The sequence below is a fragment of the Neolamprologus brichardi genome, chromosome 22 (genome assembly GCF_056152115.1).
Source record: "Neolamprologus brichardi isolate AB-2024 chromosome 22, ASM5615211v1, whole genome shotgun sequence".
NCBI classification, from domain to species: domain Eukaryota; kingdom Metazoa; phylum Chordata; class Actinopteri; order Cichliformes; family Cichlidae; genus Neolamprologus; species Neolamprologus brichardi.
In genome coordinates, this window is record NC_142124.1 from 1,525,585 (window position 1) to 1,597,408 (window position 71,824).

Sequence of the window (71,824 nt, forward strand, 5' to 3'; positions counted from 1 at the left end):
GTGTGCAGACTGTTTTTTTTTTTGAGGGACATTTCTGTGGAATCAGAACGATGCCACCTTGAAACGAAAGCGAAAAAAATATTGAAACCGAAAAAAAATATTGTAACTGAAATAAATGTACTGAAAAATCTTGTATTGAAAACGAAAAAAAATTGAAACCGGGGATTCTGGCCCGCGTGTATTTGCATACATTATAGAGGCCACTAGTGCTGACCAAGCTGCCATCTTTCTCTCTTCCCGTCTTTCAATGGCTGCTTCAATTTCAGCTGGACCCTCCAAACCGCAAGTAAGTAATCATTTTTGTCATCTTTCCTTGCTGTCCCACTGGACTGGACATTAGTTTAGTTTTTTTTAGCTACATCTGGTGAAGTTGTGGTAAAATGCTGGTATTAGCCTATTCGTCGTAGCAAGCTAGCCCGAAGCTAATATTAGCTAAATTTAGGGACACCCGTGTCTCTTTAGGAGTTGGAGGCCGGTGTTTTAGGAACGGCACAAGATCTCATCAACAGGCAGTGTTGGGCAGTAACGTAATATATGCACCGGCGTTACGTATTTAAAATAAAAAATATGAGTAAATGTATCCGTTACAGTTACCGTTCAATAGGTGATATTGAGAATACAGTTAGTTTGTTGAAATAAATGGATTACATGGCGGTATTTTCCTGTTTTATATGTTAAGCTATGGTCTCTCTATTTTTGGTAATTCCATGCCGTTGGAAACCCAAACAAAACACGCAATAAGAGCCTCTAAAAATTATTATACAAAAATGATTTAATATGAAGGCAATAGCAGAGTGTTACAGGCATCGCCCTAAACAATGTAGCCTCATGGGCAGTGTAGTCCGTGCTGCAGGGAGAATGGACTGCCATACCCGTTATGTGTCTGTGAGCGAGGGAGGGAGAAAAAGGAAAAGTACGAGCTGTCACGGAGCAGAAACGGGAGCTGGAAGCATGTAAATATAATAATAACCACTGCAGCCAAGAAGAGAGCCTGACGAGCCCAGTTGTAAGTAAGCTATTAAGACTCGACTGTACACCGTGTTCGTGTTTTACTCTGAAACAATAAGTCCCATTGGAGCAGCCTTTCAACGCCTCTCTCTGTCTCTGCTAGCAAAGTTGACCCAGACAACAAAGTAAATCTAGTTTTCAGCTACGAGCCCGACACAAACTCGACGTATTAGCCAGAGGTCCCTTTACTACGGTTCGGAGCCGCGGACCTGCTTTATATACGCGCGGAATAGTTTTCTACACGAGATCGCTGCAAAAAGTGCAGCCTTACCTAATGTCCACCTACTGTTACTCATTTATATTATGATTTTAACATCTAGTTGGTGTTGGTATGGCGAGTAGCCTTCAGTAATAGTAATAAATCACACAGCAATAGTACATTCATGTAGTTGTAAAGTATTCAGAATACATTACTTCTATAATCTTTGGTGGAATACATTTTAAAATTAACCTTCCCAACACTGTCAACAGGTTAGCACCTCATACCACAGTGCAGCAAAGCAGTCTCATGAGCGCTGGGAAGGACAAGCCCAGAGCCCAAAACAGACAGTGCAGGAGATGACAAGGTTAGTAATTGTTTGGTGAAAATTATACTTTTAGTTATCTTGATTGGCAAAAGAAAAGTAAATACAAAATCTGCTTCTCACATATAGGGCATTTCCAAGATTTTTTTTTTCAAAACTTCTTCAATTTCTTTCATTACAGCTGTCCTGTGCCAGATGTTCTGTTGACCCACAGTGAGAGGCATCATTTCAGAAACACCAGGAAGACTGAAACTCATCGCCGGGATCAAGCAGGGCTCGTGATCTTCAAATCAAATTCAAATTTTTTATTTGTCACATACACAGTCATACACAGTACGATATGCAGTGAAATGCTTGGACAACTGCTCGTGACCTAAAGAAAAAAAGAGAAGGCTATGAATAAGATAGGAAATAAATATGAAAATAAAAAAGGGTAAATTTAACCAGGAAGGAATAAAATAAAATAAAATATAAAAATTAAGTTAAGAATGAGATAACTGTACAACACAAATTAGAATGAAGGGTAAATTTAACTGGGAAAGAATAAGATAAAATATATAAATTAAAGTTGAAAATAAAATAACTGTACAACAAAATACATAGTATAGAACTATATAAAATGTATGAAGAAATATAAATATATATATACACACACAATAACAGCAGCTGTACAAATATTAACTGGAAATGAGGAATATAATGTCCAGTGTTGTGCAATCCACATTATATAGTGTCTTGTGCAGTGCAAATATGCTTAAAGTGATGAAGTGAAAACAATGTCCAGAATGTCCAGTGTGTGTAAGAACTATATGTGTGGGTCAGTACTGTGTGGTGGTGTGATTGAGAGACCGTATCGCCTGTGGGAAGAAGCTCCTCCTCAGTCTCTCTGTGTTGGTCTTCAGGGAGCGGAATCGCTTTCCTGACCTCAACAGAGAGAACAGTCCGTTGTTGGGGTGGCTGAGGTCCTTCACGATCTTCCTGGCCTTGGTCCAGCACCGCCTGCTGTAGACTGAGTGCAGGTCAGGGAGCTCTGAGCGGATGGTGCGCTCAGCTGAACGCACAACCCTCTGTAGAGCTCGTCTGTCCTGCATGGTGCTGTTCCCGAACCAGGTTAAGATGTTTCCCGTCAGGATGCTCTCTATGGTGCAGGAGTAAAAGTTCCTGAGCACCTTGGAGGGCAGTCGGAAGTCTCTCAAGCGTCTGAGGTGGTAGAGACGCTGACAGGCCTTTTTCACCACGGTGTTGATGTGACAGGACCATGACAGGTCCTGCGTGATGTGAACTCCGAGGTATTTGAAGCTGTCCACTCTCTCCACTGGGCACTCGTTGATGACGGGGGTCTGGTAGTTCCTCTCCTGCTTAGTGCTGAAGTCCACTATCAACTCCTTTGTCTTACTGACGTTTAGAAGGAGGTTGTTCCTCTGGCACCAGTTCTCCAGATTCCTAATCTCCTTCAGGTAGGGCGTCTCGTTGTTGTCAGAGATCAGGCCCACCACGACGGTGTCATCAGCAAACTTGATGATGGTGGTGGAGCTGGTAGTGGCCACACAGTCATATGTGTACAAGGAGTACAGCAGGGGGCTCAGAACACACCCCTGGGGGGCTCCAGTGCTGAGAGTGGTGGAGGCTGAGACATGTCCGCCCATCCTTACTGCCTGTGGTCTGCCAGTTAGGAAGTTGGAGATCCACTGACTGCAGAGCTGTAGTCTATGAAGAGCATTTTAACATAATTCCCCCTTCTAGTGTCCAAGTGAGTAAGTGATGTGTGGAGGAGATGAGAGATGGCATCGTCTGTGGAACGATTTGGACGGTAAGCGAACTGTAGTGGGTCCAGTGTGTCTGGTAGTGAAGAAATGATGAAGTCTCTGACCAGGCGTTCAAAGCACTTCATCACTACTGAGGTGAGGGCTACAGGGCGATAGTCATTGAGAGAAGCAGGGTGGGGTTTCTTCGGGACAGGAACAATGATGGACTCTTTGAAGCATGTGGGGATCACCGACTGAGATAAAGAGATGTTGAATATCTCAGTGAACACAGGAGCTAGCTGGTATGCGCAGTCTCTGAGGATACGACCTGGGATGCCGTCTGGTCCTGCTGCTTTCCTGGTGTTCACTCTCTTGAAGGCTCTCCTTACTTCATGCTCGGAGATGACAAGCACGTTTCCGGTGCTGGCAGTATCTTCCTGTCTGCAGCCGTTAGCGCCGCTAGCACTAGCATCGTTGGAGTCCTTAGCTGCAGCCTCGAAGCGAGCATAGAAAGTGTTCAGCTTATCTGCCAGAGTCACGGCCGTGTTCGTCATACCGGTTGTTGGTGCTTTATAATCCGTTATTGTCCTTAGTCCCCGCCACAGGCTCCTAGAGTCACTCTGTTGGAGTTGTGACTCTAGTTTCCTCCCGTAGCGCTGCTTCGCCTCTTTCACCGCCTTCCGCACGTTATATGACGCGGCTTTGTACGGGTCCATGTCCCCCGTCGTGAGTCCCATGTTGTAGGCAGCGGTGCGGGATCTCAGAGCGTCGTGGATGGTTTCATCCACCCACGGCTTCTGGTTGGGAAACGTTGTGATAGTCTTTGTCTCCACGGTATCATCCGCTAGTTTCCCGATGAATCCCACAACCGCTTCCGTAAACACGTTGACATCATTGTCGGAGCTGTTTCTGAACATGTCCCAGTCTGCGTCGTCGAGTGCGTCCTGTAACGCGGCCACCGATTGATCCGTCCAGCGCGTGACCTTCCATCTTCACCAGCAGCTCCCTCACAAGAAGGATAAACCCAGCATTTCATGAACACTGATGGAGACCTTTGCTTTGTGTAATGTTAGAAGTACTCAGATAATCCTCAGAGGGTCTGGACTTTTACATAATAGAATAGAATAGAATAGAATCAATTTTTTACCATAACAAAGAAATGAGTACACCTTTGTAGATATCACTGAAAAGGTACTGTGGGGTAAAATTGCTTTTTTGGTGGTTCATAAAAAATATCTCAAAAAGCGATGTTAGTGAGGGGACCAGAAACACTGGGTTGCAGAGCAGTTGGTAAGGACTTGTATATTTCTGGAGAGTCTGCAAAAGCTGTCTTGCTCGTGCTCCTGATTGGATATGTGGAGCCCGGCTCTGATATCTCACTGGTGGCAGCTTAAGGTAGGCACGCCTTGGAGGCGGAGTTGGTCTCGGGTTCAATCTTTCAAACGAGCCTCACGGCATTTCAGGCAACCTCAGGCCGGAAACAACATCCGGTCACTCGCGGTCAAAATCCACGCAGTGCTGGTGTTTCGCAGCGATCAGGTTAACACATCTGGCTTAAATCAGAGTCTGAAAATATAAAGAAAAACAAAAAGAGTTTTAAAACACGCAAACTAGCAAAATATCAAAGGAGCATAACATAACAATAACAAGATGATATGAGATACCTGATGAGGCCATGATAGGTGATGTAGACATGTAATGTATAAACTTTTACGGGAGTTAAATTCGAGCTTATCTATATTTTAAAGTGTATTGTACGTGGGATTGGCTCCAGCGCACCGCGCGAGCCTGTGAAAAAAGGATAAGCGGAAGCGAATGGATGGACGGATGGTGTATTGTACGTGTTACAAACCATTGTGATATTTTTTAAATGAAAGGATTGACAGAATGGTAAAAAGGAAAATGCAAAAATGTAGTTAGAGAGGAAGATTAACACTTACCGAACGATATGCACATAGGGAAAGCGACGGCAGTTGTTGATCCCTGGTTCGTGGTTGTTGCGAGCTCGTTTCCCGCAGGCTCTTCTGCACTTCGGGCGTAGTGATGAGGCTCAAAACACCCCAATCAGACAAAGTAAAGGCGATCCGCGGTGTGACCAAAACTTTCACCCGCTTTTAGCTGGTAGAAATAGATTTCGTTCTCTCTAAGGCTGAAAGCATAGCCCCAAAGCCCACCGGTGTTGAGCCTGAATCTCTCCTCCATCGGACCTGCAGCCGAATGGCTAACCGGGGTGCGAGGGGAGCCGCCCCATTGTTATGTGATTGGCAGCGGGGCTAAGTTAGGCGGAGTTGGTCTCTGGGGGAAATTTCGAACGAATAGCCAGAATCATTGTGCGGCAGATGTGGAGCGAACAAGCAGGAAATATTTGTGCTCTGGAAGCGGTTGCGGTTTGATTAAGAGCAAAGGGAGAACTTAGACTCTGCGTTGAATTTTAGAGGTAGCTGGTAAGAGGGATAGTTTTGAAGAAAACAGACTAAGGACTTTTCAGGATTTTTCCCCTGTTTCCGAAATATAAGGTTTTTGGGAATAAAAGGGGTAGCTAGCAGGGTTTTCAGGAGTTTTTCCCTGGTTATTTAGTCTAAGGATCGGGGTGAATTTGAGAAAAACGAGTAGGGTTTTTTCAGGTGTTTTGGAGAAAACGCGGAGCATTTTTTCAGGATTTTTCCCCTGTTTCCGAAATATAAGGTTTGGGGAAAAGAGGGGCTACCTACCAGGGGTTTTTTTGGAGAAAAGAGTTTTTTATGTTGGGAGCCTTTCCTTTTTGCTAAAGCATATAGTTAGGGCTGGACCAGGTGACCCTGAATCCTCCCTTAGTTATGCTGCAATAGATGTAGGCTGCCGGGGGATTCCCATGATGCATTGAGTTTTTCCTTTCCAGTCACCTTTCTCACTCACTATGTGTTAACAGACCTCTCTGTATTGAATCGTATCTGTTATTAATCTCTGTCTCTCTTCCACAGCATGTCTTTTATCCTGTCTTCCTTCTCTCACCCCAACCGGTCGCAGCAGATGGCCGCCCCTCCCTGAGCCTGGTTCTGCCGGAGGTTTCTTCCTGTTAAAAGGGAGTTTTTCCTTCCCACTGTCGCCAAAGTGCTTGCTCATAGGGGGTCATATGATTGTTGGGCTTTTCTCTGTATCTATGAAGCGCCTTGAGGCGACATTTGTTGTGATTTGGCGCTATATAAATAAAATTGAATTGAATTGAATTGAATTGGAGCCGCGGTGCGTTTTTCAGGGATCGCCAGAGTTTTTTTTTCTTTTTTCACGATTCTGAGTTTTATTCTAAATCTCCTTGTCCGGATTAAACAAATGCATATAAATTGAAATAAAGTTTTCCCCAAAGGCATGCAGCCTGTATTTCTGGGCATACTGAACAAAAGCACAAGTTTAACTAAACAGTTTCACTATTTTACTATGTATTATTAACACGTTTTCACACATAAGCACGGAGCCCGAGACACACAAAGTCCGGAGACACAGACACACAGCCTGGTGCACGCGCCCTCGCACACACACTGAGCCACCACCAGATGGCGTTTTTTAAGCATAAAAAAAAATAAAAACTTTTTTTTTTTTAATGGATTAAAAAATAAAAGAATGCTATTTGATATATAAGAAACTTAAATAATCAATTAGTTCTTTTTAGGGGGAAAAAGCAATGAGCTATGAACTAGCATATTTTTATGAATATCATATTTTTATAACTTCCTTTATTACTTTATTACTTCCTATGACCATAAATCATTCTAGGGGGTCATAAATCACTCAGTTTGACATAAGGGGTATAATATCACTCTCTTATAGCTATTTCTAATCTCAACCATTGTCCCTTATTTGGCTTACAATCACAATACATACTTTTTACAGTAAAACATAGAACCAAAATACATCTTAAATAAAATTAATAGACAGTAAATTACATGAGTGTTACAAACTGTGAGATCACAGGACAGCTTATGAGGATTTAAGGTACACAGGTGTGATCATTGTAATGGGGTGACAGTAGTTGATTCTTTGTTAATAAGGCCTTGATGAGTTTTGGGACAAATTGAGTGAATTGCAGAAACAAATTATCACTAACATCACATGAGTTTGTGGCTTAAGTTTGGTTTAGTTTAGTTAGCAGCACATACAACAAAGGATGAACTTTAACATTTTGTGTGTGTGTTTCTAGGAGGGGACACTGACTATGACGAGGAGGCTGATGAAGACTCTGATGAAGTCAAAGCTCTCAGAGGCAGCAACAGTAAGTCTTTCTCAGCTAACGTGTTGTATCAATGTGTAATATTTTTGTGTAATTTTTGTGTGTAAAGTTACATAACTTTGTACTCTGGTTTGACTGATTTTAAACTCATGTTGCAGCTGAATACTGTGCTTTTTTTCCTTTCACAGTGTCCATTGACCAAGACAGTGATTACGATAGCTCTGACTTTGGTGTCTCTGACTGATCTCTCGTAAGTATCTCAGATGTGCTTCACAGATTCACAATGAGTTAATTTAGGATATTAGAAAGTTGACATATGGAGAGGGATGCACCAGCCTGATATTGGTCTTGCAAAGCTGGATCAATAAGTTGTTAGACATTAATGAACATGATGATTATGACATTTGGAATTATTGTACTAAATAGAAAGCGAAAATTTCAGAAGAAATTTAAAGTGTGCCTATGCCGCTGCTAATCAGTGTAGTTTGCCATTCATACGGCTACAGAGAGCAAAACTCAGCAGAGCAGCCATTCTCCACCATGAACTATGGTAAAAACAAACACCGCTCGCGCCTCACAGATGACAGCTTACAGTTTTGTGTAAAGATGAGGTGACTTCGTACAGCCCCGATTTGCAGACGCTGTGCACAGAGGTTCATGAGCAGAAGTCCCATTGTACCACGGCAGACCAACAATGTTTGCATGAACACGCTTTGTAGCATTACTTTATTCTTTGTTCTTTATTCTGAATGATTAACAATGGTCTACAGCCAATATTGTGAATTAATATACAAACTTTGGTTGTAAGATTCAGATAACTGTTTAATAAAAGCTAAATATTTTATATGAGAGTAAGAAAGAAAAGTATTTCTTTGTGCCCCCCTTTTCCCTGTTAATGCCCTACCTGGCCCCCTGGCAAAACTTTGCTAGATCCTCCCCTGCACAGTTACCAGCTGTCAGCTACTTAGAAAACAGAAACAGTTCATAACTTCCCTTCAACTCATCCATGTCACCTAAAAGGTAAACCTGTTTCTCCATCAGCTGTTCAGCTCTGATGATTCAGTAAGGACGTCTCCTGGTTTCATCTTCATGTTTCCCTCTCACCACATATCCAAACCATCATGACCAGCAGCTTTACAGCTGTGGCTCCAGCAAACATCAGCTGATGCTAGAAATTAATATTAAATCAATTCTAACAACAGCTGATCAAACGTGCTGCTGTTGTTTAGCACGACATCGCTGGTTTCCTGTTTCTGGTGCAAAGTGATAAACAAACAAGAGAGAAAAGCCGATCAGCTGATCATTGATCAGTTTCATGATTTAAGTTGCAACAGGAGAGAGAGGGGAGAGAATGACAGGGGAAGAGGCAGCTGTGCAGCGTAACGACAGAATAACTCCAGCTTTGTGTCTTTTTCCATTCTAGCTGAAGTTCGGGACAAACTGTTCCTTTTCAGCTCAACACGAAACGCGTAATATTTTCTCTGAATGTGGGACGATTTCGTTTGTATGGGATGGTTGGAAACTCTACTAAATAACCTTATAAATAAAATAAAGTTCAACATCAGTAACATCATAGCACCACCCAGCTGTATAGAAACTCCGTCATGCTAGCTCACGCAGTACGAGTTATTGTAACTGACTGTAAAAAGTCAGCACAACTAAAATAAACTCCACCTAAACTTGGTTTATATCTGACCAGATAGACTGCAGGTCATAACTTCTTACCTGAAGTTCAGTGTGTGTGTCTTTCAGTTTCTCTCGTTATGTTCCCTTTCAAACTTTAGAGACTTTATTTGAAAGAAGACACTAGTGTGAGTGTAAATAAGAGCAGTGAGCTGTAAAGACCGATTAAAGTGAAATGAGATGAGGTCAAATGAATGTGATGACTTTTTAATTTATTTATTTTTTTGGACTTTTACATTTTCTAATAAATATCAGTAGGTTTCTATTGTTGAAGTCTTTGTTATATTTAACTGATTTAAAGTTAAAAAAAGTTCAGTGTGATTACACATAAGAGTTTAAGTTGGTGCATCCCTCACTGAGAACCTGCTGTTACTCTACATGTAAAATAATACTGTTGCTCCTCTCTGCAGCTGATTCTGACAAACAAGGTCAGGCCCAGGAGTCGTCCTGAATCTTCAGCTACATCAAGTTTCACGGCTCGCATGAACTAGATTATTGGCATACAGGCTACAATAATTAAAAATAATAATGATAAATATAAATAGTTTATTTTGCACTTTACAGATTAAAAATCTGAGGTATAATGTGGTTCTTTAGCTTTCCATGAAATGGGTTTTAAAAGTGTTCATGCTTCCTCAATCTGAAGCTTCATGACAGCAAAATTTATGAGTCAGTTTTGATAAGTTTAAAACTTTTAGAGTAAATCATAAATCTGAAAACATGTTTGTAAAGATATTTGAAACATTGTCACTGGTTTATGCACCTGTGAGAATAGTTTCATACCGATTGGACACAAAGCAGACGCTAAAGTCTGCATCTGATAAAGTGGGCGGAGCTCAGCAGTCACACCTGCTGCCTCTGCAGGAAACATCTCCAGGCAGGTGGAAGAAAATGTTTTAGTGTGACGTCTGTTAATGCATATAATGTTTTTATGTAGGAGAAATATAATTAAAATCATAATATTTAGAAGTGAATACATAAAATAAAATGCTTGGATACTAAACAAAGCATAAATGTAATGTGAAGGTTGGTGCTTTAACCCTTTCACTGTAAGTTGGCTTAATGAATCAGACCTTTACAAACAGCCAGACCTCAGGTGCTCATGAGAATTAAATGATTTTAGATACTCTGGTGTGATCATTGTAATGGGGGCGTGGCATAAACTGATTATCTCTTTTTTTATTATGGCTTTTATGAGTTTTTGGCCAAATTGAGTGAACTTCTAGATGATTACAAAAACTACAGTCTGTCTGTGTAAATACATTTATTGTTTTATTGTGCCTTAAATATTCATTTGCAGTGAAACTTTGTTTGAAAATAGAGAAACTTTTTCTGTGGGAAATTTAGGGCAGAAATCTGGAAAATGTTGTGTTTCAGTATTTTCTTGCATTTACATGTAAGCTCTTAATTTGAAAAGTTCTGTTTCCAAGGTAATTTCTACTTTTATTCAGCACAAGCTAGGATTACTTTATTGATTGGATAAGATGCTTTAATTATATTCTAGATTTTAAGTTTGAACTTTACGGTAAAAGGTTCAGTCCACATGATGAAGCTGTCTGTGGATGAATCAGTGAAATATTTGCTGTAAGACTCAAATTCTTCTTGTAATCCTGAAATGTCTTCCATTGTGTGGGCGTTTACTGATAATAATGATGGATTGTAAAGCATCAAATATTTGAAGATTGTGTAGAAAAATTCTTTCAGGACAAAAGCTGATGTTGGAGTTTGTGTTCTTTCTTTTAAAAAGTTATTCTGTTTACTCTTTTTTTCCCCATTTAAAAATATAAATTTCATTTGTTTGTTTCTATTTTTTCTGTAATAAAAAATATAAGAATAAGAAAGTGTAAGACTTTTAATTCATTTGAAAGCCTGATGCTTAGCCTCGTCCACCCCAGCTGTGAAACTCAGAAACCAGTCTTGTTATCATCTATCGTCCACCTGGGCCTTACACAGAGTTTCTGTCTGATTTCTCAAACTTTATATCTGATTTAGTTCTGAGCTCAGATAAAATAATTATTGTGGGTGATTTTAACATCCATGTAGATGCTAAAAATGACAGCCTCAACATGGCATTTAATCTGTTATTAGACTCAATGGGCTTCTCTCAAAATGTAAAAGAACCCACCCACCACTTTAATCACACTCTAGATCTTGTTTTAACATATGGCATAGAAACTGAACATTTAACAGTGTTTCCTGAAAACCGTCTCCTGTCTGATTATTTCTTGATAACATTTACATTTACAATCATTGATTACACAGCAGTGGAGAGTAGGGATGGGTATCGTTTAGGTTTTATCCGATACCGGTGCATAACCGGTACTTTTGAAACGGTGCCGGTGCTTAAACGTTGCTTAAAGAATGGAGAACACACACTTTGTCCAAAAACCTCTCATGTTTAGCTTTTTTTTGTAAAAAGATAACAATGTTAGCCTTTTCTGCAGCTATAGGGCATATATGGTATCACTCTTGGCTGGAAGCAGCTTAAACAATGGAAAAAACATAAACTTTGTCCAAAAACCTCTCATGTTTAACTGTTTTCCACTTTTTCTTTGGTCATTTTAGCCTTTTTAACCAGAAGGGTGAAGGGAGTATCTGCCATCAAACAAGAAGACAGCCGCATGTAACTACGACGGTGTTTGCTAGTTCACCTTACATGCATTAATGTAATAACGTGCTCTAAAAGAACGTACGTACCTGGGCCCGCCTACTATCCTTGGAAAGGTAAAATGATTGGCTAGAATCTGAAGCGTATGACATCTCAGGGAAATAAAGCACCGAAATGTGCGCTGCTTTTCGGTCTGGTTACTACCGTTTATTACTGGTACCCATCCCTAGTGGAGAGCAGACTTTATCACAGTAGATGTCTTTGTGAAAGTGCTGTAATTAAGTTTAAGAATATAATCCACCCACTGTTATCATCTTCAATGCTCATAGAGCAGAGCAGCTATCTGAACGCTACTCCAACAGAGGTCGATTATCTTGTTAATAACTTTGACTCTTCACTACGTACGACTCTGGATACTGTAGCTCTGGTGAAAAATAGAGCCTTGAAAGAGAAGAACTTGACTCCGTGAACCTTTTGTGTCTGTCTCTGTGACCATTTGTCGTCCTCTGCTATTCTCTTGTGGGGTGTCCCACAGGACTCAGTTCTAGGCCCCCTAAAAAAATTTTTTTAAATCAACAGACTTTAACCGTGTCCACTGTGAGGGTTGTTGTTTCTGGACTTTTCCTTTCTGTCATGCTGAAATGAACTTTGACCTTCAGTGTGTTAACGCTGTGCAGGCAGCTCGCTGCAAACTAAGCAGGAAGGTAAAGTTGTGTTTTGATGTAAGTGAAGAAGAAGAAGGAAAGCTGTTTTAAACGGATTCATCTTCACTTATTCACACGTTGTAAGTTTGACAAACTGAATTTGTGCTGGTTTCAGTCTCTTGGTTCCTGATTTGTAGCTAAAAATAAGAAGCAGCTACTTTCAGCTGTTTGAGAGAAACTGAAGAAGACATTTACTGAAGTTTTAGGACCAACAGACTGATGAATAAACCAAGTAAACCAAAGTAAAGACAAGCTGCACTTTGACTTTTATTAGAACAATTTGCTGGAACTACAGAGTAATGAAGTACTTCAAGGTTTTGTGTGGATGACTTCCAACCTTACTGTACAGCACAGAGCACAGAGGGACAATATATGTAATCAATATATGATGCAGAATGAACAAGTAAAGACTGTAAGCTGAGTCTGAGGCTCATGCAGGACATTTCATAGTGAGGTGTCTTTGGTTGGATTATTCAAACATTTACATCAAAGCACCAAACTCATTTCTCACAGATGAAGGTCATTGATCCAGAATCATCATCTGACTGTATCCATCTCCCATCATTGATACAGCAGACTCCATAGATACCATATTCAGGATTCCCATATCTTTCTTTCCAGAACCTGTCAGAGAGATCAAATCTGATATGAAACTGGACTAAACTCATAACTATTGTCACATTCATATAAATATGAGTCTCTTTTGGAATATTTCCAATATTTCCTGTATTTCTTTCCCAGGTTCCTCGCCCACTTTCCCTCCTTTAGACTTTTCTCTGAGAATCATCATGCACACTACAACAGCTTTCAAGCTTTGATGAATATGAAATCTTCCTGCTGTAAAAATGGAGAATAAAAAGAAGTCAGAGCTGACTTTCTGCTGTTTGAAACTGTTTTGTCAGCTGTTTACAGACATCACTTTGAAATGTGTGTCTATCAGGTCATATTTACTGAAGCTTCTTCCTTCATATGTTCTGAAGTTTTACAAACACCAAAGAAGAAGAGACAGGAATTCTCTGAAACAGTTTTTGTTCTGTGAGAAAAGAAACATTACAGCACAAAAAACATGAAGACAAATTGAACAAAGTGAAATGTGTCGGTCGCTGCTTTGAACATGTTTCAATCCTGATTTCTTCAAACTGACTTGTTGTAACTGAACGTCATCACAGACTGCAGATGAAGAGAGTTCAAGCACAGCTGTTCATTCAAAGGAGGATTTCTGCTTTTCTTTACATTCAGTTTGTGGGGCTGTTGGAAAATAGCTCAACTCATGTATTGCTGATCTATCTTCCAAAACATCAATGTTTCACTTCTAAATAATAACTCTGGAATAGAAACAAACTAATGTCTCACCTTTCTGTCAGCGGTGCTCCGTCCACCCATTCCCATTTATATCTTCCTGATGTCTGTTTGGCTTCCAGACCAATCCAAGACTCTCCTTCAAATTTACTGACAAATTCCTGTTTGAGAAGAGACACAAATATTGTCTCCAGTCATAATTCAGCACTTCTGTTGTGGTGACATCATCTTGTGAATATGTCTGAAGGAAGAATAAATGTGATGAAACTTTTCTTCCATTGTGCAGAAATCAGAGAGAAATCCATCAGAGTGGAAACAGGAAGCAGGTCACAGACTGACAGCAGGTCAAAAACACAAGTAACAGATGACTGTCAGCTCCATCAAAGATCACACAGACATGAACAAACACACCCACCTGTTCCTCTTCGCTGTTTATCATCACCAGATCAGCTCCTTTATCCTGACAGTCTCTCCTGCTGTCAGACCAAAGTTTCCTCTCACTGGATTTAAAGTAACAGCTGCTTCCAAATCTCGTCCATCCTTCTGGACACCACTTCCCTTAAAGTCAAACACATGTTTTAAAGTCAGACTTTGTGTCATGTTGTATCACATTAATCTTTGGTCCCTGTCATTTTCCCTGTAAATACTTCATTTAAACTCAGGTTTTCTCTCTTATTCATAATTAACTGAAACTTACATTTATACAGAGAAACTGTTACACAGCATCAAACATTTAGGATTCAAAACAAAGACACAATCAGGTTATCACTGTGTAACACTGATGTTTTCTATTAGTTATTCAAACTTTATTACCTTCTATCATCTTCTTCAGCTTCTTCACTTCTTCCTGTAGCTGACTGTGGTTTTTACTCAGTTCATCATAACGGCTCTGTAACTGAGTCAGGTTGGTTTTTGTGTCTTTAGAGAAAAACAGATTCAAATTAAGTTAAAATGTTCTGCAAATATATCTGTGATATAAGAACTTGGTGTTTGCTTACCTTGAAGTTCATCCTGGAGCTCAGTGTGGCTGTTCTTCATTTTGTTGAATTCACTCTTGTTCAAAGCATCTGAAATATTTCAGTGAAACCAAAATAAAATAAAATAAAATAAAATAAAATAAAATAAAATAAAATAAAATAAAATAAAATAAAATAAAATAAAATAAAATGAGTGAAACATTGAACAGAAATAATCTTCTTCCTCTGCTTTGTCAAATATCAATAAGAGTCAGAAACTTGCAGCCATTGTTCTTTAACATGTCCTGTGGGTGGAGGTGTTAGAACTACAGGAAATCTGATGAGCTAAATACGTATCAACTGTGAACAAAAACCACTGACAAGATTCAGAATAATTGTGCTTCAGTGTGGAGGAAGAAGGTGAAGAATCAAACAGCATTTCTACACCTGTAGTCAGAGATGTTATCTATATGCTTTGAAAGAATAGATTCTGACTCATGTGACATGTGCCTGTTCTCACTGAAAATATGTCTTTCAGTCAAAGCTGCTCTGAGGCTTCAACACTTCCTCTTTCTGCTTATTTATAATTAATAAATGTTTCTTCCTGCAGCTTCCAGGAACTCCTGTTACAGTTTGTCCTGCTTTCAGACGTCCTTTTGCAGGCGTCTCTATTCTCACATCACAGATTTGTGATGTTTCTCCTGATTCAGCATTAAGTCTGTCACAGCTCCACCAGGACCTAAAGGTCAGCTGAAGATCATCAACTGATTTAAAACCTAGAATCAAACCACCTTAAAATCCAAACATCAGCAGCTGCTGGGAGTTTTCTCTGTGTTGTTGTTTTTGTTTTTGTGGAGTCTTTACCTGATAATATAAAGAACCTCGAGGCAACTGTTGATGTGATTTGATGTAATAAAAAAAGATTAATTGATATATCCCAGCAGATGAATGGAGCTAACATTAGCTTGTTAGCTACCTGCTTAATACACCAAGTGAACTAACTAGTCGCACAATGACAGACGGCCACTGTCTAACATAGTGTGACTGCACCTGCATCAGTCTGCAGCAGATGCTGCTGCCTGTCTGCTTTGTTGATATAATCATGGGAGTCTGTGGGGACTGACTCGCTTTCAGCATCAGCCTCCAGTGGTCATTAAAGGAACTGCAGTTTATGGTACTTCCTGTATTTGCTGTGGCAGAAGGACACGTTCTGGTTGTGAAGCTGCATGTTTGTTGGCTGCTGGGATTCAGTAAGTGGAAGTGGCAGCATGTAAAGAAACACAGACCCTGTGATTAATTTGCATAAAAATTTCTTAACTGCATTTATTGTTTCTCTTAACTACAGATAAAACTCTGTGTTGTACAATATGTGTACTTTGTTGAGTTTTTGAGAAAATATCAAACTGAGTTTGCATAAAGCAGAAAATGTATAAACTCTCCTTTTTCTAAAGACGTTGAACGTTCACACATAAAAGCACAAACACAGTCACACCTCAGTGTCACAGTTGGTTCGACCCAGGAAGTGTTATTTTCTCAGTTACAGTTTGTTTTCTTGCTGTTGCCTTATAGAGAAACAAACTGTTGAACTGTTGAGGTTCATCCAGTCGATGTGGAAAGTTTGAACCACGTCTCAGTCACTCTTTAAATGAACAACAATTTATATTTCACTTCTTCTTTTTATGTCATTCACTAACTTTTCCTTTCATTTCTACATTTTGCGCAGAAAAACTGATGCATTTCATTCATACTTTGTTGCTGGGCCGTCCTGGTTAACACACCTCTGCAACATTACATGAGAGTCGGGTACTCAGCCTCTGTATTTGTAAATCTGGGCTGGTGGGTTCAAACTTCAGGAGATCACACTCCTCAGCCTCCCTAAGAAGGTTTATGTCAGAATATTGAAGGAGACAGTCCATCCAATTGTGAAATCTCAAATTCAGAGCAACAATGTGGTTTCCATGCAACACTGGACTCTTCATGCTCTCAAGGATGTGTAGGACTTTACCCATATAGTCTGCAAGTGTTTTGTGGAGAGAAGACACTTAACCACGTCCTTGGCTGGGCCTGTGTGGGGTGATTAAGGAGTCTGATGTATCAGTCCCACCATTGCTGTCGGCTATCTGCTGCCTGTACAACCAGGATCAGCCCTCGGTTCGCATCACTGGCAAATAAATAGATAAATCAGATTTGCCAAATAGACAGAATTTCTGGGCAGGGCCGAAGGAGCTGGAGCTCCTCCACACTGAAAGCTCCTGACTAGGATTACACCTGTGTGCTACTTAGATGAGGTGTTTGAGGTTTGTCCAACTGGAGGACACACGTTGTCTTAATCATTCAGTTCAGTTTTACTTCTCCAAATCACAGCAACAGCCTCAAGGTGCTTTATGTTGTGAGGTAGACCCTACAATAACATTACAGTAACAGGTTTGCTGTTTGTGTGTTTTCCAGTGAAGTAGCAGAAACACAGCAGTGTGGGAACAGGAACTAAACACAATCAGGTCTGCAGCATCAAATCATTTCACTTCTCATGTTTAAAATCAAACATCTAACATATTGGAATCAAATTGCTCACAGCGTGTCATGATTCCCACCACAATCAGCAGATACAGCACTCCCAGGTTCACTTCAAAAGCTCTGAACCAGGTTCGTCTCACAGCTGGAAGCTTCTTCTCGGTGTGAACATCTACAAAGATAAAACAAAAAGTCCATTTATGAAGCACTAATGAGAGACTTTGGAGCTTTTTATTAATCCTCACTGTAGGAATGATCCCAGTAGAAATGAAGTAAATCAGATTTACCAAACAAATTAGTCGAGTTTGTTAAAAAGTTACAGGAACTCAAACAAGGACAAAGTAATATTAGTCCATTCCAGCTGTTGTGATCGGTCGATGCATTTCTGGCCACTTCTTTGTCGCAGCTTTTGAATAGATCAGTGAGAGAAAAACAATCCTCCTCTCAATATAAGGACTAAATGACCAAAACTATCCTGATGGACGTGAGGGAACGTAGAAAGAAGTGTAGAAACCTGAGGGACAAATATGGAGGAGAGTCCCAGAACATTAGTTTCTATGATGATCATCTGCACTCGCGTCAGAGCTGTGAGGAAAGTGTAATGCTGAGGAACAACCATGAACTGTGGAAACTTTAAAGCTGATTTATAACAAACAGAGTGGTGCTGGGTGTGTGTTACTCTGTGTTTGTGCTTCAGTTACACTCAGCTTGCTGCTAGCTGTTTCCATCAGTTTGCTTCTCTCCTCTCTACACTCACTCATACTGCATTTTGATGGAGCTGAATTCACAATGAATCTGCATCTTTCTGTTCCTGTTGTCAGACCACAGAACAACTATGACCTACTGATTTAAACGTGCTGCATTAACTACAGGGGGAAGCTGCTAACACACTGGAGCTGCATACCAAGCTGCTGCTCTGCACCTCTGAAAGACGCATTTTTGTAAGCACAACATTGTCGGACAAACTCGACATTCACATATGTTTAAAACAATGACTGTGTGAACAATCTGGCTGTATTTAACAGTCATGTTAACACTTGGAGAGGAAGCAGAAAGAGCTGTGCTGCTCCTATTGGCTGCTTCTCTCTGTCACTCACAGACCTCTTCCTGAAAGCAGAGCAGCAGCTGAACCAGTTTGACTTGAAGCCACAGACACTGAAACAGTCAGACGGTTAGAAACGGAGCTCCTAACTGGGAGTAAACAGGCCCAGTGCAACAAATGATCTGTGTGCCAGTTTGGACTGAAACTGGAAACATATTCTGGGGACATGTGACACGAACACTAACATGTCTTAAAGTGGTCGGTGTTAAGAGAAATATCTTTAATGTGTATCTGCTCATTATATTGTTTTATGTACTTTAATAAAGGCTTGTAGAGCAAGGCCACTTTTAACTCACAAACTAAGTGAAAAACAGGAAGTTTTAGTGCACAGCCATATTAATAGATAAGACACTGAAATGAGGAACTTGCCATATAAGCAATGTTTGAGACTGTGTGATGTGTAAAGTACCAAAATAAAACCTATATGAAGCACAGTTTATGATTCTAATGTTAGAGAGCTCTTGCAACTGGCGTTTGAGCTGTGCAGAGGTCTCTCTCTTCCGGAAGATGATTGAATAAAAGAAATATCAATATTTTAACACACTATGAGTCGGTTTCCTCTGTTCTATCATGGGGACAAAAGAATCGGGTTTAATATCGGCTATCAGAGCTTTAAAAGACACTGAACAACACTTTCATCATCAACATTTTCTTTGGTTTTGTCACTTTGATGATTTCCTGCTTACCAGCTTCTTGTAGGCCGACGTCAGGGTGCTGCTCTCCATCATCTAACACCTCCACCTCACTTTGCTCTCTCACTCCTCCATCCTCTTGGGACCCTCTGCTGTATTTCACCCTGAAATCTTCAACACTTTGAATTTCTGTAGACATTTTGAGCTGAAAGATCTTTGAGCAGCTTCACCGTCTGTCTGTGTCTTTAAGTCCGACAGCTTTGAAGAGGAAACAAAGAGGAAGTAAAACAGGACAGGTCACAGTTCTTCTGACACGTCAGGAGGCGTCAAACTGTCAGTTATGTACAAATGAAAACAATATTCAACAAGATCTGAAGTTCAGTTACAAGAATGTAAAACACTGAAAGAAGTTTCTGTTTTTAATATTTTCTATCACAGAGATGATAAGCTTTAACTCAGCAGCTGCAGTACGTTTATAATAACACGGCTTTGTTAGACGCTGCCTTCTACAAACTGTAAATACATAGAAGCAGCAGAGAGAAGAAGTGTTTGTGACACAGGAAATATGTCAGAGTGAACTATCTATTCATCTTTATTTTTACCAGCACAGAAACTAACAGGGCAGCGTGGTGCTGCAGTGGTGAGCACCATCACTTCTCAGATAGAGAGTTCCTGTTTTGGGTGGAGTCTTTCTGTGTAGAGGCTCATGGTCCTGGTCTGTGAGCCAGCGTTTGTGTTTGACGTCTGATTCTGGTTCATTTCATGTTCTGAGGTGAAGTTTTGGTTATGATTGTTGTGTCTCTGTTTGTGTCCCCAGGTTTTAGTTTGTTATCTAGCCTCAGGTTTTCTGTTATCATCCCTCCTCTGTGTCCCCACCCTCCTCCTGTGTTAGTATGTGTAAGCATTCCCTTGTGTTGCTTGTTGTTGGGTCTGAACATACGACCCTGCTGGATTCAGACCACGAGAGACTGCAAACAGAACACAAGAGCCACTGGTATGGTTTGCTTGCAAGGGGAGATTGCCTCCCAGAACTGACACAAGCTCGCCCGTAGCCAACTCCAAACTCCAAACTCCAAACTCCCCTCGCAGCCTTTTATTCAGAGAACACACTCTGTGAATGTGTTTGTATGTGTGTGTGTCTCTGTATACGTGACTTCCTGCTACACAACATATGTTTACAACCATTTAACAACATCCGTATTCATAAAAGGGTCATCTCCCCCCACCCTGTATATGGCTTAACCCCCTTAATGGTCCACCATATACAAGCATAGTTGAGCCCATAAAGGGCAGGAAGTGGACGTTCCTGAGCAAATAAGCAAACCAGAATCTTTACATGGAATGTGCCTGCAGTTGAACACTATAGCTGTAGCCTCCCCCACCATCCTACATGCAGGGGAGGAGAATAGAAACAAGAATATCTTCAATCATGCAGTTTAAACAAGGTTCACAATTCGAAGCACAACAATGACAATTTTTCACAAAGTCACTCCAACACTTGTCATGATCTCCCTCATCCCTCCAGCTGTATGTTCTAGTTAGTGTTTCCTGGTTTACTTGTTGTGCTTTTGTAATCAAGAACACCATAACTAGGTAGGGACAGGCTTAGGGCGTTGGGGGGTTCCCCAGGAGCATCTTCCTTGGGGGGCTCAACCCGGGGTAGCGGTCATGGCCAATTGGGGGCTCTGTTGGCTCTTAGGTGACGGTTTCCTTGTGGCTGCGTGCAGCGGGGCTAGGGGAGGGTCTGTGCTGACGGACGTGGGTTACTGACCTGGTAGCCTGGCTGCCCCTGGGTGGGTCCGTGACGGGCGTGAGGTTCTGGGGGCGCTCCGGCTCTGGGCTGGGCCCCTGGCCGGGCCTCCGGGGCTTGGGTCCGGGTTGGTGTGTTGCCGGGGTTGTGGGCGGGTGGGTGTATGGGGGGCCCAGTTTTCTCTGTGGTGGGGTCAGGTGGACTGTCCCGGGCTCTGTGGGGCAGGGCAGCGCTGCTGCACTGGGCCCCGGTCCGGATGGGCCTGGGGCCCGCAGCTCCGCAGCTGCTGAGTGACCCCTCATCTGGGGCTCTCCTCAGCTCTTTCTGGGATAGTGGCACGGCTGCCCCTCTGTTGGTCTTCCTTGGTCTCTTGTGTTCTGGGGGCCTCTGGATGTCTGGAGTTTTGATCTCCTCCATACCTGCTTCATGCCCTGGAGGACGGGGCTGTGGCCCCCCCACACCCTCTAGCAGATCATTATATGAAGGATCCTTTTAAAAAACAAGCGCGTCCATGCTCACAGGTGTACACACGGGTGATCACACACACAAACTACACCCTTTTTGGCTCCTACCTCAAAGCACACTGTGCTGTCGATCTTACGTGCTGCACAATAATGTTTAATATTTAGTATTTACTGTCATATTCCCATATATCATTGTGATGTTGTTTATTCTATTACTCTCGTTTTCTTCTGCTTGTTTTCTTTTCTCTTTGTCAACAGGTGATCCAGGTGATCGATATATTTATTTATTTATTTATTTTTGTCTGCTTATTCTGTTGGTTTTTGTTTTTTGCCCTTCTCTCCCGTCCCTCTTCTCAGCTGTTTTTCTTTCCCTCTTTCTTTCTCCCCTTTCTTTCCCCCAGTCAAGTCTGTCCCATATTCAGCAAGTGAAAATAAAATAAACAATAAAAGGTGAATCAAATAGACCAATACGGCAAGGCTGGGATGGTCCATTTAGTAAAGTAAATCCGTTGGGCATCTTTCTTCGCCTTTAGACAATAATTCTGTTGGCAAAAGAACCAAACGGGACAGGCAAAAAAAAAAAGAAAAAAAAAAGTACACCATAACTAGCGCAGCAGCCAGCACCTTAACTTCAGCAGGTAACTGATGAGCAGTCAGGCTGCAGCCTCCGTCTCCACCTGTTCATGCTTCTATAGTAGAATCACTGGATAGACCCAGAACAAGCTGGAGAAATTAGATCTCTTGGCTGGCCTGGGAACGCCTTCATGTTCCCTTGGATAAGCTGGAGGAGGTGGCTGTGGAAGTGTGTCTCCCTGTAACCTGAGCCATCCAGCATCCAAGCCCAGTCTGAGTCAGGCAGCCTTCAAACCTTGATGCTGCTGCTTGGTCTGTCAGAGGTGAGAGGTCCCATAATGAAACCAGTTCCAGCTCAGTGACTGCTCCACCAGGGGCATCCCCAGTAACTGGTTGGAGTTTGAGCGTGGACACACTGCCCCAGTGAGTGTACCCCAGCCGGGTATCCCTGTGGAACCAGAGCCAGCGAGCCTAAAGATTTTCCTTTCTATTTGTCTGAGACCTCTGAGTCATCCAGCCATGCCCCAGGAGGGCTCCTGTCTACCTCCAAGTCTCCAGAGAAACTCTGCCTTTGCAGCCAATCTTCAAAGCAGCCACTGTTAGCAACACGTCCGACCTCCAGAGAAGTTCTTTCACCTCCTCCATTTTCATACTGTCCACACGTTCTGACCCTCTTCTCCTCTCTGCTTCCGGGCCAACCCCACCATTGTTTTTGTTTTTTTTACTTTTCTGCTCTCTGGTTTTCATTTTAGTTCTGGGTAAAAATCTTACCGTGACGTCGTTTAAGGAAACACACACTTTAGTTTCAGCTGTTTTCCTAATTAGAGATGTTTAAACATCCAATGTTTACACGAATGAAACCACTGAGGGGAAAATCTGAATGTGTGAGCATAAAGAAGAAAATAAATACATTTTATTTGCTCAACAAAAGCTTCTGCTTACTGCTCCACCATTATCTGTTCAAATGATGACTTAACCAAGATACTGTTTTCACTGTCCAACTCTTCTTTCAGGTCAGTAGATCTTTTACCTGCTCACCTTTACTCATCTTCCTTCTGTGATTCTCTAATGTTATTTTTCATTGAGAAAATTCACACAATACACAAAGACCTGGTTTCCAATGTTCCCTGTAGCTCTTCCTTTGTGATTCCTCTCCCATCACACTGTTTTTCTGCTTTCCAGCTCCCCTCTGTTACTGATATTTCAGATCTCATCTGTAAGTCGAAACCTTCTACTTGTCAGCGAGACCCCATTCCTACAGTTCTGGTCAAGGCATGTCTGCCTTCTTTGCTTCCCCTCATATCTGCTATCGTCTATTCTTCATTAACCACTGGAACTCGTTTGGCTCTCGGCAAAGGCGGTCGCACTTTTCTCCTCTCCTCCTTCCCCTTATCTTCCCTGCTTAGCTTCTTGTGTCCTTGTCTTGTCTCGTGTGTATTTCACTTCCCTGGATCAGTCTCTCACAGTCTGTGTCTAAAAACCTAAAGAGAATTATGGATTTGATCAACTGGTCTCTGATTGCTATTGACACCCTTTTCTCAACGAGAAGTCTGGACTCGGAAGAACCCGGGTACACGATGGACAGGTGGCAGAAATGGAGGATCGTGCACCTGGCGGGACTGTCGATCGAGGATGCTGAAAGTCCTGACAGTCTTCGCTGAAGATATCTACCTATTCGGAACCATGATAACAGGGTTCTTGCTGATCGGAGCTGGCTTGGCCCTGGCTTATCGAAGAATTAAGAAAGCGGAACCGGCTGTTCAAACCCCCAAAAGGCTGCCCGCTGGGATTGAAATGATGGGATTAGGTGCGGCTTCTCAGAAAGGGCTCACTGAGTGCAGCATGGTTAAGACCTTGGAGGCACTTACGGCTGCAGTAAATACTCAGAATAACACCTCTGAGCGTATATTGGATTAAATCAGGGAAGAATCCACTCAGAACAACACCTCTGGGCAGAAGCCGGATTACATCGCGGATCAGTTGGCTGCGGTCGTGAGGTCTCAGAATCTGCTCTGTGAGCAAAAGACTGAAAAGACCACAGAATTGAAGGTAAATAACATCATGGAGAAACTCGCAGCTATCCAACGGGAGATTGAGAGACCAGTGTCGGAGTGTTGAAAACAGCTTGAAATTCTCATGAGTTGTTTGTAAAAGAAAAATCACCATTATGATGCGGCTACCCCTTCGGCGCCAGCTGTGGGCTCAAGGCTGGAGCTGAACAAAAACTCCCTGATAACAACGGTGTTGAGTCTGTTCCTTCCCATTCCATGCAAGGCCACCTGGGTTGGCTGGTAGACTGTTTACTTAGCCTGACAGGGCGAAGGACACTGTCTCAGCTGAACTATGGACACGCACACACATACACTTACACTGATAAGCACTCACACATCCCCCCTCCCCTTCCAACGCCTTCGATGCTTGTTGCCTCCTGGGAACACGAGGCGGGTCTGGGCCTGCGCTGGAGAGTCGGCGCAGTGGCAGGATGGCTGCTGTGTTGCCTGGGATTACTCCTTATCCCCTACCCAACCCTGTGGCTTGTCACGTGCTCTATAATGTTGTGCTGTGGACATTTATGTGCTTTCTGTGCAGAGGAGTTTTTTTGTTTCCTGTTCTCATGCTGTCCTCTATAGCCCAGCATGAGCAGAGGTCTCTTTTTTTCCTCTTGTACTTTCCCATTGTAGTGTATATTTCAGTGTTTTTTTCTGTAATGCAACCGTTCTCTGACTTGTATCCCCATGTGATGTCTGTGTTGTGTGTGTAAGGTCGGGGGGCGGGTTCATTCCACTGCAGGGCAACCTGCCACTGCATGTGGTGAATACAATTTGAAATTGAACTTGAACTGTTCCTGCTTCCCTCAAAATTGCTGCCATCACCCCAATAGTGAAAAAAAACTGGTCTAGATCCCAGTAATTTTGATCATTTCCGTCCTATTTCCAATCTACCATTCCTTTCAAATATTCCTGAGAAGATAGTTGCCACACAACTCCACTCACATTTAACTAATAATAATCTGTATGAACAGTTCCAGTCTGGTTTTCGTCCCTCCCACAGCACAGAAACAGCACTTATAAAAATAACCAATGATCTTCTTATGGCAGCTGACTCCGGTTTACTTTCCATTCTTATTCTCCTCAATCTGAGCGCTGCTTTCGACACTATTTCTCACTCTGTACTTCTCAGTAGGCTAGCCTCCATCGGTCTGTCCCATACTCCACTAGCCTGGTTTAAATCATACCTGTCTGATCACACTCAGTTTATTCAACTCAAATCCTTCACTTCCCAGTCCTTTCCTCTGGTCACTGGCGTGCCCCATGGATCTGTCCTGGGCCTCTTCTTTTCATTATCTACCTTCTTCTGCTTGGACACATTTTTCATAAATATAATATTCAGTTTCACTGTTATGCTGATGACACCCAGCTTTATCTGTCCACTAAACCTGATTCTGCTCTCCCCCCATCCTCCCTCACCCTCTGCTTAGCCGAACTAAATTCATGGTTCTCTTCTACTTTTCTTAAACTCAACAATAACAAATCTGAGCTTCTCTTGGTCAACTCTAAATCAACATTATCCAGAACCAACAGTTTCTCTATTACGATCAATAACTTGCCGGTCTCCGTTTCTTCCTCTGTGAAAAGTTTGGGTATCATCCTTGACAGTACTCTATCTTTCAATTCACACATTAATAATGTTACTCAGTCTGCATATTTTCAGTTGTGCAACATTAATCGTCTCCATCCTTTTCTCACTCCACACGCCGCTGCCGTTCTTGTTCACAGCGTTGTTATTGCTCGGCTCAATTACTGTAATTCACTTCTTTTTGGTCTTACTCAAAAATCCATTGATAAGCTTTAATGTGTCCAGAACTCTGTGGCTCGTATCATCACCAGGACCCCTTCTATAGATCACATCACTCCTGTCCTGCAGCAGCTTTGTTGTTTCCAACCCACTTCAACTTGCTTTCTCCCTGCATGTTTTTTTTTATTGGTTACACACATTAATATTCATAAAGCTTGTTGCTGTAGTCTAGTTACAAAGTGTGATTGTGCTGTGCAATCATGATTATACATTGTGTGTGGTTATATGATGGGAGTGCAGCTCTCCCAGATTGTTGTTGGTAGAATCTGTTCTTCTCAAGGCTGCTTGTTCCCCTTATCAATGTCGTGCACGTAGTCGTATGCGTAGGTTACATAGATAGCAAACAGAAGCATTCTAGCTTTTTAAATGGCAACCTACAACACATACATTAAACCTAACAACTTTTGTACACATTTAAGGCTGTTCATCATCTATCTCTGATGATGATCCCATCTCGGTGTCTTAGATCTTCTCCTTCTCTCTCTCTATCCCCTCCCCCTGTCTTGACACCGTGGGGAGCAGGGCTTTCAGCTGCTCCTCAACTCTGGAATTCTCGACCTCCTGATTTAAGAAATACCACTTCCTTCTCTCTCTTTAAGTCTAGACAAAAACTCACTTGTTCAAAATAGCTTATCCCACATAACCTCTCCACTCTGCTATGTTAAATTTGTTTTATGCCTTATGACTTTATGATTGTGTAAACTGCCTGCTTTTCTGTTGCTTTTATTATTCTGCTGTGTACAGTGTCCTTGAGTGTTCTTCAAATAAAATGTGGTAAATTTAAACTGATGATGGTGGTACTCTAATGTTTCCATTACTGCCACCATCAGGCCAAACTTCGCTATGATTATAATTATTTAAAGTTGTAGTTATTCTGGGACCACTAACTTTTGTACATTTTGTTTGTACATTTACATATTTTACACTATTTAACCGTTTTTGTTTTTGTTTTTAAAGAAAAGCAGAACGATGTGCAGCCAGAGTTTATTTCATTATTTAAATCAACACACTGAAGTTACAGGTTGCAGACATGGTACAGAGAGGGTGGAGCTGCCTGTAGCTGTCTGTGGTGCTGAAGCTTTCAAACATTTCATACCAACACTGACTACAACTGTGACCACAAGGGGGCAGCATAGTGCAAGAGAGTGTTAGTGTAGCTGTTCACCCCTATAGTAAGAAACAAGACTGATGAAGGAAAAGCTTCTTCCACTGGTGTAACACACAGGTTTGTATGAAGTCACACTAACTAACCAGCAGTAACCCACATTTGATCAAAGCAGGGGCAGAACATATTTTTATGAATATCATATTTTTATTACTTACTGTATTACTTTATTACTTCCTAGGACCATAAATCATTCTATGGGGTCATAAATCACTCAGTTTGACATAAGGGGTATAATATCACTCTCTTATAGGTATTGCTAATCTCAACCATTGTCCCTTGTTGGGCTTACAATCACAATACATACTTTTTACAATAAAACATAGAACCAAAATACATCGTGAAACGGTGCCGGTGCTTAAACGGTGCTTAAAGAATGGAGAAGACACACTTTGTCCAAAAACCTCTCATGTTCAGCTTTTTTTTGTAAAACGATAACAATGTTAGCCTTTTCTGCAGCTATAGGGCATATATGGTATCACTCTTGGCTGGAAGCAGCTTAAACAATGGAAAAAACACAAACTTTGTCCAAAAACCTCTCACGTTTAACTGTTTTCCACTTTTTCTTTGGTCATTTTAGCCTTTTTGGCCAGGGTGAAGGGAGTATCTGCCATCAAAGAAGAAGACAGCCGCATGTAACTACGACGGTGTTTGCTAGTTCACCTTACATGCATTAATGTAATAACGTGCTCTAAAAGAACGTACGTACCTGGGCCCGCCTACTATCCTCGGAAACGTAAAATTATTGGCTAGAATCTGAAGCCTATGACATCTCAGGAAAATAAAGCACCGAAATGTGCGCTGCTTTTCGGTCTGGTTACTACCGTTTATTACCGGTACCCATCCCTAGTGGAGAGCAGACTTTATCACAGTAGATGTCTTTGTGAAAGTGCTGTAATTAAGTTTAAGATTATAATCCACCCACTGTTATCATCTTCAATGCTCATAGAGCAGAGCAGCTATCTGAACGCTACTCCAACAGAGGTCGATTATCTTGTTAATAACTTTGACTCTTCACTACGTACGACTCTGGATACTGTAGCTCTGGTGAAAAATAGAGCCTTGAAAGAGAAGAACTTGACTCCGTGAACTTTTTGTGTCTGTCTCTGTGACCATGTGTCGTCCTCTGCTATTCTCTTGTGGGGTGTCCCACAGGGCTCAATTCTAGGCCCCGTAAAAAAATTTTTTTAAATCAACAGACTTTAACCGTGTCCACTGTGAGGGTTGTTGTTTCTGGACTTTTCCTGTCTGTCATTCTGAAATGAACTTTGACCTTCAGTGTGTTAACACTGTGCAGGCAGCTCGCTGCAAACTAAGCAGGAAGGTAAAGTTGTGTTTTGATGTAAGTGAAGAAGAAGAAGGAAAGCTGTTTTAAACGGATTCATCTTCACTTATTCACACGTTGTAAGTTTGACAAACTGAATTTGTGCTGGTTTCAGTCTCTTGGTTCCTGATTTGTAGCTAAAAGTAAGAAGCAGCTACTTTCAGCTGTTTGAGAGAAACTGAAGAAGACGTTTACTGAAGTTTTAGGACCAACAGACTGATGAATAAACCAAGTAAACCAAAGTAAAGACAAGCTGCACTTTGACTTTTATTAGAACAATTTGCTGGAACTACAGAGTAATGAAGTACTTCAAGGTTTTGTGTGGATGACTTCCAACCTTACTGTACAGCACAGAGCATAGAGGGACAATATATGTAATCAATATATGATGCAGAATGAACAAGTAAAGACTGTAAGCTGAGTCTGAGGCTCATGCAGGACATTTCATAGTGAGGTGTCTTTGGTTGGATTATTCAAACATTTACATCAAAGCACCAAACTCATTTCTCACAGATGAAGGTCACTGATCGAGAATAATATGACTGTGTCCATCTCCCATCACCGTCACAGCAGACTCCATAGGACTCAGGAAGAGCAAATGGCCATCCTTCTGCCCAGAACCTGTCAGAGAGATCAAATCTGATATGAAACTGGACTAAACTCATAACTATTGTCACATTCATATAAATATGAGTCTCTTTTGGAATATTTCCAATATTTCCTGTATTTCTTTCCCAGGTTTCTCGCCCACTTTCCCTCCTTTAGACTTTTCTCTGAGAATCATCATGCACACTAAAACAGCTTTCAAGCTTTGATGAATATGAAATCTTCCTGCTGTAAAAATGGAGAATAAAAAGAAGTCAGAGCTGACTTTCTGCTGTTTGAAACTGTTTTGTCAGCTGTTTACAGACATCACTTTGAAATGTGTGTCTATCAGGTCATATTTACTGAAGCTTCTTCCTTCATATGTTCTGAAGTTTTACAAAGGCACGGTCAGGATCCTGTTTCTTGACTTTTCCAGTGCCTTTAATACCATCTGGCCCTGTCTGCTCCAGGAGAAACTGAACAGGATGGAGGTGGACCCCTGCCTGGTGGCTTGGATCTCCGGCTACCTCACCGACAGGCCGCAGTACGTCAGGCTGAAGGACATCACGTCTGACACTGTGGTCAGCAGCACAGGAGCACCACAGGGAACTGTGCTGTCCCCTCTTCTCTTCACCCTGTACACCTCTGACTTCTGCTACAACTCTGAATTATGCCACATTCAGAAGTTTGCAGACGACACAGCCATCATGGGGTGTATCTGGGATGACCAGGAAGAGGAGTACAGAAGTCTGGTGAGGAACTTTGTCGCATGGAGTCACACAAACCACCTGCAACTCAACACCTCAAAGACTAAGGAACTGGTTGTGGACTTTGGGAGGTCCAGAGCAGGTCCACTGCCGGTTCAGATAGAGGGGGAGGAGGTGGAGGTGGTCAACAAGTACAAGTACCTCGGGCTGTGGGTGGACAATAAACTGGACTGGTCATACAACACAGAGCACCTGTACAAAAAAGCCCAAAGCCGACTGTACTTCCTCAGGAGGCTGAGGTCTTTTAACATCTGCAGGAAGCTCCTGAGGATGTTTTACCAGTCGGTGGTTGCTGGAGTACTGTTCTATGCTGTGGTGTGCTGGGGGAGCAGCACAGCAAAGAAGGACTCATCCAGGCTGGAAAAACTGATCAGGTAGGCTGGCTCTGTGGTTGGCATGAAGCTGGACACTCTGGTGTCAGTGGCAGAGAAAAGGACACTAAAGAAACTGCTGGACATTATGGACAATGCTGGGCATCCTCTGCACACGGCCATAAACAACCAGAAGAGTCTGTTCAGTGACAGGTTGCTTCTCCCAAAGACAAGAACCAACAGACTTAAAAACTCCTTTGTCCCACACGCCATCAAACTGTTTAACTCCTCTCTGGAGGGGAGAGGGAGGGGAAACAGGAGGACAAAGGAGGGGGGAACAACTAAGCTGTAGTGCCTCTTCACTTCACTGTGCAATCACCTTTTGTGCAATACTTTTTGTTAATAATCAGCGGTGCAATAGACTCCATACTTGAATGTGCAATTCACTTGTATTATTATTTTTATTTTTATTCCTATTTATTCTATTTATCCCCTTTGTATATTTTATCTATATATGTCTTTGTATTTATATATGTGTGTGTATATGTATATATAATATTCTAAACTCTGTAACTTCTGTCGGTGCTGTGCTTTTTGGAAAACAAAATTTCCCAGAGGAAACCACCCGAGGGATGAATAAAGTTTTATCTAACCAAACACCAAAGAAGAAGAGACAGGAATTCTCTGAAACAGTTTTTGTTCTGTGAGAAAAGAAACATTACAGCACAAAAAACATGAAGACAAATTGAACAAAGTGAAATGTGTCGGTCGCTGCTTTGAACATGTTTCAATCCTGATTTCTTCAAACTGACTTGTTGTAACTGAACGTCATCACAGACTGCAGATGAAGAGAGTTCAAGCACAGCTGTTCATTCAAAGGAGGATTTCTGCTTTTCTTTACATTCAGTTTGTGGGGCTGTTGGAAAATAGCTCAACTCATGTATTGCTGATCTATCTTCCAAAACATCAATGTTTCACTTCTAAATAATAACTCTGGAATAGAAACAAACTAATGTCTCACGTTTCTGTCAGCGCTGATCCGTCCACCCATTCCCATTTAGATCCTCCTGATGTGTTTTTGACTTCCAGACCAATCCAAGACTCTCCTCCGAATTTACTGACAAATTCCTGTTTGAGAAGAGACACAAATATTGTCTCCATTCATAATTCAGCACTTCTGTTGTGGAGACATCATCTTGTGAATATGTCTGAAGGAAGAATAAATGTGATGAAACTTTTCTTCCATTGTGCAGAAATCAGAGAGAAATCCATCAGAGTGGAAACAGGAAGCAGGTCACAGACTGACAGCAGGTCAAAAACACAAGTAACAGATGACTGTCAGCTCCATCAAAGATCACACAGACATGAACAAACACACCCACCTGTTCCTCTTTGCTGTTTATCATCACCAGATCAGCTCCTTTATCCTGACAGTCTCTCCTGCTGTCAGACCAAGTTTTAATCTCACTGGATTTAAAGTAACAGCTGCATCCAAATCTTGTCCATCCTTCTGGACACCACTTCCCTTAAAGTCAAACACATGTTTTAAAGTCAGACTTTGTGTCATGTTGTATCACATTAATCTTTGGTCCCTGTCATTTTCCCTGTAAATACTTCATTTAAACTCAGGTTTTCTCTCTTATTCATAATTAACTGAAACTTACATTTATACAGAGAAACTGTTACACAGCATCAAACATTTAGGATTCAAAACAAAGACACAATCAGGTTATAACTGTGTAACACTGATGTTTTCTATTAGTTATTCAAACTTTATTACCTTCTATCTTCTCCTTCAGCTTCTTCACTTCTTCCTGTAACTGAGTCAGGCTGGTTTTTGTGTCTTTAGAGAAAAAAAGATTCAAATTAAGTTAAAATGTTCTGACAATAGTTAGTTTGTTGAATTCACTCTTGTTCAAAGCATCTGAAATATTTCAGTGAAATCAAAATAAAATAAAATAAAATGAGTGAAACATTGAACAGAAATAATCTTCTTCCTCTGCTTTGTCAAATATCAATAAGAGTCAGAAACTTGCAGCCATTGTTCTTTAACATGTCCTGTGGGTGGAGGTGTTAGAACTACAGGAAATCTGATGAGCTAAATACGTATCAACTGTGAACAAAAACCACTGACAAGATTCAGAATAATTGTGCTTCAGTGTGGAGGAAGAAGGTGAAGAATCAAACAGCATTTCTACACCTGTAGTCAGAGATGTTATCTATATGCTTTGAAAGAACAGACAACACTGGGAATCAACACTTCCTCATATCACAGGTGTTTCCATGTGATCAGGTACTTCCTGTGGAAGTGCAGCTCTCACTGTGTGTTTCCTGTTTCACTTGGAAGGAGTTTGTAGGGCTGAGCTGCCTTTGACTGTGAACAGTTTCTCCTGTTTATGTTAGTTTGGGAGGTCAGCTGCTGTAATTTGGTTTGTTTCTTTTTTTATCTTAACACAAGAAGCTGATTCAAAATGTAAAATCAGTTACCTTTCAAATCCGTCTCCAACTCTGACAGTTTTTAATAGTTTCTTACCTTCCATCTCGTCCTTCAGCTGCTCTTTTTCCAAACTCACCAAAATATCTGGTTAGAAATGCAACAAAACCGAAGATTTAAAATTTAAAATGATTTAAATAAAGTTTTTCATTTTCCTATGAGATGAATGGAGCTAACATTAGCTTGTTAGCTACCTGCTTAATACACCAAGTGAACTAACTAGTCGCACAATGACAGACGGACACTGTCTAACATAGTGTGACTGCACCTGCATCAGTCTGCAGCAGATGCTGCTGCCTGTCTGCTTTGTTGATATAATCACAGAATCACCGTGTTGAGTGAAGAGTTTGAAGGAACAACAAGAACATTCACTCCACCTCCACAACACACACAAGATATGAGCCAGGAATCATGCACACAGACACACACCTGCTAATCAGTGCTAAGTAACAGACTCATGAAATACTAGAAGCTCAGTCAGCAAAACCAACGTGTTGGTCAGGCTGTACCACACAGCAGCTCATATTATTGATCAGAGAATTCCATTTAAAATGCCACCGTGCAGTTTTTATGAAGAGGAAACTATCCTTAGAGACCAAAACTCATTTGGTCCTGAATGGAAACATGTTTTTAAGGCAGCAAAGGTGCTCATTTTAACATGGGAGTGTATCATGAGCATGATAATAAAACTCCTCACAGCGTGTTGTGATTCCAGCCAGAATCAGCAGATACAGAACCACCAGCTTCACTTCAACAGCTCTGAAACGGCTTCTTTTCACAGCTGGAAGCTTCTCCTGGGCTTTTATTTCTACGAAGGCAAAATGGAGAAAATAATTTGTTAATTGAATTATTAAACATGTTTTAATCATAATTTGTTCCCCATTTTTCAAGCGTATTTTATTGGTTTATCGTCAGAAAGACTTTCCACCTGCAGCCGACCTGATGATGAGCTGAACAAGTTCATTCTAGCAGTTTTGATATTTACAGGAGACTTTGTCACATGTTTGTCTTCAGGTGACTTTTACATATGTGAGAACAGAGACTCTGACAGAGAAACGCTTTGATGTGACTCAGAAACAGACGAATGTGTATCAGCCGTGTTTCACACAAAGACCAGATCATGAAGACAATGTTGGTTATTATAATATGAATATTATGTCATTAAAACAATATCTCCATGATTTGCTGAAATGAAAACAGAGTTGTTATTCATTGGTCTGATTTCCTGTCAGCTAAAACTAGCTGTGAAAAGTGTGCTTTGAGCAGTTTCCGTGGTTATACTCGCTCCACAGTGTCGACCAACACTTCCTTGTTTCTTATATTTCTGCCTTCACCACTGATCTGTGAGATAACTCCTCCAACACTTTTCTGTCAGCTTGTGGAGACTGAAGAGTTTCTACACTTACTAAAATAACACACTGATACTTTAAACTAGACAATTTTTATCATTTATTCTCTAAATAAACAGAAAACATTAAAAATATAGAAACATATAAACCATAATAAGAGCAGAGACTGCACACCTTCACCAAAGCTTGAACTTTCCTCCACACTATGAATAAACTGAGTCTCTGGACCCAAAAGCTTTGATGGATCTGTATTAGTTTGATATTTTATTGAGAAGATGGAAACAGTCTCTCCTGATTCCTGATCCCTCAGTATTTGATACTTACCTCCGTCCTGTGTTGAAACAGGGACCTGATGGTCTGTGCTGGAGTCCACATTCTCATGGAGGAGGACCAGTCCCTCCAGTCTCTCTCCTCTGTCCTCTCCTTTGCTGTATTTCACACTCATGCTCAACTCTGGATCCTCATCGATGATGGAAGACATTTTAAGATGCTCAGTTTTCAGCAGTATCAGTTTCCTGTACAGCAGAGCTGTCACTCAGTCGCTGTGTTTCTCTGTTAACTGGAGCTTTTCTATGTGAAGCTGATTCTGATTCTGCAGTAAATCATAAGTAAATGTTGGTCCTCTGTATTCTGATGCTGCTGTCGCTTCGCTTCCTCTGTCTCTCTGTGAGCTGCTTTGAACAGGAACTACAGACGTTATGACAGGAAAAGCTGAACCACATTTTTTTCATAGTTAGAATTAAATCTGATAACACAAAGTCCAGATAAACAGAATCAACTTTCTGGGTTTATTGAAGGTTTGTTCAACAAATTAAACTAAATTTCCTTCAAAATAAAATGTTTGCATTTTCTTTTATTTATTTATTCATTCATGATTTGAGTTTATGAACTCTACTTTTTCACAGATATTTCTTTGTTGTTGTTTTTTGGACAGAGACCATTGAAACAGTAAAGAAAGTGGGGGGAGAGAGAGGGGCTGAGCTGCAGCACAGAGCCTGGGCTGAACACGAACCTGAGACTCTGCAGTACTTTTTACTGCTGCTAGTTTTTCTGTCCTGACAGATGTGATGATCTGATCTGTGACTAAATAAGAACACAGAAGTGTTTATATGACAGCCGAGTCACATGATGGAACAAATTTATAGGACAACATGATAAAAGTGCATCTGAACGGTTTCTGAAAATGTTTTTCTTATCTGATATGATACTCACAAATACGTTGTGCAACATTTAATGTGCCACGCATCCTCGTGTCCTCATTTTACATCATCAGATGTTACAGCCGAGATAAAGTGGAGAGAGAGAGAGAGAGAGAGAGAGAGAGAGAGAGTCTTGAGATGTGAGAGATTTGTCATGTTTCGTGTGTTTGGAGTGTGTAGATAGCAGTGTTGCGCAAGTTCCTATGAAAAAGTAATTAATTATAGTAATAGTTACTACTTCAAAAAAGTAACTGAGTTAGTAACTGAGTTACTAGATTCTAAAAGTAATTAATTACTTGAAAAGTAACTTTTGTGTTACTTTAAAAAAATGTTTAACCCTCTGGGGTCCAACTACTTTTGATGTTTCCTCCACATTTCACCTTTAAAAACTATTTATTTGCCTTGTTTGGTCTCATTGTTTTCAGCACAACCTCACGTGTCTGAATTTACAGTCATGTTTTCATTTTGACAAACTGTGTTAACACAATTGATCAAAATCAGACAAAAAACTGTAACAACCACAAACATGTTTAATGATCATATTTCATAGCTTTGAATGCAAATATAAAATGTCAATTTTAAAATTATATGCACAAGTTATGCAAACAACAAAGTTATTTGCATCCATTTAATTTTACCTTGATTTTTTAATTATTATTTGTGCCACTGCAAATATTTCTGTCCACTTTAAAGGAAACATCACAGCCTGATACCTGCAGGTCTGACAGCAGCAGGTGTATCACTCCTGTTTCTAGGACATTCGCGGCTAAAACACTGTTAAAAGTGTAGTTGGTGACAGAAAAACGGGGTATTTTAAAACTACACCACCGCCATTGCTGCCTGTGATTTGAAATGCATTCTGGGATACCTGGCTGCCCCAAGTCTACACAAGCAATCGATTATCTAGGATCGACCTGTTTTGACTTACTTTGCACGGCAACAATCAAATGTTAGAGAAGCTGCATGGGCAGCGTTAACCCCGCCCCCTGCATTTAATGGGTGAGGTTGACAGATAAAATTAATTCAAGATGAGAGCCAGGCGCCAGGACTGCCAAAATGAAATAAATAAATATATCATTAAATAGTTAATTAAATGTGTCAATAATTAATTAAAATGTGAAATACATAAATAATTAATTAAATGTGTCAATAAATAATTAATTAAATGTGTCAATAATTAATTAAAATGTGAAATACATAAATAATTATTAAATGTGTCAATAATTAATTAATTACATGTGTCATAACTATTTATTTAATGAATTATTTCCCATTTTAATTAATTATTGCCACATTTAATTAATTATTTAATGGTGTATTTAATTAATTCATTATGGCAGTCCTGGCGTTCCATACTTGTGAAGCTCGCACACAAGAATTTCACTCACATGTACTGCACCAGTGTAACTGCACATGTGATGTGACTATAAAAGTCATTTGATTTGATTTGATTTGAAAAGGAACACAGTTTGTCCCGGACTTCAGCTAGAATGAAAAAAGAAACAAATGTAACCCTGGTAAGATTTACAGCAATCAGAAGTACAGGGTTCTTTGAATGCATCCTAGTTCTCGTCTGATAGTTTAATTTCCGGGCTTGCCCTGAAGGCATCACCTGCAGCTCGGTGCGCGGTGTGTGGTGTAGAAGAACAAAGACGGCAAGGAAAAACTCCATGCTGCTGCGGAGCACGGTTTTTCCCAGTTGAAAGAGAGAAAAGAGGTTCAATTAATATTTTTGAGAGAGCTGTCGTTAGCGGTGAACCACAGACGGGTACCTACCTCGAAGGAGTCGGAGTGTTTCTTCGAACTTTTTGAACTATTCTGGTGAGTTAGCCCAGCTCACTTAGCACCGCTATTGCAGTTTAATGCACTGAAAAAAACAACTAACCAGTCAGAATAGTAGTAAATGTGTTTAGTTATGTTTAAGATGTGTTTTCATAGTATTGCAATGTTGTGACAGTTTTGTTTATTATGAGTGTTTAGTGTTTTTTCCTTTCATGGGCCTGCTAGTTCAGCCGTGGCCAGCTAAGTGGTTATGCGCAGTTCAGGTGCAATAGCTGTGCTGTTGCTGTAACTGCGGGTGATGCACAGCAATGCCAGTGTATTTACTTTTAATGTGTCACAAGATGCAAATTTATTTTAATATTTAAAAAGAACCAAGGACATTAGGAACAAGGACATTTAAGGAATGTGGACATCTAACATTCTGCGTATTTGTGTGCAGACTGTTTTTTTTTTTGAGGGACATTTCTGTGGAATCAGAACGATGCCACCTTGAAACGAAAGCGAAAAAAATATTGAAACCGAAAAAAAATATTGTAACTGAAATAAATGTACTGAAAAATCTTGTATTGAAACCGAAAAAAAAATTGAAACCGGGGATTCCGGCCCGCGTGTATTTGCATACATTATAGAGGCCACTAGTGCTGACCAAGCTGCCATCTTTCTCTCTTCCCGTCTTTCAATGGCTGCTTCAATTTCAGCTGGACCCTCCAAACCGCAAGTAAGTATCATTTTTGTCATCTTTCCTTGCTGTCCCACTGGACTGGACATTAGTTTAGTTTTTTTTAGCTACATCTGGTGAAGTTGTGGTAAAATGCTGGTATTAGCCCATTCGTCGTAGCAAGCTAGCCCGAAGCTAATATTAGCTAAATTTAGGGACACCCGTGTCTCTTTAGGAGTTGGAGGCCGGTGTTTTAGGAACGGCACAAGATCTCATCAACAGGCAGTGTTGGGCAGTAACGTAATATATGCACCGGCGTTACGTATTTAAAATACAAAATATGAGTAAATGTATCCGTTACAGTTACCGTTCAATAGGTGATATTGAGAATACAGTTAGTTTGTTGAAATAAATGGATTACATGGCGGTATTTTCCTGTTTCATATGTTAGGCTATGGTCTCTCTATTTTTGGTAATTCCACGCCGGTGGAAACCCAAACAAAACACACAATAAGAGCCTCTAAAAATTATTATACAAAAATGATTTAATATGAAGGCAATAGCAGAGTGTTACAGGCATCGCCCTAAACAATGTAGCCTCATGGGCAGTGTAGTCCGTCCTGCAGGGAGAATGGACTGCCATACCCGTTATGTGTCTGTGAGCGAGGGAGGGAGAAAAAGGAAAAGTACGAGCTGTCACGGAGCAGAAACGGGAGCTGGAAGCATGTAAATATAATAATAACCACTGCAGCCAAGAAGAGTGCCTGACGAGCCCAGCTGTAAGTAAGCTATTAAGACTCGACTGTACACCGTGTTCGTGTTTCCCTCCGAAAACAATAAGTTCTGTTGGAGCAGCCTTTCAACGCCTCTCTCTGTCTCTCGCTAGCAAAGTTGACCCAGACAACAAAGTAAATCTAGTTTTCAGCTACAAGCCCGACACAAACTCGACGTATTAGCCAGAGGTCCCTTTACTACGGTTCGGAGCCGCTGACCTGTTTTATATACGCGCGGAATAGTTTTCTACACGAGATCGCTGCAAAAAGTGCAGCCTTACCTAATGTCCACCTACTGTTACTCATTTATATTATGATTTTAACATCTAGTTGGTATTGGTGTGGCGAGTAGCCTTCAGTAATAGTAATAAATCACACAGCAATAGTACATTCATGTAGTTGTAAAGTATTCAGAATACATTACTTCTATAATCTTTGGTGGAATACATTTTAAAATTAACCTTCCCAACACTGTCAACAGGTTAGCACCTCATACCACAGTGCAGCAAAGCAGTCTCATGAGCGCTGGGAAGGACAAGCCCAGAGCCCAAAACAGACAGTGCAGGAGATGACAAGGTTAGTAATTGTATGGTGAAAATTATACTTTTAGTTATCTTGATTGGCAAAAGAAAAGTAAATACAAAATCTGCTTGGAAAAACGGCATTTCCAAGATTTTTTTTTTTCAAAACTTCTTCAATTTCTTTCATTACAGCTGTCCTGTGCCAGATGTTCTGTTGACCCACAGTGAGAGGCATCATTTCAGAAACACCAGGAAGACTGAAACTCATCGCCGGGATCAAGCAGGGCTCGTGATCTTCAAATCAAATTCAAATTTTTTATTTGTCACATACACAGTCATACACAGTACGATATGCAGTGAAATGCTTGGACAACTGCTCGTGACCTAAAGAAAAAAAGAGAAGGCTATGAATAAGATAGGAAATAAATATGAAAATAAAAAAGGGTAAATTTAACCAGGAAGGAATAAAATAAAATAAAATATAAAAATTAAGTTAAGAATGAGATAACTGTACAACACAAATTAGAATGAAGGGTAAATTTAACTGGGAAAGAATAAGATAAAATATATAAATTAAAGTTGAAAATAAAATAACTGTACAACAAAATACACAGTATAGAACTATATAAAATGTATGAAGAAATATAAATATAAATATATATATACACACACAATAACAGCAGCTGTACAAATATTAACTGGAAATGAGGAATATAATGTCCAGTGTTGTGCAATCCACATTATATAGTGTCTTGTGCAGTGCAAATATGCTTAAAGTGGTTTAAGTGATGAAGTCCAAAACAATGTCCAGTGTGTGTGTAAGAACTATATGTGTGGGTCAGTACTGTGTGGTGGTGTGATTGAGAGACCGTATCGCCTGTGGGAAGAAGCTCCTCCTCAGTCTCTCTGTGTTGGTCTTCAGGGAGCGGAATCGCTTTCCTGACCTCAACAGAGAGAACAGTCCGTTGTTGGGGTGGCTGAGGTCCTTCACGATCTTCCTGGCCTTGGTCCAGCACCGCCTGCTGTAGACTGAGTGCAGGTCAGGGAGCTCTGAGCGGATGGTGCGCTCAGCTGAACGCACAACCCTCTGTAGAGCTCGTCTGTCCTGCATGGTGCTGTTCCCGAACCAGGTTAAGATGTTGTAAGATGTTAAAGTTCCTGAGCACCTTGGAGGGCAGTCGGAAGTCTCTCAAGCGTCTGAGGTGGTAGAGACGCTGACAGGCCTTTTTCACCACGGTGTTGATGTGACAGGACCATGACAGGTCCTGCGTGATGTGAACTCCGAGGTATTTGAAGCTGTCCACTCTCTCCACTGGGCACTCGTTGATGACGGGGGTCTGGTAGTTCCTCTCGTGCTTAGTGCTGAAGTCCACTATCAACTCCTTTGTCTTACTGACGTTTAGAAGGAGGTTGTTCCTCTGGCACCAGTTCTCCAGATTCCTAATCTCCTTCAGGTAGGGCGTCTCGTTGTTGTCAGAGATCAGGCCCACCACGACGGTGTCATCAGCAAACTTGATGATGGTGGTGGAGCTGGTAGTGGCCACACAGTCATATGTGTACAAGGAGTACAGCAGGGGGCTCAGAACACACCCCTGGGGGGCTCCAGTGCTGAGAGTGGTGGAGGCTGAGACATGTCCGCCCATCCTTACTGCCTGTGGTCTGCCAGTTAGGAAGTTGGAGATCCACTGACACATAGATGAGCTGAGTCCCAGATGCTCCAGCTTGGTGGTGAGTGTGGAGGGAATTATGGTATTAAATGCAGAGCTGTAGTCTATGAAGAGCATTTTAACATAATTCCCCCTTCTAGTGTCCAAGTGAGTAAGTGATGTGTGGAGGAGATGAGAGATGGCATCGTCTGTGGAACGATTTGGACGGTAAGCGAACTGTAGTGGGTCCAGTGTGTCTGGTAGTGAAGAAATGATGAAGTCTCTGACCAGGCGTTCAAAGCACTTCATCACTACTGAGGTGAGGGCTACAGGGCGATAGTCATTGAGAGAAGCAGGGTGGGGTTTCTTCGGGACAGGAACAATGATGGACTCTTTGAAGCATGTGGGGATCACCGACTGAGATAAAGAGATGTTGAATATCTCAGTGAACACAGGAGCTAGCTGGTATGCGCAGTCTCTGAGGATACGACCTGGGATGCCGTCTGGTCCTGCTGCTTTCCTGGTGTTCACTCTCTTGAAGGCTCTCCTTACTTCATGCTCGGAGATGACGAGCACGTTTCCGGTGCTGGCAGTATCTTCCTGTCTGCAGCCGTTAGCGCCGCTAGCACTAGCATCGTTGGAGTCCTTAGCTGCAGCCTCGAAGCGAGCATAGAAAGTGTTCAGCTCATCTGCCAGAGTCACGGCCGTGTTCGTCATACCGATTGTTGGTGCTTTATAATCCGTTATTGTCCTTAGTCCCCGCCACAGGCTCCTAGAGTCACTCTGTTGGAGTTGTGACTCTAGTTTCCTCCCGTAGCGCTGCTTCGCCTCTTTCACCGCCTTCCGCACGTTATATGACGCGGCTTTGTACGGGTCCATGTCCCCCGTCGTGAGTCCCATGTTGTAGGCAGCGGTGCGGGATCTCAGAGCGTCGCGGATGGTTTTATCCACCCACGGCTTCTGGTTGGGAAACGTTGTGATAGTCTTTGTCTCCACGGTATCATCCGCTAGTTTCCCGATGAATCCCACAACCGCTTCCGTAAACACGTTGACATCATCGTCGGAGCTGTTTCTGAACATGTCCCAGTCTGCGTCGTCGAGTGCGTCCTGTAACGCGGCCACCGATTGATCCGTCCAGCGTGCGACCTTCCATCTTCACCAGCAGCTCCCTCACAAGAAGGATAAACCCAGCATTTCATGAACACCGATGGAGACCTTTGCTTTGTGTAATGTTAGAAGTACTCAGATAATCCTCAGAGGGTCTGGACTTTTACATAATAGAATAGAATAGAATAGAATCAATTTTTTACCATAACAAAGAAATGAGTACACCTTTGTAGATATCACTGAAAAGGTACTCTGGGGTAAAATTGCTTTTTTGGTGGTTCATAAAAAATATCTCAAAAAGCGATGTTAGTGAGGGGACCAGAAACACTGGGTTGCAGAGCAGTTGGTAAGGACTTGTATATTTCTGGAGAGTCTGCAAAAGCTGTCTTGCTCGTGCTCCTGATTGGATATGTGGAGCCCGGCTCTGATATCTCACTGGTGGCAGCTAAAGGTAGGCACGCCTTGGAGGCGGAGTTGGTCTCGGGTGCAATCTTTCAAACGAGCCTCACGGCATTTCAGGCAACCTCAGGCCGGAAACAACATCCGGTCACTCGCAGTCAAAATCCACGCAGAGCTGGTGTTTCGCAGCGATCAGGTTAACACATCTGGCTTAAATCAGAGTCTGAAAATATAAAGAAAAACAAAAAGAGTTTTAAAACACGCAAACTAACAAAATATCAAAGGAGCATAACATAACAATAACAAGATGATATGAGATACCTGATGAGGCCATGATAGGTGATGTAGAGATGTAATGTATAAACTTTTACGGGAGTTAAAGTCGAGCTTATATATATTTTAAAGTGTATTGTACGTGGGATAGGCTCCAGCGCACCGCGCGAGCCTGAAAAAAAGGATAAGCGGAAGCGAATGGATGGACGGATGGTGTATTGTACGTGTTACAAACCACTGTGATATTTTTTAAATGAAAGGATTGACAGAATGGTAAAAAGGAAAATGCAAAAATGTAGTTAGAGAGGAAGATTAACACTTACCGAATGATATGCACATAGGGAAAGCGACGGCAGTTGTTGATCCCTGGTTCGTGGTTGTTGCGAGCTCGTTTCCCGCAGGCTCTTCTGCACTTCGGGCATAGCGATGAGGCTCAAAACACCCCAATCAGACAAAGTAAAGGCGATCCGCGGTGTAACCAAAACTTTCACCCGCTTTTAGCTGGTAGAAATAGATTTCGTTCTCTCTAAGGCTGAAAGCATAGCCCCAAAGCCCACCGGTGTTGAGCCTGAATCTCTCCTCCATCGGACCTGCAGCCGAATGGCTAACCGGGGTGCGAGGGGAGCCGCCCCATTGTTATGTGATTGGCAGCGGGGCGAAGTTAGGCGGAGTTGGTCTCTGGCGGAAATTTTGAACGAATAGCCAGAATCATTGTGCGGCAGATGTGGAGCGAACAAGCAGGAAATATTTGTGCTCTGGAAGCGGTTGCGGTTTGATTAAGAGCAAAGGGAGAACTTAGACTCTGCGTTGAATTTTAGAGGTAGCTGGTAAGAGGGACCGTTTTGAAGAAAACAGACTAAGGACTTTTCAGGATATTTCCCCTGTTTCCGAAATATAAGGTTTTTGGGAATAAAAGGGGTAGCTAGCAGGGTTTTCAGGAGTTTTTCCCTGGTTATTTAGTCTAAGGATCGGGGTGAATTTGAGAAAAACGAGTAAGGTTTTTTCAGGTGTTTTGGAGAAAACGCGGAGGATTTTTTCAGGATTTTTTTCCCCTGTTTCTGAAATATAAGGTTTTTGGGAATAAAAGGGGTAGCTAGCAGGGTTTTCAGGAGTTTTTCCCTGATTATTTAGTCTAAGGATCGGGGTGAATTTGAGAAAAACGAGTAAGGTTTTTTCAGGTGTTTTGGAGAAAACGCGGAGGATTTTTTCAGGATTTTTTTCCCCTGTTTCTGAAATATAAGGTTTTTGGGAATAAAAGGGGTAGCTAGCAGGGTTTTCAGGAGTTTTTCCCTGATTATTTAGTCTAAGGATCGGGGTGAATTTGAGAAAAACGAGTAAGGTTTTTTCAGGTGTTTTGGAGAAAACGCGGAGGATTTTTTCAGGATTTTTCCCCTGTTTCCGAAATATAAGGTTTGGGGGGCTACCTACCAGGGTTTTTTTTGGAGAAAATAGTTTTTTATCTTGGGAGCCGCGGTGCGTTTTTCGGGGATCGCCAGAGTTTTTTTTTTTTTTTTTTTCACGATTCTGAGTTTTATTCTAAATCTCCTTGTCCGGATTAAACAAATGCATATAAATTGAAATAAAGTTTTCCCCCAAGGCATGCAGCCTGTATTTCTGGCCATACTGAACGTTACAAAAGCACAAGTTTAACTAAACAGTTTCACTATTTTACTATGTATTATTAACACGTTTTCACACATAAGCACGGAGCCCGAGACACACAAAGTCCGGAGACACAGACACACGGCCTCGGGCACGCGCCCTCGCACACACGCTGAGCCACCACCAGATGGCGTTTTTAAGCATAAAAAAAAATAAAAACTTTTTTTTTTTTTTAATGGATTAAAAAATAAAAGAAGGCTATTTGATATATAAGAAACTTAGGGCCATAAATCATTCTAGGGGCCATAAATCACTCAGTTTGACATAAGGGGTATAATATCACTCTCTTATAGCTATTGCTAATCTCAACCATTGTCCCTTGTTGGGCTTACAATCACAATACATACTTTTTACAATAAAACATAGAACCAAAATACATCATAAATAAAATTAATAGACAGTAAATTACATGAGTGTTACAAACTGTGAGATCACAGGACAGCTTATGAGGATTTAAGGTACACAGGTGTGATCATTGTAATGGGGTGACAGTAGTTGATTCTTTGTTAATAAGGCCTTGATGAGTTTTGGGACAAATTGAGTGAATTGCAGAAACAAATTATCACTAACATCACATGAGTTTGTGGCTTAAGTTTGGTGTTTTGCTTCATTCAGCTCAAACTGTTTGTCGTCTTTACAGGAAGTGTAGCAGCACATACAACAAAGGATGAACTTTAACATTTTGTATGTGTGTTTCTAGGAGGGGACACTGACTATGACGAGGAGGCTGATGAAGACTCTGATGAAGTCAAACCTCCCAGAGGCAGCAACAGTAAGTCTTTCTCAGCTAACGTGTTGTATCAATGTGTAATATTTTTGTGTAATTTTTGTGTGTAAAGTTACATAATTTTGTACTCTGGTTTGACTGATTTTAAACTCATGTTGCAGCTGAATACTGTGCTTTTTTTCCTTTCACAGTGTCCATTGACCAAGACAGTGATTACGATAGCTCTGACTCTGGTGTCTCTGACTGATCTCTCGTAAGTATCTCAGATGTGCTTCACAGATTCACAATGAGTTAATTTAGGATATTAGAAAGTTGACATATGGAGAGGGATGCACCAGCCTGATATTGGTCTTGCAAAGCTGGATCAATAAGTTGTTAGACATTAATGAACGTGATGATTATGACATTTGGAATTATTGTACTAACTAGAAAGCGAAAATTTCAGAAGAAATTTTAAGTGTGCCTATGCCGCTGCTAATCAGTGTAGTTTGCCATTCATACGGCTACAGAGAGCAAAACTCAGCAGAGCAGCCATTCTCCACCATGAACTATGGTAAAAACAAACACCGCTCGCGCCTCACAGATGATAGCTCACAGTTTTATGTAAAGATGAGGTGACTTCATACAGCCCCGATTTGCAGACGCTGTGCACAGAGGTTCATGAGCAGAAGTCCCATTGTACCACGGCAGACCAACAATGTTTGCATGAACACGCTTTGTAGCATTACTTTATTCTTTATTCTTTATTCTGAATGAGTAACAATGGTCTACAGCCAATATTGTGAATTAATATACAAACTTTGGTTGTAAGATTCAGATAACTGTTTAATAAAAGCTAAATATTTTATATGAGAGTAAGAAAGAAAAGTATTTCTTTGTGCCCCCCTTTTCCCTGTTAATGCCCTACCTGGCCCCCTCGCAAAACTTTGCTAGATCCGCCCCTGCACAGTTACCAGCTGTCAGCTACTTAGAAAACAGAAACAGTTCATAACTTCAACTCATCCATGTCACCTAAAAGGTAAACCTGTTTCTCCATCACCTGTTCAGCTCTGATGATTCAGTAAGGACGTCTCCTGGTTTCATCTTCATGTTTCCCTCTCACCACATATCCAAACCATCATGACCAGCAGCTTTACAGCTGTGGCTCCAGCAAACATCAGCTGATGCTAGAAATTAACATTAAATCAATTCTAACAACAGCTGATCAAACGTGCTGCTGTTGTTTAGCGCGACATCTGCTGGTTTCCTCTTTCTGGTTCAAAGTGATAAACAAACAAGAGAGAAAAGCCGATCAGCTGATCATTGATCAGTTTCATGATTGAAGTTGCAACAGGAGAGAGAGGGGAGAGAATGACAGGGGAAGAGGCAGCTGTGCAGCGTAACGACAGAATAACTCCAGCTTTGTGTCTTTTTCCATTCTAGCTGAAGTTCGGGACAAACTGTTCCTTTTCAGCTCAACACGAAACGCGTAATATTTTCTCTGAATGTGGGACGATTTCGTTTGTACGGGACGGTTGGAAACTCGACTAAATAACCTTATGAACAAAATAAAGTTCACTATCAGTAACATCATAGCACCACCCAGCTGTATAGAAACTCCGTCATGCTAGCTATAATAATAGCTAAAATAATAATGATAAATATAAATAGTTTATTTTGCACTTTACAGATTAAAAATCTGAGGTGTAATGTGGTTCTTTAGCTTTCCATGAAATGGGTTTTAAAAGTGTTCATGCTTCCTCAATCTGAACCTTCATGACAGCAAAATTTATGAGTCAGTTTTGATCAGTTTAAAACTTTTAGAGTAAATCATAAATCTGAAAACATGTTTGTAAAGATATTTCAAACATTGTCACTGGTTTATGCACCTGTGAGAATAGTTTCATACCGATTGGACACAAAGCAGACGCTAAAGTCTGCATCTGATAAAGTGGGCGGAGCTCAGCAGTCACACCTGCTGCCTCTGCAGGAAAAAGCTCCAGGCAGGTGGAAGAAAATGTTTTAGTGTGACGTCTGTTAATGCATATAATGTTTTTATGTAGGAGAAATATAATTAAAATCATAATATTTAGAAGTGAATACATAAAATAAAATGGTTGGATACTAAACAAAGCATAAATGTAATGTGAAGGTTGGTGCTTTAACCCTTTCACTGTAAGTTGGCTTAATGAATCAGACCTTTACAAACAGCCAGACCTCAGGTGCTCATGAGAATTAAATGATTTTAGATACTCTGGTGTGATCATTGTAATGGGGGCGTGGCATAAACTGATTATCTCCTTTTTTATTATGGCTTTTATGAGTTTTTGGCCAAATTGAGTGAACTTCTAGATGATTACAAAAACTACAGTCTGTCTGTGTAAATACATTTATTGTTTTATTGTGCCTTAAATATTCATTTGCAGTGAAACTTTGTTTGAAAATAGAGAAACTTTTTCTGTGGGAAATTTAGGGCAGAAATCTGGAAAATGTTGTGTTTCAGTATTTTCTTGCATTTACATGTAAGCTCTTAATTTGAAAAGATCTGTTTCAAAGGTAATTTCTACTTTTATTCAGCACGAGCTAGGATTACTTTATTGATTGGATAAGATGCTTTAATTATATTCTAGATTTTAAGTTTGAACTTTACGGTAAAAGGTTCAGTCCACATGATGAAGCTGTCTGTGGATGAATCAGTGAAATATTTGCTGTAAGACTCAAATTCTTCTTGTAATCCTGAAATGTCTTCCATTGTGTGGGCGTTTACTGATAATAATGATGGATTGTAAAGCATCGAATATTTGAAGATTGTGTTCTTTCTTTAAAAAAGTTATTCTGTTTACTCTTTTTTCCCCATTTAAAAATAAAAATTTCATTTGTTTGTTTCTATTTTTTCTGTAATAAAAATTATAAGAATAAGAAAGTGTAAGACTTTTAATTCATTTTAAAGATTGATGCTTAGCCTCGTCCACCCCAGCTGTGAAACTCAGAAACCAGTCTTGTTATCATCTATCGTCCACCTGGGCCTTACACAGAGTTTCTGTCTGATTTCTCAGACTTTATATCTAATTTAGTTCTGAGCTCAGATAAAATAATTATTGTGGGTGATTTTAACATCCATGTAGATGCTAAAAATGACAGCCTCAACATGGCATTTAATCTGTTGCTAGACTCAATTGGTTTCTCTCAAAATGTAAAAGAACCCACCCACCACTTTAATCACACTCTAGATCTTGTTTTAACATATGGCATAGAAACTGAACATTTAACAGTGTTTCCTGAAAACCGTCTCCTGTCTGATCATTTCCTGATAACATTTACATTTACAATCATTGATTACACAGCAGTGGAGAGTAGGGATGGGTATCGTTTAGGTTTTATCCGATACCGGTGCCAAACCGGTACTTTTGAAACGGTGCCGGTGCTTAAACGGTGCTTAAAGAATGGAGAACACACACTTTGTCCAAAAACCTCTCATGTTTAGCTTTTTTTTGTAAAAAGATAACAATGTTAGCCTTTTCTGCAGCTATAGGGCAAATATGGTTTCAATCTTGGCTGGAGCAGCTTAAACAATGGAAAAAACACAAACTTTGTCCAAAAACCTCTCATGTTTAACTGTTTTCCACTTTTTCTTTGGTCATTTTAGCCTTTTTAACCAGAAGGGTGAAGGGAGTATCTGCCATCAAACAAGAAGACAGCCGCATGTAACTACGACGGTGTTTGCTAGTTCACCTTACATGCATTAATGTAATAACGTGGTCTAAAAGAACGTACGTACCTGGGCCCGCCTACTATCCTTGGAAAGGTAAAATGATTGGCTAGAATCTGAAGTGTATGACATCTCAGGAAAATAAAGCACCGAAATGTGCGCTGCTTTTCGGTCTGGTTACTACCGTTTATTACCGGTACCCATCCCTCGTGGAGAGCAGACTTTATCACAGTAGATGTCTTTGTGAAAGTGCTGTAATTAAGTTTAAGAATATAATCCACCCACTGTTATCATCTTCAATGCTCATAGAGCAGAGCAGCTATCTGAACGCTACTCCAACAGAGGTCGATTATCTTGTTAATAACTTTGACTCCTCACTACGTACGACTCTGGATACTGTAGCTCTGGTGAAAAATAGAGCCTTGAAAGAGAAGAACTTGACTCTGTGAACTTTTTGTGTCTGTCTCTGTGACCATGTGTCGTCCTCTGCTATTCTCTTGTGGGGTGTCCCACAGGGCTCAGTTCTAGGCCCCCTAAAAAAATTTTTTTAAATCAACAGACTTTAACCGTGTCCACTGTGAGGGTTGTTGTTTCTGGACTTTTCCTTTCTGTCATGCTGAAATGAACTTTGACCTTCAGTGTGTTAACGCTGTGCAGGCAGCTCGCTGCAAACTAAGCAGGAAGGTAAAGTTGTGTTTTGATGTAAGTGAAGAAGAAGAAGGAAAGCTGTTTTAAACGGATTCATCTTCACTTATTCACACGTTGTAAGTTTGACAAACTGAATTTGTGCTGGTTTCTGTCTCTTGGTTCCTGATTTGTAGCTAAAAGTAAGAAGCAGCTACTTTCAGCTGTTTGAGAGAAACTGAAGAAGACGTTTACTGAAGTTTTAGGACCAACAGGCTGATGAATAAACCAAGTAAACCAAAGTAAAGACAAGCTGCACTTTGACTTTTATTAGAACAATTTGCTGGAACTACAGAGTAATGAAGTACTTCTAGGTTTTGTGTGGATGACTTCCAACCTTACTGTACAGCACAGAGCACAGAGGGACAATATATGTAATCAATATATGATGCAGAATGAACAAGTAAAGACTGTAAGCTGAGTCTGAGGCTCATGCAGGACATTTCATAGTGAGGTGTCTTTGGTTGGATTATTCAAACATTTACATCAAAGCACCAAACTCATTTCTCACAGATGAAGGTCATTGAAGTAGAAGACCTGAACTGTATCCATCTCCCATCATCGTCACAGCAGACTCCATAGATACCAGAACGGGGATTCCCATATCCTGCTGCCCAGAACCTGTCAGAGAGATCAAATCTGATATGAAACTGGACTAAACTCATAACTATTGTCACATTCATATAAATATGAGTCTCTTTTGGAATATTTCCAATATTTCCTGTATTTCTTTCCCAGGTTTCTCGCCCACTTTCCCTCCTTTAGACTTTTCTCTGAGAATCATCATGCACACTAAAACAGCTTTCAAGCTTTGATGAATATGAAATCTTCCTGCTGTAAAAATGGAGAATAAAAAGAAGTCAGAGCTGACTTTCTGCTGTTTGAAACTGTTTTGTCAGCTGTTTACAGACATCACTTTGAAATGTGTGTCTATCAGGTCATATTTACTGAAGCTTCTTCCTTCATATGTTCTGAAGTTTTACAAACACCAAAGAAGAAGAGACAGGAATTCTCTGAAACAGTTTTTGTTCTGTGAGAAAAGAAACATTACAGCACAAAAAACATGAAGACAAATTGAACAAAGTGAAATGTGTCGGTCGCTGCTTTGAACATGTTTCAATCCTGATTTCTTCAAACTGACTTGTTGTAACTGAACGTCATCACAGACTGCAGATGAAGAGAGTTCAAGCACAGCTGTTCATTCAAAGGAGGATTTCTGCTTTTCTTTACATTCAGTTTGTGGGGCTGTTGGAAAATAGCTCAACTCATGTATTGCTGATCTATCTTCCAAAACATCAATGTTTCACTTCTAAATAATAACTCTGGAATAGAAACAAACTAATGTCTCACGTTTCTGTCAGCGCTGATCCGTCCACCCATTCCCATTCATATCCTCCTGATGTGTGTTTAGCTTCCAGACCAATCCAGGAGGATCCTCCAAATTTACTGACAAATTCCTGTTTGAGAAGAGACACAAATATTGTCTCCAGTCATAATTCAGCACTTCTGTTGTGGTGACATCATCTTGTGAATATGTCTGAAGGAAGAATAAATGTGATGAAACTTTTCTTCCATTGTGCAGAAATCAGAGAGAAATCCATCAGAGTGGAAACAGGAAGCAGGTCACAGACTGACAGCAGGTCAAAAACACAAGTAACAGATGACTGTCAGCTCCATCAAAGATCACACAGACATGAACAAACACACCCACCTGTTCTTCTTTGCTGTTTATCATCACCAGATCAGCTCCTTTATCCTGACAGTCTCTCCTGCTGTCAGACCAAGTTTTCTTCTCACTGGATTTAAAGTAACAGCTGCTTCCAAATCTCCACCATCCTTCATCACACTTCTCTTAAAGTCAAACACATGTTTTAAAGTCAGACTTTGTGTCATGTTGTATCACATTAATCTTTGGTCCCTGTCATTTTCCCTGTAAATACTTCATTTAAACTCAGGTTTTCTCTCTTATTCATAATTAACTGAAACTTACATTTATACAGAGAAACTGTTACACAGCATCAAACATTTAGGATTCAAAACAAAGACACAATCAGGTTATCACTGTGTAACACTGATGTTTTCTATTAGTTATTCAAACTTTATTACCTTCTATCTTCTCCTTCAGCTTCTTCACTTCTTCCTGTAGCTGACTGTGGTTTTTACTCAGTTCATCATAACGGCTCTGTAACTGAGTCAGGCTGGTTTTTGTGTCTTTAGAGAAAAACAGATTCAAATTAAGTTAAAATGTTCTACAAATATATCTGTGATATAAGAACTTGGTGTTTGCTTACCTTGAAGTTCATCCTGGAGCTCAGTGTGGCTGTTCTTCATTTTGTTGAATTCACTCTTGTTCAAAGCATCTGAAATATTTCAGTGAAATCAAAATAAAATAAAATAAAATGAGTGAAACATTGAACAGAAATAATCTTCTTCCTCTGCTTTGTCAAATATCAATAAGAGTCAGAAACTTGTGCAGCCATTGTTCTTTAACATGTCCTGTGGGTGGAGGTGTTAGAACTACAGGAAATCTGATGAGCTAAATACGTATCAACTGTGAACAAAAACCACTGACAAGATTCAGAATAATTGTGCTTCAGTGTGGAGGAAGAAGGTGAAGAATCAAACAGCATTTCTACACCTGTAGTCAGAGATGTTATCTATATGCTTTGAAAGAACAGACAACACTGGGAATCAACACTTCCTCATATCACAGGTGTTTCCATGTGATCAGGTACTTCCTGTGGAAGTGCAGCTCTCACTGTGTGTTTCCTGTTTCACTTGGAAGGAGTTTGTAGGGCTGAGCTGCCTTTGACTGTGAACAGTTTCTCCTGTTTATGTTAGTTTGGGAGGTCAGCTGCTGTAATTTGGTTTGTTTCTTTTTCTTATCTTAACACAAGAAGCTGATTCAAAATGTAAAATCAGTTACCTTTCAAATCCGTCTCCAACTCTGACAGTTTTTAATAGTTTCTTACCTTCCATCTCGTCCTTCAGCTGCTCTTTTTCCAAACTCACCAAAATATCTGGTTAGAAATGCAACAAAACCGAAGATTTAAAATTTAAAATGATTTAAATAAAGTTTTTCATTTTCCTTTCAGATGAATGGAGCTAACATTAGCTTGTTAGCTACCTGCTTAATACACCAAGTGAACTAACTAGTCGCACAATGACAGACGGCCACTGTCTAACATAGTGTGACTGCACCTGCATCAGTCTGCAGCAGATGCTGCTGCCTGTCTGCTTTGTTGATATAATCACAGAATCACCGTGTTGAGTGAAGAGTTTGAAGGAACAACAAGAACATTCACTCCACCTCCACAACACACACAAGATATGAGCCAGGAATCATGCACACAGACACACACCTGCTAATCAGTGCTAAGTAACAGACTCATGAAATACTAGAAGCTCAGTCAGCAAAACCAACGTGTTGGTCAGGCTGTACCACACAGCAGCTCATATTATTGATCAGAGAATTCCATTTAAAATGCCACCGTGCAGTTTTTATGAAGAGGAAACTATCCTTAGAGACCAAAACTCATTTGGTCCTGAATGGAAACATGTTTTTAATGCAGCAAAGGTGCTCATTTTAACATGGGAGTGTATCATGAGCATGATAATAAAACTCCTCACAGCGTATTGTGATTCCAGCCAGAATCAGCAGATACAGAACCACCAGCTTCACTTCAACAGCTCTGAAACGGCTTCTTTTCACAGCTGGAAGCTTCTCCTGGGCTTTTATTTCTACGAAGGCAAAATGGAGAAAATAATTTGTTAATTGAATTATTAAACATGTTTTAATCATAATTTGTTTCCCATTTTTCAAGCGTATTTTATTGGTTTATCGTCAGAAAGACTTTCCACCTGCAGCCGACCTGATGATGAGCTGAACAAGTTCATTCTAGCAGTTTTGATATTTACAGGAGACTTTGTCACATGTTTGTCTTCAGGTGACTTTTACATATGTGAGAACAGAGACTCTGACAGAGAAACGCTTTGATGTGACTCAGAAACAGACGAATGTGTATCAGCCGTGTTTCACACAAAGACCAGATCATGAAGACAATGTTGGTTATTATAATATGAATATTATGTCATTAAAACAATATCTCCATGATTTGCTGAAATGAAAACAGAGTTGTTATTCATTGGTCTGATTTCCTGTCAGCTAAAACTAGCTGTGAAAAGTGTGCTTTGAGCAGTTTCCGTGGTTATACTCGCTCCACAGTGTCGACCAACACTTCCTTGTTTCTTATATTTCTGCCTTCACCACTGATCTGTGAGATAACTCCTCCAACACTTTTCTGTCAGCTTGTGGAGACTGAAGAGTTTCTACACTTACTAAAATAACACACTGATACTTTAAACTAGACAATTTTTATCATTTATTCTCTAAATAAACACAAAAGATTAAAAATATAGAAACATATAAACCATAATAAGAGCAGAGACTGCACACCTTCACCAAAGCTTGAACTTTCCTCCACACTATGAATAAACTGAGTCTCTGGACCCAAAAGCTTTGATGGATCTGTATTAGTTTGATATTTTATTGAGAAGATGGAAACAGTCTCTCCTGATTCCTGATCCCTCAGTATTTGATACTTACCTCCGTCCTGTGTTGAAACAGGGACCTGATGGTCTGTGCAGGAGTCCACATTCTCATGGAGGAGGACCAGTCCCTCCAGTCTCTGTCCTCTGTCCTCTCCTTTGCTGTATTTCACACTCATGCTCAACTCTGGATCCTCATCGATGATGGAAGACATTTTAAGATGCTCAGTTTTCAGCAGTATCAGTTTCCTGTACAGCAGAGCTGTCACTCAGTCGCTGTGTTTCTCTTTTAACTGGAGCTTTTCTATGTGAAGCTGATTCTGATTCTGCAGTAAATCATAAGTAAATGTTGGTCCTCTGTATTCTGATGCTGCTGTCGCTTCGCTTCCTCTGTCTCTCTGTGAGCTGCTTTGAACAGGAACTACAGACGTCATGACAGGAAAAGCTGAACCACATTTTTTTCATAGTTAAAATTAAATCTGATAACACAAAGTCCAGATAAACAGAATCAACTTTCTGGGTTTATTGAAGGTTTGGTCAACAAATTAAACTAAATTTCCTTCAAAATAAAATGTTTGCATTTTATTTTATTTATTTATTCATTCATGATTTGAGTTTATGAACTCTACTTTTTCACAGATATTTCTTTGTTGTTGTTTTTTGGACAGAGACCATTGAAACAGTAAAGAAAGTGGGGGGAGAGAGAGGGGTTGAGCTGCAGCACAGAGCCTGGGCTGAACACGAACCTGAGACTCTGCAGTACTTTTTACTGCTGCTAGTTTTTCTGTCCTGACAGATGTGATGATCTGATCTGTGACTAAATAAGAACACAGAAGTGTTTATATGACAGCCGAGTCACATGATGGAACAAATTTATAGGACAACATGATAAAAGTGCATCTGAACGGTTTCTGAAAATGTTTTTCTTATCTGATATGAAACTCACAAATACGTTGTGCAACATTTAATGTGCCACGCATCCTCGTGTCCTCATTTTACATCATCAGATGTTACAGCTGAGATAAAGTGGAGAGAGAGAGCGAGAGCGAGAGAGAGAGAGAGAGAGAGAGAGAGACAGAGAGAGAGAGAGAGAGAGAGAGCGAGAGAGAGAGAGAGAGAGAGAGAGAGAGAGAGAGCGAGAGAGCGAGAGAGAGAGAGACAGAGAGAGAGAGAGAGCGAGAGCGAGAGAGAGAGAGAGAGCGAGAGAGAGAGAGAGCGAGTCTTGAGATGTGAGAGATTTGTCATGTTTCGTGTGTTTGGAGTGTGTGGATAGCAGTGTTGCGCAAGTTCCTATGAAAAAGTAATTAATTATAGTAACTAGTTACTACTTCAAAAAAGTAACTGAGTTAGTAACTGAGTTACTAGATTCTAAAACTAATTAATTACTTGAAAAGTAACTTTTGTGTTACTTTAAAAAAATGTTTAACCCTCTGGGGTCCAACTACTTTTGATGTTTCCTCCACATTTCACCTTTAAAAACTATTTATTTGCCTTGTTTGGTCTCATCGTTTTCAGCACAACCTCACATGTCTGAATTTACAGTCATGTTTTCATTTTGACAAACTGTGTTAACACAATTGATCAAAATCAGACAAAAAACTGTAACAACCACAAACATGTTTAATGATCATATTTCATAACTTTAAATACAAATATAAACTGTCAATTTTAAAATCATATGCACAAGTTTTGCAAACAACAAAGTTATTTGCATCCATTTAATTTTACCTTGATTTTTTAAATAACCATTTCAAACTATTTACAGAACAATCAGCTGTTCTTCAACAAGATGCTACAAATTATTTGTGCCACTGCAAATATTTCTGTCCACTATAAAGGAAACATCACAGCCTGATACCTGCAGGTCTGACAGCAGCAGGTGTATCACTCCTGTTTCTAGGACATTCACGGCTAAAACACTGTTAAAAGTGTAGTTGGTGACAGAAAAACGGGGTATTTTAAAACTACACCATTGCTGCCTGTGATTTGAAATGCATTCTGGGATACCTGGCTGCCCCAAGTCTACACAAGCAATCAATTATCTAGGATCGACCTGTTTTGACTTACTTTGCACGGCAACAATCAAATGTTAGAGAAGCTGCATGGGCAGCGTTAACCCCGCCCCCTGCGTTTGATGGGTGAGGTTGACAGATAAAATTAATTCAAGATGAGAGCCAGGCGCCAGGACTGCCAAAATGAAATAAATAAATATATAATTAAATAGTTAATTAAATGTGTCAATAATTAATTAAAATGTGAAATACATAAATAATTAATTAAATGTGTCAATAAATAATTAATTAAATGTGTCAATAATTAATTAAAATGTGAAATACATAAATAATTAATTAAATGTCTCAATAATTAATTAATTACATGTGTCATAACAATTTATTTAATTAATTATTTCCCATTTTAATTAATTATTTCCCATTTTAATTAATTATTGCCACATTTAATTAATTATTTAATGGTGTATTTAATTAATTCATTATGGTAGTCCTGGCGTTCCATACTTGTGAAGCTCGCACACAAGAATTTCACTCACATGTAGTGTACCAGTGTAACTGCACATGTGATGTGACTATAAAAGTCATTTGATTTGATTTGATTTGAAAAGGAACACAGTTTGTCCCGGACTTCAGCTAGAATGAAAAAAGAAACAAATGTAACCCTGGTAAGATTTACAGCAATCAGAAGTACAGGGTTCTTTGAATGCATCGTAGTTCTCGTCTGATAGTTTAATTTCCGGGCTTGCCCTGAAGGCATCACCTGCAGCTCCGTGCGCGGTGTAGAAGAACAAAGACGGCAAGGAAAAACTCCATGCTGCCGCGGAGCACGGTTTTTCCCAGTTGAAAGAGAAAAAAGAGGTTCAATTATTTTTGTGAGAGAGCTGTCGTTAGCGGTGAACCACAGACGGGTACCTACCTCGAAGGAGTCGGAGTGTTTCTTCGAACTTTTTGAACTATTCTGGTGAGTTAGCCTAGCTCACTTAGCACCGCTATTGCAGTTTAATGCACTGAAAAAAACAACTGACCAGTCAGAATAGTAGTAAATGTGTTTAATTATGTTTAAGATGTGTTTTCATAGTATTGCAATGTTGTGACAGTTTTGTTTATTATGAGTGCTTAGTGTTTTTTCCTTTCTTGGGCCTGCTAGTTCAGCCGCGGCCAGCTAAGTGGTTATGCGCAGTTCAGGTGCAATAGCTGTGCTGTAGCTGTAACTGCGGGTGATGCACAGTAATGCCAGTGTATTTACTTTTAATGTGTCACAAGATGCAAATTTATTTTAATATTTAAAAAGAACCAAGGACATTAGGAACAAGGACATTTAAGGAATGTGGACATCTAACATTCTGCGTATTTGTGTGCAGACTGTTTTTTTTTGAGGGACATTTCTGTGGAATCAGAACGATGCCACCTTGAAACGAAACCGAAAAAAATATTGAAACCAAAAAAATATATTGTAACTGAAATAAATGTACTGAAAAATCTTGTATTGAAACCGAAAAAAAATTAGTAGTGAAAAACACTTAGTTGAAACTGTAATTTTTTTGTTTTTGCTTACATTTTTTTTTCAGTTTCAATCCATTTTTTTTGGTTTCAATCTGCTGGCACTGTTTTGGCGTCTGGGGGCGTGCTGGGGGGGGGGGGGGGGGGGGGCGGATTCCGGCCCGCGTGTATTTGCATACATTATAGAGGCCACTAGTGCTGACCAAGCTGCCATCTTTCTCTCTTCCCGTCTTTCAATGGCTGCTTCAATTTCAGCTGGACCCTCCAAACCGCAAGTAAGTAATCATTTTTGTCATCTTTCCTTGCTGTCCCACTGGACTGGACATTAGTTTAGTTGTTTTTAGCTACATCTGGTGAAGTTGTGGTAAAATGCTGGTATTAGCCTATTCGTCGTAGCAAGCTAGCCCGAAGCTAATATTAGCTAAATTTAGGGACACCCGTGTCTCTTTAGGAGTTGGAGGCCGGTGTTTTAGGAATGGCACAAGATCTCATCAACAGGCAGTGCTGGGCAGTAACGTAATACATGCACCAGCGTTACGTATTTAAAATACAAAATATGAGTAAATGTATCCGTTACAGTTACCGTTCAATAGGTGATATTGAGAATACAGTTAGTTTGTTGAAATAAATGGATTACATGGCGGTATTTTCCTGTTTCATATGTTAATCTATGATCTCTCTATTTTTGGTAATTCCACGCCGGTGGAAACCCAAGCAAAACACGCAATAAGAGCCTCTAAAAATTATTATACAAAAATGATTTAAGAGTGTTACAGGCATCGCCCTAAACAATGTAGCCTCATAGGCAGTGTAGTCCGTGCTGCAGGGAGAATGGACTGCCATACCCGTTATGTGTCTGTGAGCGAGGGAGGGAGAAAAAGGAAAAGTACGAGCTGTCACGGAGCAGAAATGGGAGCTGGAAGCATGTAAATATAATAATAACCACTGCAGCCAAGAAGAGAGCCTGACGAGCCCAGCTGTAAGTAAGCTATTAAGACTCGACTGTACACCGTGTTCGTGTTTTCCTCCAAAAACAATAAGTTCCGTTGGAGCAGCCTTTCAACGCCTCTCTCTGTCTCTCGATAGCAAAGTTGACCCAGACAACAAAGTAAAGCTAGTTTTCAGCTACAAGCCCGACACGAACTCGACGTATTAGCCAGATGTCCCTTTACTACGGTTCGGAGCCGCGGACCTGTTTTATATTCGCGCGGAATAGTTTTCTACACGAGATCGCTGCAAAAAGTGCAGCCTTACCTAATGTCCACCTACTGTTACTCATTTATATTATGATTTTAACATCTAGTTGGTGTTGGTGTGGCGAGTAGCCTTCAGTAATAGTAATAAATCACACAGCAATAGTACATTCATGTAGTTGTAAAGTATTCAGAATACATTACTTCTATAATCTTTGGTGGAATACATTTTAAAATTAACCTTCCCAACACTGTCAACTGGTTAGCACCTCATACCACAGTGCAGCAAAGCAGTCTCATGAGCGCTGGGAAGGACAAGCCCAGAGCCCAAAACAGACAGTGCAGGAGATGACAAGGTTAGTAATTGTATGGTGAAAATTATACTTTTAGTTATCTTGATTGGAAAAGAAAAGTAAATACAAAATCTGCTTCTCACATATAGGGCATTTCCAAGATTTTTTTTTTCAAAACTTCTTCAATTTCTTTCATTACAGCTGTCCTGTGCCAGATGTTCTGTTGACCCACAGTGAGAGGCATCATTTCAGAAACACCAGGAAGAATGAAACTGTCAGCCGGTGATCAGCTGATCACCAGCTGATCACGGGGCCGGGTTTAAAAGAGTGACGCCACCCACCTGTTCGCCACTCAGATATCGTTCTCCTCATGTCAGAAGCTCCAACTCTTTGCCGACGTCAGTGTCCGTCTGATTCAGCAACCGTGAGTGTTATTCCTCTCGTTTCTTTTTCTTATCCCGGCTCCGCTCGCTCTCCGTCTGTAACGCCAGTCCGAAGCCACGCTTCGTGCACTGATCGTTACTAGATTAACTGCGTGTCTGTTCCAACCCATCGCTAGCCTTCCCCGCGTTTGGGTCTAGCCAGCACGCCACACGGGCACGCCGAATTATCGTGTGTAGTCCACCTGATCGTGACAGGATGTCTGAGCCGCATATAGACCCAGCGGAATTTGAACGGCTGAAAGCTGAAGTGATATATCTTCGCGGTGTGGTAGATTGGATGAGCACAAAAATGGAGTCCCTCACCGAAAACGTCCTCCAACTTTCCACTTCCGTCACCAAGCTGCAACATCAGCCAGCGCCGGTGAGCGCGGAGCCCCGGATCGGACTACCAGATAAGTGGAACGGAGTTGACGGCCGGCCTGATGGGTTGCTTGCCACTTTAGACATGCTGTTTGAATGTCAGCCCACTAAATATGCCACCGCCCATGCAAAAGTGGCAATGCTGACTTCTCTCTTGTCTGGCCAGGCTCAGGACTGGGCCGCGGCCCTCTACAACAATAAATCTGCGGCTTGCAATGATTATGCCCTGTTCGTGGAGGAATTAAGAAAGACATTTGTTCCCCCGAGTAGTGAAGTGGAAGTGGAGTCACAGCTGCTTCATTTACGCCAAGGCAGTCGACCTGTCTGTCACTTTGCCTCCCAATTCCGTACCCTGGCCGCTAAGCTGAAGTGGGGTGATGCCTCTCTACGCTCCATTTTTCTGGAGGGACTGGCTGGTTACATCCGAGATGAGATGACCGGCCGTGAGGCCCCCAAAACTCAGGATGAGGCCGTGGACCTCGCCCTGAAGATCGATCAACGAGTGATGTCGCGGCCTCGCCACACCCCCCGGGCCTTCAAACCCTTCCAGCCTCAGAGGGCCAGGTCTTCGCAGTCTCCTTCCCCCTCTGAAGGAGCCGCTGCTAGCTCAAGCAGTGCATCCAGCGAGGAGCCCATGCAGCTGGGTGGACTCCCTAAGGGAGAGAGAGAGAGACGCTGGCGTGAGGGCCTCTGCGCCTACTGTGGATCAGCTAGCTAGTCGTAGCTCCCGACTACGCATCCCGTTAACTCCTGTTGATCGATTTCTCCCGGTGACCTCAGTAGACGGGCGACCCCTCCAACCCTACCCGATCCAGTTCCAGATCCAGCCGGTTCGCATGTCTATTGGGGATCATCAGGAGGAGATCCGGTTTCTTGTAGTCTCGGCCGCTACCTCTCCTCTCATCCTTGGATACCCCTGGTTCCGTCAACACGACCCCCACATCTCCTGGTCTTCCTGCCAGATCCTGGATTAGGGTCCCCACTGTCCGCGCCGCTGCCTTCTCTCTCGGACCAAAAAGGACCCGGAGTCAGAAGAGGCCTCACCCCCGGAGCTCACTGATCTGGATAAGATCCCTCCGGCTTACCATGACCTATCTGAGGTCTTCAGTAAGAGGCGAGCCTCTACTCTACCGCCTCATCGCTCCTACGACATGGCCATTGAGCTCCTCCCGGGAGCGGTCCCTCCTCGTGGGCACCTGTTCTCTCTGTCTCCCGCAGAGAATAAGGCCATGGAGGAGTACGTTGCTGAGGCTCTCCAACAGGGCTTTATTCGCCCTTCTACTTCTCCTGCTGCTGCTGGATTCTTCTTCGTCAAGAAGAAAGATGGCGGGCTCCGCCCCTGTATAGATTATCAGGGCTTGAATAAAGTCACCATCAAGAACCGCCATCCTCTTCCTCTGCTATCCACCGCACTCGATTCCCTCTCCCAGGCCTGCGTCTTCACCAAACTGGATCTACGCAGCGCCTACAATTTGGTGTGCATTAGGGAAGGGGATGAATGGAAGACGGCCTTCATCACCCCTCACGGGCACTGGGAGTACCTGGTGATGCCCTTCGGCCTCTGCAACAGCCCTGCTGTCTTCCAACATCTAATCAACGACGTCTTGCGGGATATGCTAGGCCGGTGGGTGTTTGCTTATCTGGATGACATCTTGATCTACTCCCGCACCGAAGTGGACCATGTTCGCCATGTGAGGGCCGTGCTGAGCAGGCTGCTCGAGTACCAGCTGTTCTGCAAACTAGAGAAGTGTGCTTTCCATCAGCGGTCCACCTCCTTCCTAGGCTTCACCATCTCTCACTACGGCCCCCGTCCTGCTCCACCCCGATCCTGCCAGAGATTTTGTGGTGGAGGTGGATGCCTCCGATGTCGGCGCTGGCGCCGTCCTCTCTCAACATGGTCCGGATGGAAAACTTCACCCATGCTGCTATTTCTCAAGGAAGTTTTCGCCCACGCAGCAATGGTACGGAGTCGGGGACCGAGAACTCCTGGCCATCAAGTGGGCCTTAGAAGAGTGGCGGCATTGGCTCCTGGAAACGAAAGACCCTTTTCTGATCTGGACTGATCACCAGAACCTGATCCATATTCGGTCTGCCAAGCAGCTCAACCCAAGGCAGGCCCGTTGGGCCTTGTTCTTTGAGCCTTACAATTTCCACCTCGCCTACCGCCCTGGTTCCAAGAACGCTAAGGCAGACGCTCTCTCCAGACAGTTCGCCCAGGACGGCCTCACGTCAGACCCTGGACCTATCCTACCTTCTCAGTGCTTCGCTGCCCCCCCTTCGGTGGCCCTTGGAGGACTCTATCCGGGATGCCCTGACCGCCGAACCGCCTCCGCCTGACACCCCTGCTGGGAGGCTCTATGTACCTTCCCGGTGCCGTCAGGAGGCCTTACTCTGGGCTCACTCCTCCCCGCTCTCTGGTCACCCGGGGCCTGACAGGACCCTGCAACTCCTCCGTCGTGCCTTCTGGTGGTCCTCCATGGCCCGGGACGTCCGTGAATTCGTTTCCGCCTGTGACACCTGTGCTCGGGCCAAGTCCTCCACTCAGCCTCCCACTGGCGACCTTCACCCTCTCCCTGTGCCGGGACGTCCCTGGTCCCATGTTGGCCTTGACTTTGTTACCGGCCTCCCATCCGTGGGCGGTCTTGACACCATCCTCACCTTTGTAGACCGGTTTTCGATGGCAGTGCCCGTGGTCGCCCTGGCTGGCCTCCCTTCTGCCAAACGGACGGCCGAGCTCTTCTTGGACCATGTCGTCCGGCTTCACGGGTTCCCCAAGGACATTGTCTCCGACCGGGGGCCCCAGTTCACCGCCAGGTTCTGGAAAGCCTTTTGCTGCCTGATTGGAGCCTCTCCCAGCCTCTCGTCCGGCTATCACCCGCAGACCAATGGGCAGGTTGAACGGACCAATCAACAGCTGGGGCGCTTCTTGAGGTGCTTCGTCTCTGCCCAACCGTCGCTTTGGCCTCGTTACCTGCTGTGGGCTGAGCTGTCTCATAACCTTCACGTCTCTTCTGCCACCGGTCTCTCGCCCTTTGAGACCTGTTACGGTTTCCATCCTCCTATCTTCGGCCATCAGGAGGTGGAGGTCGACATGCCTGCTGCTGAACAGATGGTCCGCCGCTGTCGTCAGGCCTGGATCAAGGCGCGGGCGGCCATTTCCCGAGCCAACGCTCTGTACGCCAAGCAGCATCGTCGCCGCCATCGCCCGGGTCATCCTTTTCAGCCGGGGGATCGCGTCTGGCTCTCCACGAGGCACCTGAGGCTCCGCACCGAGTCCAGGAAGCTCACTCCCAGGTTCGTTGGTCCGTACAAGATCACTGCCCGGCTCAACCCCGTGACTTACCGTCTCCGGCTTCCGCCTGCCATGAAGGTCCATCCGGTTTTCCACGTCTCGCAGCTTAAGCGGCGCGTTACTTCCTCGCTGGCGCCCCCCTCCCCGGCCCCGGCCCCGCCCAGGTTCGTCGATGGGGTCCTGTCTACACTGTCCGGCGGATCTTGGATTCCCGTCCCCGGGGTCCAGTATCTGGTGGACTGGGCTGGCTACGGTCCTGAGGAGCGCTCCTGGGTGCCGTCCCGCTTCATCTTGGATCCCTCCCTCATCTCGGATTTCCGTCGCCGCCGTCCTGGACCGTCGGGTGCCGGTTGTCAGGGGGGGGTTCCTGTCAGCCGGTGATCAGCTGATCACCAGCTGATCACGGGGCCGGGTTTAAAAGAGTGACGCCACCAACCTGTTCGCCGCTCAGACATCGTTCTCCTCATGTCAGAAGCTCCAACTCTTTGCCGACGTCAGTGTCCGTCTGATTCAGCAACCGTGAGTGTTATTCCTCTCATTTCTTTTTCTCATCCCGGCTGCGCTCGCTCTCCGTCTGTAACGCCAGTCCGAAGCCACGCTTCGTGCACTGATCGTTACTAGATTAACTGCGTGTCTGTTCCAACCCATCGATAGCCTTCCCCGCGTTTCGGTCTAGCCAGCACGCCACACGGGCACGCCGAATTATCGTGTGTAGTCCGCCCGATCGTGACAGAAACTCATCGCCGGGATCAAGCAGGGCTCAAAATTGCATATTTTGACGTGCGTGAACCGGAAATGTGGGAGGGATGTGGGAGGAAGTTGTGGCAGACCGGTATCTTTGCTAGATGGCAGCTGTCGAGCTAGCGTTTGAAGAGAGAGTCTCCCTTCTCTATTTACTGTGGAGAGCAGAGCAGCGGCGTTAAGGACGTCCTCGCCGTACCTGGGTCCATCAGGTCCTTCAGACGCGTGAGCAGTTTGGTGAGTTTCACCACTTGCTCCAGGAGCTGCGCCTGGATGACTTTCGATTTCAGCGATATTGCCGTCTTCCCCTCGCCCAGTTTGAGGACCTGCTGTCCCGCGTTGGTCCAAGCATCGCCCGCCTAGACACCAACTACAGGCGCTCAATCCCACCTGCAGAGCGCCTGTCCTTCTGCCTGAGGTTAGTAAAAGTGTTTAATACGGTAGTCCTTTATTGATACCTGTGCTAATATATGTCAATCGTTTATAGACTGCTAACATGGATGTGCTATGCTATCAATGAATGCCGTCGGTGTTTACTGAAAGCAAACTGTGGTATGGAGACGACTGTTTATAATATTTCTAGTGCACAGAGCCTGGGCTGAACACAAACCTGAGACTCTGCATAAAAGTGCATCTGAACGGTTTCTGAAAATGTTTTTCTTATCTGATATGAAACTCACAAATACGTTGTGCAACATTTAATGTGCCACGCATCCTCGTGTCCTCATTTTACATCATCAGATGTTACAGCCGAGATAAAGTGGAGAGAGAGAGAGAGAGAGAGAGAGAGAGAGTCTTGAGATGTGAGTGATTTGTCATGTTTCGTGTGTTTGGAGTGTGTGGATAGCAGTGTTGCGCAAGTTCCTATGAAAAAGTAATTAATTATAGTAATAGTTACTACTTCAAAAAAGTAACTGAGTTAGTAACTGAGTTGCTAGATTCTAAAAGTAATTAATTACTTGAAAAGTAACTTTTGTGTTACTTTAAAAAAATATTTAACCTCTGGGGTCCAACTACTTTTGATGTTTCCTCCACATTTCACCTTTAAAAACTATTTATTTGCCTTGTTTGGTCTCATCGTTTTCAGCACAACCTCACGTGTCTGAATTTACAGTCATGTTTTCATTTTGACAAACTGTGTTAACACAATTGATCAAAATCAGACAAAAAACTGTAACAACCACAAACATGTTTAATGATCATATTTCATAACTTTAAATGCAAATATAAACTGTCAATTTTAAAATCATATGCACAAGTTTTGCAAACAACAAAGTTATTTGCATCCATTTAATTTTACCTTGATTTTTTAATTATTATTTGTGCCACTGCAAATATTTCTGTCCACTATAAAGGAAACATCACAGCCTGATACCTGCAGATCTGACAGCAGCAGGTGTATCACTCCTGTTTCTAGGACATTCGCGGCTAAAACACTGTTAAAAGTGTAGTTGGTGACAGAAAAACGGGGTATTTTAAAACTACACCACCACCATTGCTGCCTGTGATTTGAAATGCATTCTGGGATACCTGGCTGCCCCAAGTCTACACAAGCAATCGATTATCTAGGATCGACCTGTTTTGACTTACTTTGCACGGCAACCAATCAAATGTTAGAAAAGCTGAATGGGCAGCGTTAACCCCACCCCCTGCGTTTGATGGGTGAGGTTGACAGATAAAATTAATTCAAGATGAGAGCCAGGCGCCAGGACTGCCAAAATGAAATAAATAAATATATCATTAAATAATTAATTAAATGTGTCAATAATTAATTAAAATGTGAATACATAAATAATTAATTAAATGTTTCAATAATTAATTAATTACATGTGTCATAACTATTTATTTAATGAATTATTTCCTATTTTAATTAATTAATGCCACATTTAATTAATTATTTAATGGTGAATTTAATTAATTTATTATGGCAGTCCTGACGTTCCATACTTGTGACGCTCGCACACAAGAATTTCACTCAGATGTAGTGTACCAGTGTAACTGCACATGTGATGTGACTATAAAAGTCATTTGATTTGATTTGATTTGAAAAGGAACACAGTTTGTCCCGGACTTCAGCTAGAATGAAAAAAGAAACAAATGTAACCCTGGTAAGATTTACAGCAATCAGAAGTACAGGGTTCTTTGAATGCATCGTAGTTCTCGTCTGATAGTTTAATTTCCGGGCTTGCCCTGAAGGCATCACCTGCAGCTCGGTGCGCAGTGTGTGGTGTAGAAGAACAAAGACGGCAAGGAAAAACTCCATGCTGCCGCGGAGCACGGTTTTTCCCAGTTGAAAGAGAGAAAAGAGGTTCAATTAATATTTGTGAGAGAGCTGTTGTTAGCGGTGAACCACAGACGGGTACCTACCTCGAAGGAGTCGGAGTGTTTCTTCGAACTTTTTGAACTATTCTGGTGAGTTAGCCTAGCTCACTTAGCACCGCTATTGCAGTTTAATGCACTGAAAAAAACAACTAACCAGTCAGAATAGTAGTAAATGTGTTTAATTATGTTTAAGATGTGTTTTCATAGTATTGCAATGTTGTGACACTTTTGTTTATTATGAGTGCTTAGTGTTTTTTCCTTTCTTGGGCCTGCTAGTTCAGCCGCAGCCAGCTAAGTGGTTATGCGCAGTTCACGTGCAATAGCTGTGCTGTTGCTGTAACTGCGGGTGATGCACAGCAATGCCAGTGTATTTACTTTTAATGTGTCACAAGATGCAAATTTATTTTAATATTTAAAAAGAACCAAGGACATTAGGAACAAGGACATTTAAGGAATGTGGACATCTAACATTCTGCGTATTTGTGTGCAGACTGTTTTTTTTTTTGAGGGACATTTTTGTGGAATCAGAACGATGCCACCTTGAAACGAAACCGAAAAAAATATTGAAACCGAAAAAAAATATTGTAACTGAAATAAATGTACTGAAAAATCTTGTATTGAAACCGAAAAAAAATTTGAAACCGGGGATTCCAGCCCGCGTGTATTTGCATACATCATAGAGGCCACTAGTGCTGACCAAGCTGCCATCTTTCTCTCTTCCCGTCTTTCAATGGCTGCTTCAATTTCAGCTGGACCCTCCAAACCGCAAGTAAGTAATCATTTTTGTCATCTTTCCTTGCTGTCCCACTGGACTGGACATTAGTTTAGTTTTTTTTTAGCTACATCTGGTGAAGTTGTGGTAAAATGCTGGTATTAGCCTATTCGTCGTAGCAAGCTAGTCCGAAGCTAATATTAGCTAAATTTAGGGACACCCGTGTCTATTTAGGAGTTGGAGGCCGGTGTTTTAGGAACGGCACAAGATCTCATCAACAGGCAGTGTTGGGCAGTAACGTAATATATGCACCGGCGTTACGTATTTAAAATACAAAATATGAGTAAATGTATCCGTTACAGTTACCGTTCAATAGGTGATATTGAGAATACAGTTAGTTTGTTGAAATAAATGGATTACATGGCGGTATTTTCCTGTTTCATATGTTAATCTATGGTCTCTCTATTTTTGGTAATTCCACGCCGGTGGAAACCCAAACAAAACACGCAATAAGAGCCTCTAAAAATTATTATACAAAAATGATTTAATATGAAGGCAATAGCAGAGTGTTACAGGCATCGCCCTGAACAATGTAGCCTCATGGGCAGTGTAGTCCGTGCTGCAGGGAGAATGGACTGCAATACCCGTTATGTGTCTGTGAGCGAGGGAGGGAGAAAAAGGAAAAGTACGAGCTGTCACGGAGCAGAAACGGGAGCTGGAAGCATGTAAATATAATAATAACCACTGCAGCCAAGAAGAGTGCCTGACGAGCCCAGCTGTAAGTAAGCTATTAAGACTCGACTGTACACCGTGTTCGTGTTTCCCTCCGAAAACAATAAGTTCCGTTGGAGCAGCCTTTCAACGCCTCTCTCTGTCTCTCGCTAGCAAAGTTGACCCAGACAACAAAGTAAATCTAGTTTTCAGCTACAAGCCCGACACAAACTCGATGTATTAGCCAGAGGTCCCTTTACTACGGTTCGGAGCCGCGGACCTGTTTTATATACGCGCGGAATAGTTTTCTACACGAGATCGCTGCAAAAAGTGCAGCCTTACCTAATGTCTACCTACTGTTACTCATTTATATTATGATTTTAACATCTAGTTGGTATTGGTATGGCGAGTAGCCTTCAGTAATAGTAATAAATCACACAGCAATAGTACATTCATGTAGTTGTAAAGTATTCAGAATACATTACTTCTATAATCTTTGGTGGAATACATTTTAAAATTAACCTTCCCAACACTGTCAACAGGTTAGCACCTCATACCACAGTGCAGCAAAGCAGTCTCATGAGCGCTGGGAAGGACAAGCCCAGAGCCCAAAACAGACAGTGCAGGAGATGACAAGGTTAGTAATTGTTTGGTGAAAATTATACTTTTAGTTATCTTGATTGGAAAAGAAAAGTAAATACAAAATCTGCTTCTCACATATAGGGCATTTCCAAGATTTTTCTTTTTCAAAACTTCTTCAATTTCTTTCATTACAGCTGTCCTGTGCCAGATGTTCTGTTGACCCACAGTGAGAGGCATCATTTCAGAAACACCAGGAAGACTGAAACTCATCGCCGGGATCAAGCAGGGCTCGTGATCTTCAAATCAAATTCAAATTTTTTATTTGTCACATACACAGTCATACACAGTACGATATGCAGTGAAATGCTTGGACAACTGCTCGTGACCTAAAGAAAAAAAGAGAAGGCTATGAATAAGATAGGAAATAAATATGAAAATAAAAAAGGGTAAATTTAACCAGGAAGGAATAAAATAAAATAAAATATAAAAATTAAGTTAAGAATGAGATAACTGTACAACACAAATTAGAATGAAGGGTAAATTTAACTGGGAAAGAATAAGATAAAATATATAAATTAAAGTTGAAAATAAAATAACTGTACAACAAAATACACAGTATAGAACTATATAAAATGTATGAAGAAATATAAATATAAATATATATATACACACACAATAACAGCAGCTGTACAAATATTAACTGGAAATGAGGAATATAATGTCCAGTGTTGTGCAATCCACATTATATAGTGTCTTGTGCAGTGCAAATATGCTTAAAGTGGTTTAAGTGATGAAGTGCAAAACAATGTCCAGAATGTCCAGTGTGTGTGTAAGAACTATATGTGTGGGTCAGTACTGTGTGGTGGTGTGATTGAGAGACCGTATCGCCTGTGGGAAGAAGCTCCTCCTCAGTCTCTCTGTGTTGGTCTTCAGGGAGCGGAATCGCTTTCCTGACCTCAACAGAGAGAACAGTCCGTTGTTGGGGTGGCTGAGGTCCTTCACGATCTTCCTGGCCTTGGTCCAGCACCGCCTGCTGTAGACTGAGTGCAGGTCAGGGAGCTCTGAGCGGATGGTGCGCTCAGCTGAACGCACAACCCTCTGTAGAGCTCGTCTGTCCTGCATGGTGCTGTTCCCGAACCAGGTTAAGATGTTGTAAGATGTTAAAGTTCCTGAGCACCTTGGAGGGCAGTCGGAAGTCTCTCAAGTGTCTGAGGTGGTAGAGACGCTGACAGGCCTTTTTCACCACGGTGTTGATGTGACAGGACCATGAGAGGTCCTGCGTGATGTGAACTCCGAGGTATTTGAAGCTGTCCACTCTCTCCACTGGGCACTCGTTGATGACGGGGGTCTGGTAGTTCCTCTCGTGCTTAGTGCTGAAGTCCACTATCAACTCCTTTGTCTTACTAACGTTTAGAAGGAGGTTGTTCCTCTGGCACCAGTTCTCCAGATTCCTAATCTCCTTCAGGTAGGGCGTCTCGTTGTTGTCAGAGATCAGGCCCACCACGACGGTGTCATCAGCAAACTTGATGATGGTGGTGGAGCTGGTAGTGGCCACACAGTCATATGTGTACAAGGAGTACAGCAGGGGGCTCAGAACACACCCCTGGGGGGCTCCAGTGCTGAGAGTGGTGGAGGCTGAGACATGTCCGCCCATCCTTACTGCCTGTGGTCTGCCAGTTAGGAAGTTGGAGATCCACTGACACATAGATGAGCTGAGTCCCAGATGCTCCAGCTTGGTGGTGAGTGTGGAGGGAATTATGGTATTAAATGCAGAGCTGTAGTCTATGAAGCGCATTTTAACATAATTCCCCCTTCTAGTGTCCAAGTGAGTAAGTGATGTGTGGAGGAGATGAGAGATGGCATCGTCTGTGGAACGATTTGGACGGTAAGCGAACTGTAGTGGGTCCAGTGTGTCTGGTAGTGAAGAAATGATGAAGTCTCTGACCAGGCGTTCAAAGCACTTCATCACTACTGAGGTGAGGGCTACAGGGCGATAGTCATTGAGAGAAGCAGGGTGGGGTTTCTTCGGGACAGGAACAATGATGGACTCTTTGAAGCATGTGGGGATCACCGACTGAGATAAAGAGATGTTGAATATCTCAGTGAACACAGGAGCTAGCTGGTATGTGCAGTCTCTGAGGATACGACCTGGGATGCCGTCTGGTCCTGCTGCTTTCCTGGTGTTCACTCTCTTGAAGGCTCTCCTTACTTCATGCTCGGAGATGACAAGCACGTTTCCGGTGCTGGCAGTATCTTCCTGTCTGCAGCCGTTAGCGCCGCTAGCACTAGCATCGTTGGAGTCCTTAGCTGCAGCCTCGAAGCGAGCATAGAAAGTGTTCAGCTTATCTGCCAGAGTCACGGCCGTGTTCGTCATACCGGTTGTTGGTGCTTTATAATCCGTTATTGTCCTTAGTCCCCGCCACAGGCTCCTAGAGTCACTCTGTTGGAGTTGTGACTCTAGTTTCCTCCCGTAGCGCTGCTTCGCCTCTTTCACCGCCTTCCGCACGTTATATGACGCGGCTTTGTACGGGTCCATGTCCCCCGTCGTGAGTCCCATGTTGTAGGCAGCGGTGCGGGATCTCAGAGCGTCGCGGATGGTTTTATCCACCCACGGCTTCTGGTTGGGAAACGTTGTGATAGTCTTTGTCTCCACGGTATCATCCGCTAGTTTCCCGATGAATCCCAAAACCGCTTCCGTAAACACGTTGACATCATTGTCGGAGCTGTTTCTGAACATGTCCCAGTCTGCGTCGTCGAGTGCGTCCTGTAACGCGGCCACCGATTGATCCGTCCAGCGCGTGACCTTCCATCTTCACCAGCAGGTCCCTCACAAGAAGGATAAACCCAGCATTTCATGAACACTGATGGAGACCTTTGCTTTGTGTAATGTTAGAAGTACTCAGATAATCCTCAGAGGGTCTGGACTTTTACATAATAGAATAGAATAGAATAGAATCAATTTTTTACCATAACAAAGAAATGAGTACACCTTTGTAGATATCACTGAAAAGGTACTGTGGGGTAAAATTGCTTTTTTGGTGGTTCATAAAAAATATCTCAAAAAGCGATGTTAGTGAGGGGACCAGAAACACTGGGTTGCAGAGCAGTTGGTAAGGACTTGTATATTTCTGGAGAGTCTGCAAAAGCTGTCTTGCTCGTGCTCCTGATTGGATATGTGGAGCCCGGCTCTGATATCTCACTGGTGGCAGCTTAAGGTAGGCACGCCTTGGAGGCGGAGTTGGTCTCGGGTTCAATCTTTCAAACGTGCCTCACGGCATTTCAGGCAACCTCAGGCCGGAAACAACATCCGGTCACTCGCGGTCAAAATCCACGCAGTGCTGGTGTTTCGCAGCGATCAGGTTAACACATCTGGCTTAAATCAGAGTCTGAAAATATAAAGAAAAACAAAAAGAGTTTTAAAACACGCAAACTAGCAAAATATCAAAGGAGCATAACATAACAATAACAAGATGATATGAGATACCTGATGAGGCCATGATAGGTGATGTAGACATGTAATGTATAAACTTTTACGGGAGTTAAAGTCGAGCTTATCTATATTTTAAAGTGTATTGTACGTGGGATTGGCTCCAGCGCACCGCGCGAGCCTGTGAAAAAAGGATAAGCGGAAGCGAATGGATGGACGGATGGTGTATTGTACGTGTTACAAACCATTGTGATATTTTTTAAATGAAAGGATTGACAGAATGGTATAAAGGAAAATGCAAAAATGTAGTTAGAGAGGAAGATTAACACTTACCGAATGATATGCACATAGGGAAAGCGACGGCAGTTGTTGATCCCTGGTTCGTGGTTGTTGCGAGCTCGTTTCCCGCAGGCTCTTCTGCACTTCGGGCGTAGCGATGAGGCTCAAAACACCCCAATCAGACAAAGTAAAGGCGATCCGCGGTGTGACCAAAACTTTCACCCGCTTTGAGCTGGTAGAAATAGATTTCGCTCTCTCTAAGGCTGAAAGCATAGCCCCAAAGCCCACCGGTGTTGAGCCTGAATCTCTCCTCCATCGGACCTGCAGCCGAATGGCTAACCGGGGTGCGAGGGGAGCCGCCCCATTGTTATGTGATTGGCAGCGGGGCGAAGTTAGGCGGAGTTGGCCTCTGGCGGAAATTTTGAACGAATAGCCAGAATCATTGTGCGGCAGATGTGGAGCGAACAAGCAGGAAATATTTGTGCTCTGGAAGCGGTTGCGGTTTGATTAAGAGCAAAGGGAGAACTTAGACTCTGCGTTGAATTTTAGAGGTAGCTGGTAAGAGGGATCGTTTTGAAGAAAACAGACTAAGGACTTTTCAGGATTTTTCCCCTGTTTCCGAAATATAAGGTTTTTGGGAATAAAAGGGATAGCTAGCGGGGTTTTCAGGAGTTTTT

The 71,824-nt window shown here is 42.0% G+C and overlaps 2 protein-coding genes across 5 annotated transcripts; both read right to left on the bottom strand.

The window, feature by feature from the left end:
• Positions 1–12,696: 12,696 nt before the first annotated feature.
• On the bottom strand, positions 12,697–34,247 carry LOC148096549 (uncharacterized). Of its 2 annotated transcripts, XM_087834592.1 has the most exons (12): positions 33,938–34,247; positions 32,962–33,072; positions 32,304–32,351; positions 31,657–31,694; positions 28,183–28,244; positions 24,004–24,013; positions 22,059–22,068; positions 14,774–14,842; positions 14,589–14,693; positions 14,191–14,333; positions 13,830–13,936; positions 12,697–13,100 (listed from the first exon to the last, which is right to left on the bottom strand). In XM_087834592.1, the coding sequence occupies exons 1-12, from the start codon at positions 34,092–34,094 to the stop codon at positions 12,977–12,979; spliced, it is 984 nt and encodes a 327-aa protein (XP_087690718.1). In that variant the 5' UTR covers positions 34,095–34,247; the 3' UTR covers positions 12,697–12,976. The 2 variants fall into 2 exon arrangements, with proteins under 2 accessions (XP_087690718.1, XP_087690719.1); XM_087834593.1 differs by lacking the exons at positions 22,059–22,068; positions 24,004–24,013; positions 28,183–28,244; positions 31,657–31,694; positions 32,304–32,351.
• A 14,811-nt stretch (positions 34,248–49,058) lies between these two features.
• On the bottom strand, positions 49,059–53,495 carry LOC148096550 (C-type lectin domain family 12 member B-like). Of its 3 annotated transcripts, XM_087834596.1 has the most exons (8): positions 53,339–53,495; positions 52,363–52,473; positions 51,705–51,752; positions 51,024–51,092; positions 50,839–50,943; positions 50,444–50,583; positions 50,083–50,189; positions 49,059–49,353 (listed from the first exon to the last, which is right to left on the bottom strand). In XM_087834596.1, the coding sequence occupies exons 1-8, from the start codon at positions 53,493–53,495 to the stop codon at positions 49,233–49,235; spliced, it is 858 nt and encodes a 285-aa protein (XP_087690722.1). In that variant the 3' UTR covers positions 49,059–49,232. The 3 variants fall into 3 exon arrangements, with proteins under 3 accessions (XP_087690722.1, XP_087690724.1, XP_087690723.1); XM_087834598.1 differs by lacking the exon at positions 51,705–51,752; XM_087834597.1 differs by lacking the exon at positions 51,705–51,752 and having other exon boundaries at positions 50,444–50,578; positions 50,831–50,943.
• Between the last annotated feature and the right edge of the window lie 18,329 nt (positions 53,496–71,824).

Coding starts and splice junctions, on each gene's coding strand:
- LOC148096549 (XM_087834592.1), bottom strand. CDS start 34,094: ATGTCTTCCATCATCGATGAGGATCCAGAGTTGAGCATGAGTGTGAAA. Junction 31,695..32,303: donor GCTGAAGGACGAGATGGAAG/GTAAGAAACTAT, acceptor GAAATATTTCAG/ATGCTTTGAACAAGAGTGAA. Junction 14,694..14,773: donor GCTCCAGGATGAACTTCAAG/GTAAGCAAACAC, acceptor TTTTCTCTAAAG/ACACAAAAACCAACCTGACT.
- LOC148096550 (XM_087834596.1), bottom strand. CDS start 53,495: ATGTCTTCCATCATCGATGAGGATCCAGAGTTGAGCATGAGTGTGAAA. Junction 52,474..53,338: donor TGTTTCAACACAGGACGGAG/GTAAGTATCAAA, acceptor TTGCCTTCGTAG/AAATAAAAGCCCAGGAGAAG. Junction 50,190..50,443: donor TAAACAGCAAAGAAGAACAG/GTGGGTGTGTTT, acceptor CTTCTCAAACAG/GAATTTGTCAGTAAATTTGG.